This window comes from Coregonus clupeaformis, chromosome 7 (assembly GCF_020615455.1).
Source record: "Coregonus clupeaformis isolate EN_2021a chromosome 7, ASM2061545v1, whole genome shotgun sequence".
In the NCBI taxonomy this organism is placed as follows: Eukaryota; Metazoa; Chordata; class Actinopteri; order Salmoniformes; family Salmonidae; genus Coregonus; species Coregonus clupeaformis.
Genome location: NC_059198.1, coordinates 44,823,526 through 44,895,614, shown reverse-complemented (window position 1 = coordinate 44,895,614; position 72,089 = coordinate 44,823,526). Strand labels below are relative to the sequence as shown.

General features: G+C 43.6%; 3 protein-coding genes across 8 annotated transcripts; all 3 read right to left on the bottom strand.

Moving 5' to 3' along the window:
- Positions 1-19,794: 19,794 nt before the first annotated feature.
- Positions 19,795-30,547, bottom strand: LOC121569788 (dehydrogenase/reductase SDR family member 7B). Of its 5 annotated transcripts, none has more exons than XM_041880972.1 (8): positions 30,370-30,547; positions 29,981-30,119; positions 21,773-21,971; positions 21,481-21,599; positions 21,019-21,232; positions 20,788-20,880; positions 20,382-20,534; positions 19,795-20,261 (listed from the first exon to the last, which is right to left on the bottom strand). In XM_041880972.1, the coding sequence occupies exons 3-8, from the start codon at positions 21,921-21,923 to the stop codon at positions 20,056-20,058; spliced, it is 936 nt and encodes a 311-aa protein (XP_041736906.1). In that variant the 5' UTR covers positions 21,924-21,971; positions 29,981-30,119; positions 30,370-30,547; the 3' UTR covers positions 19,795-20,055. The 5 variants fall into 5 exon arrangements, with proteins under 5 accessions (XP_041736906.1, XP_041736905.1, XP_041736908.1 ...); XM_041880971.1 differs by having other exon boundaries at positions 30,419-30,547; XM_041880974.1 differs by having other exon boundaries at positions 30,019-30,119; positions 30,419-30,547.
- Positions 30,548-32,864: 2,317 nt separating this feature from the next.
- LOC121569789 (transmembrane protein 11, mitochondrial) lies at positions 32,865-35,742 on the bottom strand. Of its 2 annotated transcripts, none has more exons than XM_041880977.2 (2): positions 35,660-35,742; positions 32,865-33,858 (listed from the first exon to the last, which is right to left on the bottom strand). In XM_041880977.2, exon 2 carries the CDS (start codon positions 33,849-33,851, stop codon positions 33,342-33,344), a length of 510 nt encoding a protein of 169 aa, XP_041736911.1. In that variant the 5' UTR covers positions 33,852-33,858; positions 35,660-35,742; the 3' UTR covers positions 32,865-33,341. The 2 variants fall into 2 exon arrangements, with proteins under 2 accessions (XP_041736911.1, XP_041736910.1); XM_041880976.1 differs by lacking the exon at positions 35,660-35,742 and adding an exon at positions 35,119-35,653.
- Positions 35,743-37,275: 1,533 nt separating this feature from the next.
- On the bottom strand, positions 37,276-40,195 carry LOC121569790 (protein NATD1-like). Its single transcript, XM_041880978.2, has 3 exons — positions 39,540-40,195; positions 38,253-38,371; positions 37,276-37,395 (listed from the first exon to the last, which is right to left on the bottom strand). Exons 1-3 carry the CDS (start codon positions 39,634-39,636, stop codon positions 37,276-37,278), a joined length of 336 nt encoding a protein of 111 aa, XP_041736912.1. The 5' UTR covers positions 39,637-40,195.
- Between the last annotated feature and the right edge of the window lie 31,894 nt (positions 40,196-72,089).

The window sequence follows — 72,089 nt, the reverse complement described above, 5'->3', positions numbered from 1 at the left end:
AAAAGACTAAATTCTTGTCTGTTTCTTTTGTTGTTCTGTGATGTGAGAAACGAGAAGGAGGATCCAGTCCAATTAAGGCCAGTACTGTTCTATCCACAAACTTACTTTCCCTTACAGGATATAATAGATACATTGTGTATGCATAGAATATTTCATGTTGTGACCATTTAGCAGGGACTTGGCAACAGACTGATCAATTGATGTAATTGAGAATTGCACATTAGTTTTTTTTTGTGCATGAGTTGTTTTGATTAGAGTTGTGTTGGAAATCCAGCACTGAGATTATTCTGTAAAATTAAGGTGATTGGGTGCTTATTAAGCAATTGGTTTGTGGGTGCTGTAGTGTTGCTGGATTGCAGGTCTTTCTTTTTTGATTGCTCTGAAGTTGACTAGTTTCCTTGACTTTTCCTGATCGGATGTGGTAAGATTGCCACTAATCAATAACTTGGTAGAAAAAAAATAAATAAAAAAAATAATAATAATAATAATTTTTTTTGCATAATGTTACATGGGAAGATCAGGGAGAATATACTTGTACTTATTTAGAGCCAGCGTTCAAATTTGTTCCGGTTAAGAATTACTGGTTAGAAGGCTATGTCACTCGTAAGGTGACGCTTATGATGAAAGATTTAAAGTCTGTTGAAGTTTCTGCTTGCTTAACCCAGAAGCCAGCCGCACCAATGTGTCGGAGGAAACACCGTACAACTGACGACCGTGTCAGCGTGCATGCGCCTGGCCCACCACAGGAGACAAGGACATCCTGACCGGCCAAACCCTCCCTTAACCCGGCCAATTGTGCGCCGCCTCATGGGTCTCCCGGTCGCGGCCGGCTGCGACACAGCCCGGGATCGAAACTGGGTCTGTAGTGACGCCTCTAGCACTGTGATGCAGTGCCTTAGACCGCTGCGCCACTCGGGAGGCCCCACTCTCCCTTTATTTAGCCTCAGTCTTCAGGCAGTATTGGTTTTGTTTACGTTCAGTACGCTACTCCTGTTTGATTATCTTCATGTTTCTTATTATTAAACTCACCTTCTGCACCTGTTTCCTGACTCCCTGCGTATACATTACAAATATCATCTTCGATATCTATTTTGTAGTGGAGCTGAATGACGATGAAAACTTTGATGAACAAGGCCTCTTTCTTGGTGAGAATTTCATTTCTAAACCTTAGAGCAGGGGTTCCCAAATGTTTTCACTCGTGGCCCCCCTTCCAGCATTGGGGAACATCCCGCATAAGTACTGTTCATGACACAAACTGTTAGTAATTTTTTTGTATTTATTACGGATCCCCATTAGCGGCTGCCATGCAGCAGCTACTCTTCCTGGGGTCCAACCACAATTTACATACAATAAAACAATACATAACACAACACCTTATTACACACTACTCTACCATAACATATTTACAATACAAAATCAATAATAGAGCAAAATAACAATATTAAAATGTGTGTGTGTGTACAGTGCACATTTTATTATTTGTTAGCATGTGTTTGCGAATGCTGTGTGTGTGTGTCTCTCTTCACAGTCCGCGCTGTTCCATAAAGTGTAGTTTTATCTGTTTTTTAAAATCTGATTTTACTGCTTGACTGAGTTACATGATGTGTAATAGTGTTCCATGTAGTCATGGCTCTATGTAGTACTGTGCATTTCCCGTAGTCTTTTCTGGACTTGGGGACTGTGAAGAGACCGCTGGTGGCATGTCTCGTGGGGTATGCATGGGTGTCTGAGCTGTGTGCCAGCATTCCAAACAGACAGCTCGGTACATTCAGCTTGTCTACACCTCAGTGATGAAGTCAATCTCTCTTCCACTCTAAGCCAGGAGAGACTAATATGCATGTCATCAATGTTAGCTCTACGTGTACTTTTAAGGGCCAGCCGTGCTGCCCTGTTCTGAGCCAACTGCAATTTTCCCAAGTCCCTCTATGTGGCACCTGACCACACTACTGAACAGTAGTCTAGGTGCGACAAAACTAGGGCCTGTAGGACCTGCCTTGTTGATAGTGTTGTTAAAAAGGCAGAGCAGTGCTTAATTATGGACATACTTCTCCTCATCTTAGCTACTGTTGTATCAATATGCTTTGACCGTGACAGTTTACAATCCAGGGTTACTCCAAGCAGTTTAGTCACCTCAACTTGCTCAATTTGATGTTGTTGAGGTTTAGGGTTTAGTGAATGATTTGACCCAAATACAATGCTTTTAGTTTTGGAAATATTTAGGACTAACTTATTCCTTGCCACCCATTCCGAAACTAATTGCAACTCTTTATTAAGTGTTGCAGTTATTTCAGTTGCTGTAGCAGCTGATGTGTATAGTGTTGAGTCATCCGCATACATAGACACACTGGCTATACTCAAAGCCAGTGGCATATCGTTAGTAAAGATGGAAAAAGGTAAGGGGCCTAAACAGCTGCCCTGGGGAATCTGATTCTACCTGGATTAAGTTTGAGAGGCTTCCATTAAAGAACATCCTCTGTGTTCTGTTAGACAAGTAACTCTTTATCCACATTATAGCAGGGGGTGTAAAGCCATAACACATACGTTTTTCCAGCAGCAGACTATGATCGATGATGTCAAAAGCCGCACTGAAGTCTAACAAAACAGCCCCCACAATCTTTTCACACCCCTCTTGTTGGTGGAGACAATGTTGCAGGTTTGAAGCTTATTTCCTGCAATTCTACACATTTTGTAATGGGGTGCAAAGAAAATGTTGCGGTTTTAAAGCTCATTTTCTTGCATTTCAATACATTTTGCCATGCCTAATGTGAATTAATGTGATATTTCAGTGACAAAATAATTACAACAAAATCTATGAGCTAAAAAAACGAAATAAAAAACGTTGATCTGGATAGGGGTGTTGCGGTCATGAAATTTTGTCAGCCTGTGATTTTTAAGCAAATAACTGCCAGTCTCACGGCAATTGACAGTTAATTAACATAAACACGTTTAGCATCTCCTGGCTTCCACGCATAGCCTACAAGCCACTGATGCAGACCTTTGGAACATCCACATTTTAACAAGGTCTAATAAATCCATTTAACATAGCCTACACCATCACAATAAATCCATTATTTATTTTAGACAGGTCTAAATAAATATGATATGAAGAAAATGTAGTCTATTTCAGAAGAACAGAATAGCATACATACTCTGAATTGTCCTTATGTTAAGCCCTAATCTGGCTATGGCTGTGGGCTACAGTAGTTAATTTAGCAGACAAGATTTGCTTAGAATTCTGTGGCATTATTTTATATTATTTTATAGTATGAAGAATACAATTCATCATAGCTGAATAAAATAGAAAGTATATTTTCTCCAAATGATTTCCAAGGGAGTGCGCACATGTGGCTATTCTGTGTTTAGCGGTTAACAAAGAAACAGGTCCTCCTATATGCTTGGAGTTATTTATGCAACTTCAGTTGTGATACAAACATTGGGCTATATGTTTTGATTTTTAATACATTCTAAGGCTGCATGATGCAACTCTAATGATGATTTGAAAAAAATATGCATGAAAGGCATGAGCTTTGCAGTCTTTCTTGTGCAGGCTACACACACTTCATCAGTCTCTCATTCACAATTTGACAAGCACTTGATAATATTCTCATCAAGCCTCGAATTTCCCGGCGGCATCCCCCTTGTGTGGCCGAAATGCCCCCTAAACATCCCCCTTTTGCAGCCAAAGTGGCCATTGTGCCCATGGGCTGAATATAATAATTATAATTCCCTTCTCCCAGCAGCCTTGCTCCGAAGCAGCTCTCACTCATATGGCTCTCTCAGATATCTAAAATCATATCAGCCAATGCCCTTCATGTGATCGGGTCCTTCTCACAGGCATCTCAGCTCTGAAGTAGGCTACAAGTGAACACAAACACTACCGGTCAAAAGTTTTAGAACACCTTCTCATTCAAGGTTTTTCTTTATTTTGACTATTTTCTACATTGTAGAATAATAGTGAAGACATCAAAACTATGAAATAACACATATGGAATCATGTAGTAACCAAAAAAGTGTTAAACAAATCAAAATATACACTGCTCAAAAAAATAAAGGGAACACTTAAACAACACAATGTAACTCCAAGTCAATCACACTTCTGTGAAATCAAACTGTCCACTTAGGAAGAAACACTGATTGACAATATATTTCACATGCTGTTGTGCAAATGGAATAGACAACAGGTGTAAATTATAGGCAATTAGCAAGACACCCCCAATAAAGGACTGGTTCTGCAGGTGGTGACCACAGACCACTTCTCAGTTCCTATGCTTCCTGGCTGATGTTTTGGTCACTTTTGAATGCTGGCGGTGCTTTCACTCTAGTGGTAGCATGAGACGGAGTCTACAACCCACACAAGTGGCTCAGGTAGTGCAGCTCATCCAGGATGGCACATCAATGCGAGCTGTGGCAAGAAGGTTTGCTGTGTCTGTCAGCGTAGTGTCCAGAGCATGGAGGTGCAACCAGGAGACAGGCCAGTACATCAGGAGACGTGGAGGAGGCCGTAGGAGGGCAACAACCCAGCAGCAGAACCGCTACCTCCGCCTTTGTGCAAGGAGGAGCAGGAGGAGCACTGCCAGAGCCCTGCAAAATGACCTCCAGCAGCCACAAATGTGCATGTGTCTGCTCAAACGGTCAGAAACAGACTCCATGAGGGTGGTATGAGGGCCCGACGTCCACAGGTGGGGGTTGTGCTTACAGCCCAACACCGTGCAGGACGTTTGGCATTTGCCAGAGAACACCAAGATTGGCAAATTCGCCACTGGCGCCCTGTGCTCTTCACAGATGAAAGCAGGTTCACACTGAGCACGTGACAGACGTGACAGTCTGGAGACGCTGTGGAGAACGTTCTGCTGCCTGCAACATCCTCCAGCATGACCGGTTTGGCGGTGGGTCAGTCATGGTGTGGGGTGGCATTTCTTTGGGGGGCCGCACAGCCCTCCATGTGCTCGCCAGAGGTAGCCTAACTGCCATTAGGTACCGAGATGAGATCCTCAGACCCCTTGTGAGACCATATGCTGGTGCGGTTGGCCCTGGGTTCCTCCTAATGCAAGACAATGCTAGACCTCATGTGGCTGGAGTGTGTCAGCAGTTCCTGCAAGAGGAAGGCATTGATGCTATGGACTGGCCCGCCCGTTCCCCAGACCTGAATCCAATTGAGCACATCTGGGACATCATGTCTCGCTCCATCCACCAACGCCACGTTGCACCACAGACTGTCCAGGAGTTGGCGGATGCTTTAGTCCAGGTCTGGGAGGAGATCCCTCAGGAGACCATCCGCCACCTCATCAGGAGCATGCCCAGGCGTTGTAGGGAGGTCATACAGGCACGTGGAGGCCACACACACTACTGAGCCTCATTTTGACTTGTTTTAAGGACATTACATCAAAGTTGGATCAGCCTGTAGTGTGGTTTTCCACTTTAATTTTGACCTCCATGGGTTGAAAAATTAGATTTCCATTGATAATTTCTGTGTGATTTTGTTGTCAGCACATTCAACTATGTAAAGAAAAAAGTATTTAAAATTATTTCATTCATTCAGATATAGGATGTGTTATTTTAGTGTTCCCTTTATTTTTTTGAGCAGTGTATATTATATTTGAGATTCTTCAAATAGCCACCCTTTGCCTTGATGACAGCTTTGCACTCTCTCCACCAGCTTCACCTGGAATGCTTTTCCAACAGTCTTGAAGCAGTTCCCACATATGCTGAGCACTTGTTGGCTGCTTTTCCTTCACTCTGCGGTCCGACTCATCCCAAACCATCTCCATTGGGTTGAGGTCGTGGGATTGTGGAGGCCAGGTCATCTGATGCAGTACTCCACCACTCTCCTTCTTGGTAAAATAGCCCTTACACAGCCTGGAGGTGTGTTGGGTCATTGTCCTGTCAAATCTGGACCCCAGACCAAAGGACAGATTTCCACCGGTCTAATGTCCATTGCTCTTGTTTCTTGGCCCAAGCAAGTCTCTTCTTATTATTGGTGTCCTTTAGTAGTGGTTTCTTTGCAGCAATTTGACCATGAAGGACTGATTAACACAGTCTCCTCTGAACAGTTGATGTTGAGATGTGTCGGTCCTCATGAGAGCCAGTTTCATCACAACGCTTAATGGTTTTTGCGACTGCACTTTCATGGTCACTGTAACAGCCCTAGATCTGAACATTTCCGACAAGTTATAAATAGCTCTCTAAGGTATGAAATTACTAACATGATGCGACTGAAACACGCACAGGCAAAGATTTTCAGCTTGCAGACAGATATAGGAATACGTTTCTTAGTGAAAGAGTGAGGGCTTTGCATATGCACTTTGTTGCGTTTTGTTGTGGGACGAGAAAAAAATGCCTGGAAAGTAAAATAACGTTATTAACTTGTCACGCCCTGGCTCTGGGGACTCTAATATGTTGAGCCAGGGTGTGTAAAGTCTATGTGTTTTGTTCTAGGTTTCACTTTCTAGTATTGTTGTTCTATGTTGGCCAGTGTGGTTCTCAATCAGAGGCAACGTGATTCAGCTGTTGCTTGTTGTCTCTGATTGAGAACCATACTTTAGCAGCCTGTTTCCCCACAGAGTTTGTGGGATCTTGTTTCTAGTCTGTTGTGTTAGACCGTGAACTGTCACGTTTTCGTTTTGTTGGTTTTGATCGTGTCTCTAATAAAGAGTATGTTTGCCTGCAACGCTGCGCCTTGGTCCTCATCTCTGTACGACGATCGTGACATAACTGGTTCCCATGCTTTAAAAATAACGGTTCTGGAACAGTATGAATCACTTTCGTTCCAGGTTCCGTTCCTTGAAAAATGATGTTCTTTTCCGGTTTCCGGTTCTGTTCCCTGAATTGGTTCTAACCCCTGACAAAAACCACTGTGAAATATATTTTCAATAAGAAAAAATACTGTATTTTCAGCTGTTTGAAGCTGTTGTACAAAACCGAAAATAAAAGCAGGAGACATCAGTAAGACCCTAGTGACAAGATGGCGTATTGAACGCACAGTGGTGCGAATCACCTCAAGATAAAAACGTAATATTCAATATCAGTAAGTTAGACTAAATATTAGCACTTCATATACTTGTGAATAATAACATTCAATCTGGATAATAACACAAAACAAATCATGAGGCTAGAAAAATTTATCTACAAATATTACAACAACAAGCAACACTCAAACATGACGGAGGGTAAACGAGGAGAATCAATCTCCAAGAGAAAACGCGACCCCTCGTCGGATACAGATGATTTATACTTTTCATCACGGGGACTGGTAAGTGTGGAATGCGATCTGTTGAAGTCGCTAAATTACAAACTGGGCATACTAGAGTTGGTCAGTAAGGATGTAAAAGAGTTGAAGGCGAGTCTTGAAATGAGTGACGAAAAAGCTGCGATAATGGAGAAAGATACAAAAAAGCTAAAAGGGACAGTCACTAAGATAGAAACGGATGTTAAGGAACTTAAAAGGGAGAACAACTTTCTGAGCGAAGCCTTACTAGACATACAGACTATATCGATGAGAGAAAATCTAGTACTTACGGGTACCCAAGAAAAAGAAGGAGAGGTTACCGAAAAAATGGTGAAAGACTTCTTTCTTACAGCGCTTCAAATCCCACTCGATGCTGTCGATAAAATCCAACTTGAACGTGTACACCGTTTCGGACAAAGAGGACAGAGATATGAGCGTCCAATCGTTGCCAAATTTGCTTTCTTTAAGGATAAAGTAATGGTTAAAATCCTAGGTAAAATACTTGCTGGCACGAAAATAGGCATGAATGATCAGTTCCCGAGGGAAATTGCAGAACGGCGCAAAGTTCTGTACCCAATCTTCAAGGAATATAGATTAAAAGGGAAGCGTGTTGTTCTCGTAGTTGATAAACTGTATATTGACAACCAAATGTTCCGAGACACAAAGACTACTCCATGGCTATTCTGAAAGTTCTAATAGAGGAGTCAAAAAATTGAACACCTAATACTAGCCATGCTACGGATTGTAATAATAAAACATATTTATAGTATTTTATAAAGGGATAAGACGGTATTACAAGAAAGGATAACAAGTGTAATAACGCATCTTCAAATATAACTAATCAGAACACAAGTACTCAATCAACATAGTGGAGATAAAAACATAGCAAACAGAAGACATAGAAGGCACAGTATGTGGGTATGTGTGGATGTATTGTGATGGAAGGTGTGGCAGGTAGCTTAGTGGTTAAGAGCGTTGTGCCAGTATCCGAAAGGTCGCTGGTTCTAATCCCCGAGCCGACTAGGTGAAAAATCTGTCGATGTGCCCTTGAGCAAGGCACTTAGCCCTAATTGCTCCTGTATGTCGCTCTGGATAAGAGCGTCTGCTAAATGACTAATAATAATAATAAAAAAAAAAGGTGTGGTGTGCATTTTTGTGTTTGGAAAAGTGTGGCGTTAAGTTACTGAGAAAGGAAATGGTTGCATATCCCAGAACCAATGTGTCTGTGAGCAGGGGTTGTGAGAGAGTGCTTTCAATTTTGTGCAGATGACGGATATACATTTTTAAATGAAGTATACATCTTATCTATTATTTTATTGTCCTATCATGATGGAACGGTCCCCAACCCTATATCCTAGACATCCACCTGAGCAACCCATACACCAAAGAGAAGTCCCCATCTGTTTTATGGCCCTGCTGTAAATTACCTACAGTGAGGGAAAAAAGTATTTGATCCCCTGCTGATTTTGTACGTTTGCCCACTGACAAAGAAATTATCAGTCTATAATTTTTATGGTAGGTTTATTTGAACAATGAGAGACAGAATAACAACAAAAAAATCCAGAAAAACGCATGTCAAAAATGTTATAAATTGATTTGCATTTTAATGAGGGAAATAAGTATTTGACCCCCTCTCAATCAAAAAGATTTCTGGCTCCCAGGTGCAGGTAATGAGCTGAGATTAGGAGCACATTCTTAAAGGGAGTGCTCCTAATCTCAGTTTGTTACCTGTATAAAAGACACCTGTCCACAGAAGCAATCAATCAATCAATCAATCAGATTCCAAACTCTCCACCATGGCCAAGACCGTAGAGCTCTCCAAGGATGTCAGGGACAAGATTGTAGACCTACACAAGGCTGGAATGGGCTACGGTCTTGGCCATGGTGGAGAGTTTAAAAACAGTTGGTGCGATTATTCGCAAATGGAAGAAACACAAAAGCACTGTCAATCTCCCTCGGCCTCAGGCTCCATGCAAGATCTCACCTCGTGGAGTTGCAATGATCATGAGAACGGTGAGGAATCAGCCCAGAACTACACGGGAGGATCTTGTCAATGATCTCAAGGCAGCTGGGACCATAGTCACCAAGAAAACAATTGGTAACACACTATGCCGTGAAGGACTGAAATCCTGCAGCGCCCGCAAGGTCCCCCTGCTCAAGAAAGCACATATACAGGGCCGTCTGAAGTTTGCCAATGAACATCTGAATGATTCAGAGGAGAACTGGGTGAAAGTGTTGTGGTCAGATGAGACCAAAATCGAGCTCTTTGGCATCAACTCAACTCGCCGTGTTTGGAGGAGGAGGAATGCTGCCTATGACCTCAAGAACACCATCCCCACCGTCAAACATGGAGGTGGAAACATTATGCTTTCGGGGTGTTTTTCTGCTAAGGGGACAGGACAACTTCACTGCATCAAAGGGACGACGGACGGGGCCATGTACCGTCAAATCTTGGCTGAGAACCTCCTTCCCTCAGCCAAGGCATTGAAAATGGGTCGTGGATGGGTATTCCAGCATGACAATGACCCAAAACACACGGCCAAGGCAACAAAGGAGTGGCTCAAGAAGAAGTACATTAAGGTCCTGGAGTGGTCTAGCCAGTCTCCAGACCTTAATCTCATTGAAAATATTTGGAGGGAGCTGAAGGTTCGAGTTGCCAAACGTCAGCCTCGAAACCTTAATGACTTGGAGACGATCTGCAAAGAGGAGTGGAACAAAATCCCTCCTGAGATGTGTGCAAACCTGGTGGCCAACTACAAGAAACGTCTGACCTCTGTGATTGCCAACAAGTGTTTTGCCACCAAGTACTAAGTTGTGTTTTGCAGAGGGGTCAAATACTCATTTCCCTCATTAAAATGCAAATCAATTCATAACATTTTTTACTTGCGTTTTTCTGGATTTTTTTGTTGCTATTCTGTCTCTCACTGTTCAAATAAACCTACCATTAAAATTATAGACTGATCATGTCTTTGTCAGTAGGCAAACTTACAAAATCAGCAGGGGATCAAATATTTTTTCCCTCACTGTATATGCAGCCAAAACAGAAAGATAAATGCGGTCAGATACCTACTAGAGCAGCACCACCCCCTCAAGATTCTGAGCCTGCCTGGCAGGGTTGGTCCAACAAAGCCAGAGCCCCCTGATGGCAGAGCATAATATCCAAGGAAATTCTCAAAGCTGCTAATGAGAACGTTGACAACCTTGTACCTAGCCGGTGGAGATTCCGGTGGGGTACCCCCACCCAGGTAGTGGCAGTGCTGGCAACACTGGCTGCAGTAACCCATGGGGAGGGGGTCACACTCTGACAATCAGAGAGGGGGCATATTATTGTGGCCCTGGTGGCACAAAATAATCAAAGGTCTGACTGCTCGGAGATGCTTGGGAAAAATGGTTACAACGGGGGACCAGAGTGTTTGTGTCTCAGGGGAAGAGGGTGGATCTGATCTCCATCACCTATGACTTGACATAGGTTAATCAAATCTCACATTTTTGTCAATTTTTGCTCAATCTTGCATGCTTTCTCAAACTGCTGTAACTGTATATGCATTCGTAAATCAGGTCCTTTCTTGAGTTGGGCTCTGGGATGTAACAACCGTTGAGCAACTGAGCTTATAGTTGATTGTGGAGGAAAGGGGTTGAGTGTGTTAGAGTATGTGCGTGTGTGTGTGTGTGTGTGTGTATCCCACATCTGTTGCAAGGGGGTAAGGATGTTAGGGAGAATATAGGATGAACCACAATAATTGTTTGCTAAAATAAGAATTGCTTGACAAAAATGTAATGTAATACAATGGCAATCCGGGTTATAGGTAACAATCCTTTGCATGAACTGCCAACATTATTACGCATATTAATTAATAATGATGGAAATTAAGATATGCAAGATATTTGAATAGATATGTATTTTTAATAGCTATATAGCTATATAGCTATATATATATATATATATATATATATATATATATATATATATATATATATTTTTATGTTGAGAGCATTGGCAATGCTTTTGATGGTTGACCGGCTCCTGTTTTGTGGGTGGCACTGTGTGCTGTTTTCGAAGGATGGGTCCTGGCCTCTCGGGGGGCCTAGGGATCCGGGGAGACGGGGGTGGTATGCCGATCACTGGGATGACAACCCAACTTGGGATGGGGAGGGGCTTTCGCGGGGGGGGAATAGTGGAGAACAATTGGAGGGTTACTTAGTAGCAATGCAAATATCATGGTACTAATTTTTTATTGGTAAATTTACAAACATATATTATGATACATAGATTTGAAACCTGTATCTCATTATGGTAAGTGGTGAAATAAGTTTAGCCAGTTATAATTGTAATGGCTTAGCAGATAATAACAAAAGAATAACAATATTTACATGGCTCAAAGAGAAGGAATATAATATATATTGTTTACAGGAAACTCATTCAACAATTCTAGATGAAGTTGTGTGGAAAAAGGACTGGGGGTGGGTGAAATATACTTCTCCAATGGGCAAAGAAACTCAAAAGGGGTGATGATATTAATTAACAGCAATTTCGATCCAAATGTGCAAATTGTCCAAACAGATCCGCAAGGTAGATGGATGATTCTAAATATGTTATTGGACCAGATATGGCTCATTAACCTTTACGGACCAAATAATGATGATCCACACTTCTTTGACAATATACAGGTAAAAGTCAGTAAATTAGAATATTTTGAAAAACTTGATTTATTTCAGTAATTGCATTCAAAAGGTGTAACTTGTACATTATATTTATTCATTGCACACAGACTGATGCATTCAAATGTTTATTTCATTTAATTTTGATGATTTGAAGTGGCAACAAATGAAAATCCAAAATTCCGTGTGTCACAAAATTAGAATATTACTTAAGGCTAATACAAAAAAGGGATTTTTTAGAAATGTTGGCCAACTGAAAAGTATGAAAATGAAAAATATGAGCATGTACAATACTCAATACTTGGTTGGAGCTCCTTTTGCCTCAATTACTGCATTAATGCGGCGTGGCATGGAGTCGATGAGTTTCTGGCACTGCTCAGGTGTTATGAGAGCCCAGGTTGCTCTGATAGTGGCCTTCAACTCTTCTGCGTTGTTGGGTCTGGCATTCTGCATCTTCCTTTTCACAATACCCCACAGATTTTCTATGGGGCTAAGGTCAGGGGAGTTGGCTGGCCAATTTAGAACAGAAATACCATGGTCCGTAAACCAGGCACGGGTAGATTTTGCGCTGTGTGCAGGCGCCAAGTCCTGTTGGAACCTGAAATCTCCATCTCCATAGAGCAGGTCAGCAGCAGGAAGCATGAAGTGCTCTAAAACTTGCTGGTAGACGGCTGCGTTGACCCTGGATCTCAGGAAACAGAGTGGACCGACACCAGCAGATGACATGGCACCCCAAACCATCACTGATGGTGGAAACTTTACACTAGACTTCAGGCAACGTGGATCCTGTGCCTCTCCTGTCTTCCTCCAGACTCTGGGAACTCGATTTCCAAAGGAAATGCAAAATTTGCTTTCGTCAGAAAACATGACTTTAGACCACTCAGCAGCAGTCCAGCTCTTTTTTTCCTTAGCCCAGGTGAGACGCTTCGCGCTGTTTCTTGGTCAACAGTGGCTTGACACGAGGTATGCGGCAGTTGAAACCCATGTCTTTCAAGCGTCTCTTGGTGGTGGATCTTGAAGCCCTGACTCCAGCAGCTGTCCACTCCTTGTGAATCTCCCCCACATTTTTGAATGGGTTTTTTTTCACAATCTTGACTAGGGCGCGGTGATCCCTATCGCTTGTACACTTTTTCTGACCACAGTTTTTCCTTCCCTTTGCCTCTCTATTAATGTGTTTGGACACAGAGCTCTGAGAACAGCCAGCCTCTTCTGCAATAACCTTTTGTGTCTTTCCCTCCTTGTGCAATGTGTCGATGGTCGCCTTTTGGACAGCTGTCAAATCTGAAGTCTTCCCCATGTTTGTGTAGGCTTCAGAACTGGACTGAGAGACCATTTAAAGCCCTTTGCAGGTGTTTTGAGTTAATCAGCTGATTAGTTTGTGGCACCAGGTGTCTTCAAAATGTAACCCTTACACAATATTCTAATTTTGTGACACACGGAATTTTGGATTTTCATTTGTTGCCACTTCAAATCATCAAAATTAAATGAAATAAACATTTGAATGCATCAGTCTGTGTGCAATGAATAAATATAATGTACAAGTTACACCTTTTGAATGCAATTACTGAAATAAATCAAGTTTTTCAAAATATTCTAATTTACTGACTTTTACCTGTATATTATAAATTATCAACCCTGCAAGCAATACAAGACTCTATTATTATGGTGCGAGATTATAATACTGTTTTAAATAGCTCAATGGACCATAAAGGAAATCACACTACAAACTATCACCCTCATACTCTTAAGGAAATCATGAATGTCATGGATACATTAGAATTAGTAGATATATGGAGGCTTAAATATCCTGACCTAGTGAGATATACATGGCGGAGACTCAATCAAGCTAGTCGTCTTGACTTCTTATGTCATTCTCGTTGGCACCAAAAGTTTAAAAAGTGTTGACAGGGGACAGAATGCGGTCGGACCATCATATAATTGCATTATTTACATTTTAGTCATTTAGCAGATGCTCTTATCCAGAGCGATTTACAGTTAGTGAGTGCATACATTTTTCATATACATTACTCTTACTGAATTTCCATGTGGGCAAGGATATTGGAAATTTAATCAAAGCCTATTGGATGATAACTTGTTTTTAACTAGGACAGAGGAATTTATAACATATTTTTTCCGACATAACATAGGTACAGTAAATCCCCTTATTGTATGGGACACTTTTAAAATGTGCCTTTAGAGGCCATGCAATTCAGTACTCATCTCGAAAACAAAAGCAATTTAGGTCAAAAGAGTCCATACTAACAAAGGAAATAGAAGGTTTAACAGAACAGATAGATAGCAATAAAAACTGTAACATAGAGTCTCAGAATAAATTAGAGGAAAAACAAAAAGAAATGGAGAAACTTATTCAAGAAAGATCAAGTGTAATATATTATAAAAATAAAGCAAACTGGATGGAATATGGGGAAAAATGCACCAAATTCTTTTTTATTCTTCAACATAGAAATGAATTGACTGAAACTGGTTACAAATGATGGAGTCACCCAAAATTATATTTTGAAGTATTTTAAGCATATGTTTTCATTTCAGTTGCCTCAATCTCCTCTAACTGAAGTTAATTGTAGGGATTGTTTCTCTATTGATAATGTAAAATTATCAGCCATACAGAAAGACTCATGTGAAGGTGAAATTACAGAAGAGGAACTATGGATGCAATTAAAGACTTTAAGTCCAGGAAAACTCCAGGGTTGGATGGCATACCAGTCGAGGTATACCAAATCTTTTTTGATATACTCAGAGGACCGTTATTAGCATGTTTTAACCACTCCTATGTAAATGGTAGATTATCAGACACTCAAGAAGAAGGTCTGATTTCATTATTACTGAAACAGGATACAAGTGGGAAATATAAAGATCCAGTCCATTAAAAAAATTGGAGGCCCCTTACACTTCAGTGTTGTGATGCAAAAATTCTAGCAAAATGTATAGCGCATAGAATTAAAAAGGTATTGTCAGACATTATTCATTCTAAATCAGACAGGTTTTTTACATGGACGATACATTGGAGATAATATAAGGCAAGTACTGGAAACAATAGAACACTATGAAACATCTGGGAAACCAGGCCTGCTATTCATTGCAGACTTTGAAAAGGCATTTGATAAAGTACAACTGGAGAATTTCAATTTAGGAGAATCTCTTATAAAATGGGTTAAAATCATGTATAGTAACCCTAGGTGTAAAATAGTAAATAATGGCTATTTCTCAGAAAGTTGTAAAAACTGTCAAGGAGTAAAACAAGGTTGTCCACTATCGGCATATCTATTTATTATGGCCATCGAAATGTTAGCTATTAATATCAGATCCAACAATAATATCAAGGGATTAGAAATCCAGGGCTTAAAAACAAAGGTGTCATTGTACGCTGATGATTCATGTTTTCTTTTAAATCCACAACTTGAATCCCTCCACAGCCTCATAGAGGATCTAGATACATTTTCTAACCTCTCTGGATTACAACCAAATTGTCACGGTTTCGGCCGAGGCTGCTCCTCCTCCTTGTTCGGGCAGGCTTCGGCGGTCGTCGTCCCCGGAGTACTAGCTACCACCGTTCGATGTTTCATGTTTGTTTGGTTTTGTCTGTTTGTACACCTGTCCCTTGTTAGTGTTTGATTTGGTTTCCTATTTAGTTATCGTGTGTTGGGCCAGGTGTTATGTGTGATTGGTTTTTGTCTAGCTGTTGCTCTCGTATTGACTCTCGTGTTTTGTTGTTTTCGAGAGTCCGCACTGTGTGCGCTATTGTCCTTTTACGCACGTTGTTGTTTGTGCGTAATTGGTATTTTGCCTCCCGGTTGGGTTGGCTGTTCGCCTGTTTGGTGCTGCCTTTGTTTTACTAAAGTCTGTTCACGAACGCCCGTGTTTCCTGCGCTTGATTTCCACACCGCATCTACACTCAGCTACTGACACAAATTATGATACAGTGGGGAAAAAAAGTATTTAGTCAGCCACCAATTGTGCAAGTTCTCCCACTTAAAAAGATGAGAGAGGCCTGTAATTTTCATCATAGGTACACGTCAACTATGACAGACAAAATGAGAAAAAATAATCCAGAAAATCACATTATAGGATTTTTAATGAATTTATTTGCAAATTATGGTGGAAAATAAGTATTTGGTCAATAACAAAAGTTTCTCAATACTTTGTTATATACCCTTTGTTGGCAATGACACAGGTCAAATGTTTTCTGTAAGTCTTCACAAGGTTTTCACACACTGTTGCTGGTATTTTGGCCCATTCCTCCATGCAGATCTCCTCTAGAGCAGTGATGTTTTGGGGCTGTCGCTGGGCAACACGGACTTTCAACTCCCTCCAAAGATTTTCTATGGGGTTGAGATCTGCCACCAAGTACTAAGTCATGTTTTGCAGAGGGGTCAAATACTTATTTCCCTCATTAAACTGCAAATCAATTCATAACATTTTTGACATGCATTTTTTTCTGGATTTTGTTGTTGTTATTCTGTCTCTCACTGTTCAAAATCAAATCAAATCAAATCAAATTTTATTGGTCACATGCGCCGAATACAACAGGTGCAGACATTGCAGTGAAATGCTTACTTACAGCCCTTAACCAACAGTGCATTTATTTTAAACAAAAAAAGTAAGAATAAAACAACAACAACAAAAAAGTGTTGAGAAAAAAAGAGCAGAAGTAAAATAAAGTGACAGTAGGGAGGCTATATATACAGTAAAATAAAGTGACAGTAGGGAGGCTATATATACAGGGGGGTACCGTTGCAGAGTCAATGTGCGGGGGCACCGGCTAGTTGAGGTAGTTGAGGTAATATGTACATGTGGGTAGAGTTAAAGTGACTATGCATAAATACTTAACAGAGTAGCAGCAGCGTAAAAAGGATGGGGTGGGGGGCAGTGCAAATAGTCCGGGTAGCCATGATTAGCTGTTCAGGAGTCTTATGGCTTGGGGGTAGAAGCTGTTGAGAAGTCTTTTGGACCTAGACTTGGCACTCCGGTACCGCTTGCCGTGCGGTAGCAGAGAGAACAGTCTATGACTAGGGTGGCTGGAGTCTTTGACAATTTTGAGGGCCTTCCTCTGACACCGCCTGGTATAGAGGTCCTGGATGGCAGGGAGCTTTGCCCCAGTGATGTACTGGGCCGTACGCACTACCCTCTGTAGTGCCTTGCGGTCAGAGGCCAAGCAGTTGCCATACCAGGCGGTGATGCAACCAGTCAGGATGCTCTCGATGGTGCAGCTGTAGAATTTTTTTGAGGATCTGAGGACCCATGCCAAATCTTTTTAGTCTCCTGAGGGGGAATAGGCTTTGTCGTGCCCTCTTCACGACTGTCTTGGTGTGTTTGGACCATGATAGTTCGTTGGTGATGTGGACACCAAGGAACTTGAAGCTCTCAACCTGTTCCACTACAGCCCCGTCGATGAGAATGGGGGCGTGCTCAGTCCTCTTTTTTTTCCTGTAGTCCACAATCATCTCCTTTGTCTTGGTCACGTTGAGGGAGAGGTTGTTGTCCTGGCACCACACGGCCAGATCTCTGACCTCCTCCCTATAGGCTGTCTCATCGTTGTCGGTGATCAGGCCTACCACTGTTGTGTCGTCGGCAAACTTAATGATGGTGTTGGAGTCGTGCCTGGCCATGCAGTCATGGGTGAACAGAGAGTACAGGAGGGGGACTGAGCACGCACCCCTGAGGGGCCCCCCGTGTTGAGGATCAGTGTGGCAGATGTGTTGTTACCTACCCTTACCACCTGGGGCGGCCCGTCAGGAAGTCCAGGATCCAGTTGCAGAGGGAGGTGTTTAGTCCCAGGATCCTTAGCTTAGTGATGAGCTTAGAGGGCACTATGGTGTTGAATGCTGAGCTGTAGTCAATGAATAGCATTCTCACGTAGGTGTTCCTCTTGTCCAGGTGGGAAAGGGCAGTGTGGAGTGCGATAGAGATTGCATCATCTGTGGATCTGTTGGGGCGGTATGCAAATTGGAGTGGGTCTAGGGTTTCTGGGATTATGCTGTTGATGTGAGCCATGACCAGTCTTTCAAAGCACTTCATGGCTACAGACGTCAGTGCTACGGGTCGGTAGTCATTTAGGCAGGTTATCTTAGAGTTCTTGGGCACGGGGACTATGGTGGTCTGCTTGAAACATGTTGGTATTACAGACTCAGTCAGGGACATGTTGAAGATGTCAGTGAAGACACTTGCCAGTTGGTCAGCACATGCTCGGAGTACACGTCCTGGTAATCCGTCTGGCCCTGCGGCCTTGTGAATGTTGACCTGCTTAAAAGTCTTACTCACATCGGCTACGGAGAGCGTGATCACATAGTCGTCCGGAACAGCTGGTGCTCTCATGCATGCTTCAGTGTTGCTTGCCTCGAAGCGAGCATAGAAGTGGTTTAGCTCGTCTGGTAGGCTTGTGTCACTGGGCAGCTCGCGGCTGTGCTTCCCTTTGTAGTCTGTAATAGTTTTCAAGCCCTGCCACATCCGACGAGCGTCAGAGCCAGTGTAGTATGATTCAATCTTAGACCTGTATTGACTCTTTGCCTGTTTGATGGTTCGTCGGAGGTCATAGCGGGATTTCTTATAAGCGTCCGGGTTAGAGTCCCGTTCCTTGAAAGCGGCAGCTCTACCCTTTAGCTCAGTGCGGATGTTTCCTGTAATCCATGGCTTCTGGTTGGGGTATGTACGTACGGTCACTGTGGGGACGACATCATCGATGCACTTATTGATGAAGCCAGTGACTGATGTGGTGTACTCCTCAATGCTGTCTGAAGAATCCCGGAACATGTTCCAGTCTGTGCTAGCAAAACAGTCCTGTAGCTTAGCATCTGCGTCATCTGACCACTTTTTTATTAACCGAATCACTGGTGCTTCCTGCTTCAGTTTTTGCTTATAAGCAGGAATCAGGAGGATAGAGTTATGGTCAGATTTGCCAAATGGAGGGCGAGGGAGAGCTTTGTATGCGTCTCTGTGTGTGGAGTAAAGGTGGTCTAGAGTTTTTAAATAAACCTACCATTAAAATTATAGACTGATCATGTCTTTGTCAGTGGGCAAACGTACAAAATCAGCAGGGGATCAAATACTTTTTTCCCTCACTGTAGAACAGATCTACCACTTCCTTGAGACTTGTTTTCAATGAGAATGACAGAGCTATAACTCACATTTATATGTAAATTTGGTCGGGTCACCCAAAAAGTTACATATTTAATGTAAAATAAAACTCATAGAAACGTTTCATGGGAACATTGCAAGAACATTCAGAGAAAACCGCTGGACTGACACTCCATGCTGGTGGGAAAAATCCATCATATGCTCCAGAAAATGTTGACTTTCCTTTTTGGGGAACTTTTTGATCACAACGTTTACTCAAATTGTTCTGTATTCATGTAAATTGTAATTCTTAGTCAGCATGTGTTACCATGTAGTACATTATGGCCTCCTGTAGCTCAGTTGGTAGAGCATGGCGCTTGCAACGCTAGGGTTGTGGGTTCGACTCCCACGGGGGGCCACTAACTGTACGTCGCTCTGGATAAGAGCGTCTGCTAAATGACTAAAATGTAAATTATATTAGACTGCTGTACGCGTTTTCACCCTGTCCTGTTTTTGATTGTAATATCCTTTGAGAAAAATAAGGTTTTTAGAAACAATCCCTGAATGCAATACATTTTTGTTAACCTGAAACTATATCTGCACCATCAACAGATTTGTTCAAAAACAATAATCATCACCTAATATAGTATTCACTAATGAAGAACTCACAGATGACAGAGCAACTGAGTTTTCTAACAGGTCTATTAGCTAAACCAGTAATGGTGGTACAACACAGAGACATCAGAATGATAATCTGTTATTTGTGTGTAATTCACAAATGACCATGAAAACAAACTCCAAAGCTAATCATTACAACAAATGAAATGTACTCAACAATGTTCGGGTTGCTCTGAAATTTTATTACACGTCAATATCATAATTGTAAATGTGATCTACCCTGAACACTTTGCATGATGTTAACCTTGAAGTTGAAACCGCAGTTTGTAAGATTTCCAGTTATTTCAATTAATGAACCACATCTCACATTGTGGCTTTAAAACAAAACAACTTTTCCATTTGCAAGTTATTACAGTGTGCATTAATCAATTGATCCATTCCCATAGTTTTGCCACATCACCTCTCTCTCCCCCTCCAACTTCTCACTCATCTTTGGATTTCTGCTCCTTGCGAGCCCGAGAGGCCATGAGTTTGAAGAAGAGGGCGGGCCACAGGGTGCGAATGTAGACGGCCAGAGTGGGCAGGGGCCCAGCCAATAGGACCTCTTTACTCCTGTGATGGACAGCCTTTAGGACCACTTGGGCCACCTCTTTCGGTTCCCGCCCCAAAGCTGTCGTCTTGTCCAGGACTTCACCAGAGTAGAAAGGAGAGAAATAAATAGACTACTAACGTAATTACAGAGAGAGGGGGAGGGGAAGAGCAGACAGAGAATGAGAGAGAGAGTGGCCAGTTAATTCCTCTCCCTTACCTCCATATTTGGAGCCATCCCCCGTGACAGCGTTAAGAGACAGGTTGGTTCTGATGTAGCCAGGGCTGACCACTGTCACCTGTATACTGTAGCGCTCCATCTCAGCCCTCAGACAGTCGAAGTAGGCCTGGGTGGCGTGTTTGGAGGCCGCATCTGCTCAAAACACACCATGTGTTTATTCCATTTCATTCCCTTACTACTACAGATATCACTGACAGAGCTATTTGCAGGTGGAAATAATACTTGTTTCACTTTCCTTTAGAAATGTGCCGTACTACGGTTTGTAGATTTTTGTATTGTGTTATACATTTTCAAAAATATAAAAAAGTCAAAATTTGTAATGATTTCATGGATAATTATTTAGCTTCAGTTATAGGGTTGGCATCACTATCACTACATTACTCACAAGCTGATCTGTAGGGAATGGCAATCTTCCCCTGGACACTGCTGATGACCACTACGTGTCCACTGCGCCGGCGAACCATGGAGGGCAGGAGGGCTACAGTTGGAGAGAGAGAGAGAGGGATGGAGAGAAAGGGAGAAAACAAACAAAGTTGAGAGAGTGGAGAGAAGAATCAAGAGACTACATGACCACAGAGAGTGTACATTTGGAAATCAAGTGATCATAACCTTCTACCTTGAGTCAGAGCTATGGGCCCAAAGTAGTTGGTATCCATGACGCCCCTCTGTACGGAGATGTGCGTCTCCAGGATGTTGCCGCGATGACTGATGCCGGCGTTGTTGATGAGGACGTCCACGTGGCCATAGCACCTCAGGATCTCCTCCGCGGCCATGGCAACCATTTCCGCTGTGTCGGACAGGTCAAAGATCACCATAATGGGGGTGTACGTCTGCCGGTGATGACATCATAGACATGTCATAAGAATTCAAGGGGTGCATCTCAATAGTCTAATGTTGCTCTCGCCCCTCGTCTCCTTTCCTTCATCTGACATGATGCAAAAAAGCTGAACTGGTGAAGGCAAAAATTCTAGTATCCAACTAATCGCTCTCCCTTATCATGTTTTCAGATCAGCCCAGTGGAGGAAGAGGAGATGAGAAGTGAGTGTGTGTGTGTGTGTGTGTGTGTGTGTCTCTATACCTGCCGCTGGCTTTCTGCTGCGGTGGCTGTGAGCTCCTGAACTACGTCCTGTAGCCTGGCTGCGTCCCGGCCACACAGAACCAGCCTTGCTTTGGCAGCATGGAACACCCGAGCACACTCTGCAACACAACACACACACTATTTTAAAGGTATAGTTCACTTTGAACTAGTACCTAGAACCTTTGAGTATGTTTTTTATTTTAGTGATTCTGTCTATGTAGCCTACATTGTGTATGCTATAAAATTGCCTCATTGAGGACATTTAAGTTTTCTAATCTAAAGTAACACTCACCTCTCCCCAGGCCAGAGCTGGCTCCAGTGATGACCACCACAGCGTCCTGGATGGTAGCCCCCTGTTGGAGCCTCTGGAGCAGCCGGTAGAGCAGCACCAGCCCTAGCCCACCCAGGACCAGCGGCACCACTCCCCCCATTACACGCTCCATGGCTGGGATGATTGGACAGGACCACCCGACCCTATCAGTTTACCCCGCCTGGACAACACACAACCACTTCTCTTCAGGATTTCCAAGCTGCTTCCCAAATGGCACCCTATTTTCTATATAGTGCACTACTTTTGATAGGAATCTGGTCGAAAGTAGTGCACTATGTAGAAAATAGCATAATTTCAGAGGCAAGTTAGAGGCTGTCAACTTGTGAGGAACAGCAGAAATCATTGCCCACCAAATTAAAATACCGTAAAACTTCAATTAATATCCCAGGCGTTTATTTGCTTAATCACTGAACACAACAGGCGCTTATTAGAGAGAGACTTCTATTTGAGCCAGGCGTCTATTTCCTTAATGAACACATCTTTTGCTTATTTGCATTGTTCATTGTTTAATTCCAGCATCCACTTCCAGCATTTTAATCAATTTCTAAATCTCCTGCACTAATGTGTTATCATGTACACACTGTGTCATGTTTCTTTTGTCTTAGCACACTTCTTTAAAGAAAAAAAAGAAACAACTTTTCCTTGACAGAATAATGATTCTCCTCTGAATTTCCGGTAGTTCTTACTTTTGACACTAGAGGGTGATCGGGCGATTTTTAGGGGTCTGTACTCCCGAAGTTGTTGACAGTTTTTGTGCTTGCCAGTTAGCTAGTAGTTCTCAACCTCCGTTCCGCCAGCAAGAATAAGCAAGACCTAGTAAGAATAAGGCCAATAACAGTACAGTATGAAACGCTGTGATAAGGCCGTGACCTCAGATTTCCCTTCAAAATAAAAGTCCCACAATGAAAATGCTAAGAAATAATAAATGGTAGAAATTCGTAACATTTTATTAGGAAATGTAAGCAGACTTCGAATTTTGTTTAACAATATGAAAAAATGAATAACGTTAATCGCATTTACAGCGCAAATAATAATAATAATAATAATGATAATAAAGCATTGACATTGTTAACAGCATTAAAAGTAATGATTACTAGATAGTTATCATGGTAACAGCAGTAATAATTTAAAAAAACTATTTATAATGCTACTTGTCACGCCCTGACGTATTTGTTGAGTCAGGGTGTGTATTTTCTGTGTCGTGTTGTGCTATGTTTATTGTCTATGGTTAGATCTAGTATGTATAGATCTATGTTGGCCAGGGTGGTTCCCAATCAGAGGCAGCTGTAGCTCGTTGTCTCTGATTGGGGACCATACTTAGGTAGCCTGTTGGCACTAGTGGGTGGTGGGATCTTGTTCCGTATAGGTTTGTTGTGTGTACCTTAAGACTTCACGTATCGTTTGTTTGTTGTTTTGTCGTGTTTGCACAGTTATAATAAACATGTACGCTTATCACGCTGCGCCTTGGTTCGACCAATCTTTAAACGATCGTGACACTACTATTAATAATAATAGTAATAACAATATTAATATTATTATAATTATAATAATCAACTTTAGAAAACATGGTCCGATGAAGCGGATGCTAAGCTACAGGAGTGTTTCGCTAGCACAGACTGGAATATGTTCCGGGATTCATCCGATTGCATTGAGGAGTTTACCACATCAATCAATCAATCAATTTTATTTTATATAGCCCTTCTTACATCAGCTAATATCTCGAAGTGCTTTACAGAAACCCAGCCTAAAACCCCAAACAGCTAGTAATGCAGGTGTAGAAGCACGGTGGCTAGGAAAAACTCCCTAGAAAGGCCAAAACCTAGGAAGAAACCTAGAGAGGAACCAGGCTATGAGGGGTGGCCAGTCCTCTTCTGGCTGTGCCGGGTGGAGATTATAACAGAACCATGCCAAGATGTTCAAAAATGTTCATAAGTGACAAGCATGGTCAAATAATAATCAGGAATAAATCTCAGTTGGCTTTTCATAGCCGATCATTAAGAGTTGAAAACAGCAGGTCTGGGACAGGTAGGGGTTCCATAACCGCAGGCAGAACAGTTGAAACTGGAATAGCAGCAAGGCCAGGCGGACTGGGGACAGCAAGGTGTCAGCATGCCCGGTAGTCCTGACGTATGGTCCTAGGGCTCAGGTTCTCAGAGAGAAAGAGAGAACGAGAGAATTAGAGAGAGCATACTTAAATTCACACAGGACACTGGATAAGACAGGAGAAGTACTCCAGGTATAACCAACTAACCCCAGCACCCCGACACATAAACTACTGCAGCATAAATACTGGAGGCTGAGACAGGAGCGGTCCGGAGACACTGTGGCCCCATCCGAAGAAACCCCCGGACAGGGCCAAACAGGAAGGATATAACCCCACCCACTCTGCCAAAGCACAGCCCCCGCACCACCAGAGGGATATCCTCAACCACCAACTTACAATCCTGAGACAAGGCCGAGTATAGCCCACAGAGGTCTCCACCACAGCACAAACCAAGGGGGGCGCCAACCCAGACAGGAAGATCACGTCAGTAACTCAACCCACTCAAGTGACGCACCCCTCCTAGGGACGGCATGAAAGAGCACCAGCAAGCCAGTGACTCAGCCCCTGTAACAGGGTTAGAGGCAGAGAACCCCAGTGGAGAGAGGGGAACCGGCCTGGCAGAGACAGCAAGGGCTGTTCGTTGCTCCAGAGCCTTCCGTTCACCTTCACACTCCTGGGCCAGACTACACTCAATCATATGACCTACTGAAGAGATAAGTCTTCAGTAAAGACTTAAAGGTTGAGACCGAGTCTGCGTCTCTCACATGGGTAGGCAAACTGTTCCATAAAAATGGAGATCTATAGGAGAAAGCCCTGCCTCCCGCTGTTTGCTTAGAAATTCTAGGGACAATTAGGAGGCCTGCGTCTTGTGACCGTAGCGTACGTATTGGTATGTACGGCAGGACCAACTCGGAAAGATAGGTAGGAGCAAGCCCATGTAACGCTTTATAGGTTAACAGTAAAACCTTGAAATCAGCCCTTGCCTTAACAGGAAGCCAGTGTAGGGAAGCTAGCACTGGAGTAATATGATCAAATTTCTTGGTTCTAGTCAGGATTCTAGCAGCCGTATTTAGCACTAACTGAAGTTTATTTAGTGCTTTATCCGGTAGCCGGAAAGTAGAGCATTGCAGTAGTCTAACCTAGAAGTAACAAATGCATGGATTAATTTTTCTGCATCATTTTTGGACAGAAAATTTCTGATTTTTGCAATGTTACGTAGATGGAAAAAAGCTGTCCTTGAAACAGTCTTGATATGTTCGTCAAAAGAGAGATCAGGGTCAAGAGTAACGCCGAGGTCCTTCACAGTTTTATTTGAGACGACTTTACAACCATCAAGATGAATTGTCAGATTTAACAGAAGATCTCTTTGTTTCTTGGGACCTAGAACAAGCATCTCTGTTTTGTCCGAGTTTAAAAGTAGAAAGTTTTCAGCCATCCACTTCCTTATGTCTGAAACACAGGCTTCTAGCGAGGGCACCTGCTTCATTGATAAGTGTATCGACAACGTTGTCCCCACAGTGACCATATGTACATATCCCAACCAGAATCCACGGATTACAGGCAGCATCCGTACTGAGCTAATGGCTAGAACTGCTGCTTTCAAGGAGCAGGACACTAGTCCGGACGCTTATAAGAAATCCCGCTACGCCCTCCGACGAACCATCAAACAGGCAAAGCGTCTGCACAGGACTAAGAACGAATCCTACTACACCGGCTCGACGCTCATCGGATGTGGCAAGGATTGCAAACTATCACAGAATACAAAGGGAAAACCAGCCGAGAGCTGCCCAGTGCCACGAGCCTACCAGAGGAGCTAAATGCCTTTATGTTCGCTTCGAGGCAAGCAACACTGAACCATGCGTGAGGTGGCTACTCTGAAGAATCTCAAATATAAAATAAATGTTGATTTGTTTAACACTTTTTTGGTTACTACATGATTCCATTTGTGTTTTTCATAGTTTATGTCTACACTATTATTCTACAATGTAGAAATAGTAAAAATAAAGCAAAACCATTGAATGAGTAGGTGTGTCTAAACTTTTGACTGGTACTGTACATGTTTCAAGCAAACCACCATAGTCCCTAAGAATGCCAAGGTAACCTGTCAAAAACCCTGGACCCACTCTAATTTGCATACCGCCCCAACAGATCCACAGATTACGCAATCTCCATTGCACTCCACAATGCCCTTTCCCACCTGGATAAAAGGAACACCTACACGAGAATGCTGTTCATTGACTACAGCTCAGCGTTCAACAGCATAGTGCCCTCCAAGCTCATCACTAAGCTAAAGACCCTGGGACTGAACACCTCCCACTGCAACTGGATCCTGGACTTCCTGATGGGGCGCCCCCAGGTGGTGAGCGTAGGCAACAACACAACAACCACGCTGACCCTCAACACGGGGGCCCCTCAGGGGTGCATGCTCAGTCCCCTCCTGCACTCCCTGTTCACCCATGAGTTTGCTGATCACCGATGAAGATGAGACAGCCAATAGGGGGAGGTCAGAGACCTGGCATTGTGGTGCCAGGACAACAACCTCTCTCTCAACGTGAGCAAGACAAAGGAGCTTATCATGAACTACAGGAAACGGAGGGCCGAACACACCCCCATTCACATTGTAGTAGAGCGGATCGAGAGCGTCAAGTTCCTCGGTGTCCACATCACTAACGACCTATCATGGTCCACACACACCAACACAGTCGTGAAGAGGGCACGACCACGCCTCTTCCCCTCAGGAGGCTGAAAAGATTTGGCATTCACCCTCAGATAATCAAAACGTTATACAGCTGCACCATTGAGAGCATCTTGACAGGCTCCATCATCGCTTGGTATGGCAACTGCTCGACATCCGACCGCAAGGCGCTACAGAGGGTAGTGCGTACGGCTCAGTACATCACTGGGGCCGAACTCCCTGCCATCCAAGACCTCTATATCAGGCGGTGTCAGAGGAAGGTCCTAAAAATTCAGACTCCAGCCACCCAAGTTATAGACTTTTCTCTCTGCTACCGCACGGCAAGCAGTACCTGAGCACCAAGTCTGTGACCAAAAGGCACCTGAACAGCTTCTACCACCAAGCCATAAGACTGCTGAAAAGTTAATCAAATGGCTACCAGGACTATTTACACTGACTCCCTTTAATTATTTATTTATCTTAAATTGTTTTGCACTGATTCCCTTGCACTGGCTCTATGCACATTCACTAGACTCTACCCACACACACACTACACTGACACTCCAACACACACACGCATATTGACACCACACACACTCATAGACATATCTTTCATACGCTGCTGCTACTCTGTTTATTGCCTAGTCACTTTTACCCCTACCCACATGTACATACCTCAACTACCTTGTGCCCCTGCACATTGACTTAGTACTGGTACTCCTTCTATATACCCTCGTTATTGTTTTTATTGTGTTACTATTTCCTTTTTTATTTAGCAAATATTTGTCTTACTTTTTAACTCTGCACTGTTGGGAATGAGCTCGTAATTAAGCATTTCACTGTAAAGTCTATACCTGTTGTATTTGGCGCATGTGACCAATACAATTTGATTTTACTCAGAAGCACTTTTACTTTCCAAATTCACAGAGCGTCACTGCTCATTGGACCACCCATACGTAAAAATGTATGCACACATGACTGTAAGTCACTTTGGATAAAAACGTCTGCTAAATGGCATATTATTTATTATTATTATTCTGAAGCCCTTAAAAGCGGGGCCAATCAGCTTAAATCCAATAGTTTTTTCATATTGGACATAAATATTGCAACATACAATTTTCTGTCAATTGTGTCGCAGTAAAAAGGGGGTCCATTCTATTAAGATGGGATAATGGGACAATTTGGAGAAGTGGCGGTCAGTGCCGTTTAAGATGAGGGAGGACTATTTTTATTTTTTATGAGCATGGCCTAATTTCTATTACAGCATATTCCATTCACCCAGTTCAATGTAACATCGATAGGTTTAGGCTACTACATGATACTCAAATTTTCCCTATACCCATCATAAGGTTGCTACAACCTAGCCTATGAATGAAAGTTTACAATGTAGGTGCACAGGTCGAGAGAATTTTGGGTAATCAAGGTGACAGACAGTGACACATTCAATACCGCCTTGCACACTCTTGCCTGCATCTACAGTTGAAGTCAGAAGTTTACATACATTTAGGTTGGTTTTTCAACCACTCCACAAATTTCTTGTTAACAAACTATAGTTTTAGCAAGTCGGTTAAGACATCTACTTTGTGCATGACACAAGTAATTTTTCCAACAATTGTTTACAGACAGATTATTTCCCTTATAATTCACTGTAACACAATTCCAGTGGGTCAGAAGTTTACATACACTAAGTTGAGTGTGCCTTTAAACAGCTTGGAAAATTCCAGAAAATGATGTAATGGCTTTAGAAGCTTCTGATAAATTATGTCAATTAGCCTGAGTCAATTGGAGGTGTACCTGTGGATGTATTTCAAGACCTACCTTCAAACTCAGTGCCTCTTTGCTTGGTCCTCTGTAGCTCAGCTGGTAGAGCACAGCGCTTGTAACGCCAATGTAGTGGGTTCGATCCCCGGGACCATCCATACACAAAAAATGTATGCACGCATGACTGTAAGTCGCTTTGGATAAAAGCGTCTGCTAAATGGCATATTATTATTATTTGCTTGACATCATGGGGAAATCAAATCAGCCAAGACCTCAGAAAAAAATGTGTAGACCTCCACAAGTTTGGTTCATCCTTGGGAGCAATTTCCAAACGCCTGAAGGTACCACGTTCATCTGTACAAACAATAGTACGCAAGTATAAACACCATGGGACTATGCAGCCGTCATACCGCTCAGGAAGGAGACGCGTTCTGTCTCCTAGAGATGAACGTACTTTGGTGCGAAAAGTGCAAATCAATCCCAGAACAAGAGCAAAGGACCTTGTGAAGATGCTGGAGGAAACAGGTAAAAAAGTATCTATATCCACAGTAAAACGAGTCCTATATCGACATAACCTGAAAGGCCGCTCTGCAAGGAAGAAGCAACTGCTCCAAAACCGCCATAAAAAAGCCAGACTACGGTTTGCAACTGCACATGGGGACAAAGATTGTACTTTTTGGAGAAATGTCCTCTGGTCTGATGAAACAAAAATAGAACTGTTTGCCCATAATGACCATCGTTATGTTTGGAGGAAAAAGGGGCAGGCTTGCAAGTCGAAGAACACCATCCCAACCGTGAAGCACGGGGGTGGCAGCATCATGCTGTGGGGGTGCTTTGCTGCAGGAGGGACTGGTGCACTTCACAAAATAGATGGCATCATGAGGAAGGAAAATTATGTGGATATATTGAAGCAACATCTCAAGACATCAGTCAGGATGTTAAAGCTTGGTCGCAAATGGGTCTTCCAAATGGACAATGACCCCAAGCATACTTCTATAGTTGTGGCAAAATGGCTTAAGGACAACAAAGTCAAGGTATTGGAGTGGCCATCACAAAGCCCTGACCTCAATCCTATAGAAAATGTGTGGGCAGAACTGAAAAAGTGTGTGCGAGCAAGGAGGCCTACAAACCGGACTCAGTTACACCTGCTCTGTCAGGTCCTTATTGTGGGAAGCTTGTGGAAGGCTACCCGAAACGTTTGACCCAAGTTAAACAATTTAAAGGCAATGCTACAAAATACTAATTGAGTGTATGTAAACTTCTGACCCACTGGGAATGTGATGAAATAAAAGCTGAAATAAATAATTCTCTCTACTATTATTCTGACATTTCACATTCTTAAAATAAAGTGGTGATCGTAACTGACCTAAGACAGGGAATTTTTACTAGGATTAAATGTCAGGAATTGTGAAAAACTGAGTTTAAATGTATTTGGCTATGGTGTATGTAAACTTCCGACTTCAACTGTAGCTGATCTAGGGTGTAATCATCAGTCCAACAGTTGCAAACGAGTGTCTATTGGACAAATTCAGGTATGTTTATCCCTGTTTCGTTTCGTTTGCTAAACATTTTCCCAACAGAATCGGTGGAATGAATACCCCCTGATCACATGCAAACACAGTTCACTTTCATAGCAGCCACATACAAACAGCAAAAGTTATCCGCGACTCGCGCTGCAGTGTCACAATACCTAATACTCTGGTCCTGAATCTTGCACCCGCTACTCACACTGGTCCAGGATTCGTTTCAGCCTGGGTTCGTTTGCGTTTCACACATGCTTTATAGCGCGGATCGACACTAGTGCAGCTGTAAGCAAGCGGCTCTGCTGGCTAAATAGAAACAAGCACACACCAACAGTGACAGTTATGCTCTGTATACCGAGACACACAGTTTGGTCTTCGAGCTAGTTTACTTTGCTACAAAGCAGAACCCTCACATTAAATACAGAAGAATCAGTCACTAGCTACATCAGTTGCTAAATTATTTTAAATATTCCACAACCAAGCCACCATACTAAAATATGAGCCTAGCTAGTACTGAAGCTAATGACAGATGGCTAATAACCTCAACATGACTAACCAAAGTGCCGCAAATATCTTATGTAGCTATGCCGAGTGACTTGACACACCTGAACTGAAGTCCGTCTGACTCGTCGTCAACATACAAAGGTTTATTATGATAATATTTTATAGTAATTTTTGTTGAGATCCAAAAACCGAATGTAGAAAGTAACCCGGAAGCAGCTAGGAAAGCTTAATTCCAGCCAATCAGTTGTATGTGACGGTAGAAGGGTTTCTGCCAATCACGTGTAGGTTATTAATCAATGTGTGCGCATTATTTCTAACCCGGGGTATCCCGTTTTTTAACCGGTGGAAACAGGTTGTATTCCTCTAGTTTACAATACTTTCAACTCTACACATTATATTTATATCTGCCACACCAAAGATTATGGATATACTGACAAGATACATGTCTCCAAGCCCTAACAATTGTAGTCGTTGTCCACGAAGCGGAACAGCAGGCTGTCTAGCTCCCGTCTATCCTTTCTTTGGATTGGTGGATACATCTCATTATTGTAATCCTGTTTTGAATATTCGATGAGGGTTGACGTCAACTGCCTGTACACTACTAGCCTCATGTCATGAATATGCGTAGCCATCTCGAGACAACTCCGATACAAAGTGTTTTTTTCCCTCAAAGTTGCCGGGAAGTCACGTTTCCTACTTCTATCAGTACAGTCGTAACAACGTAAACATTACGAAATTTATATTTTATCAAATAAACGTCACGTAGCAAATAAGCCATTCATTTTTTTGTTGACCAAATTTGACACTCATTGACCTCCATACAAAAACTCCGTGCTTGGTGTGCGAAACAACGAAAATACGCCACCTGCTGGAGGGAGACAGATTTTCCACTGACTTGGGCCTCTCTTCTCTGGTATCACACGATTCTCAACTGATGTCGACTCTCAAATTCATAACAAGATGATCCAAAAGATAGAGCTGGAGGTAATAAGCTAGCATAATTACTATAAAAAACATTGTACATTTTGTAAGTATTTTAACTGCAGTCCCAACAAAGACTTTCCAGGTTGTTCATGGATGGGCAATGTTTAGTTTGTATAATATTTAGCAAAGAAGCAATGTGAAAGAAAACACAGGTAAAGGGGGTATGTAGCCCCATATTGATGATAGCCAAATACTTGGTTGGCTGGTTACATTTCCAATGCAGTCCTAATTAAAACTTGCAAACCATTTCATGCGTTGCAAAGAATGACAATCAGGTCCCCATCAAGCTGCAAAGCCTGACATATTCAAATAATATTCCAAATTAAACTAAATACAATTGAAAACCATAATGGTTAGAAACAATATCACAAAAAGTAATATTGCTCTCTCCCTGAAATGTCCAAAAACCTACAACAGCTTATTAATTTACTAGTGAGAAATGTCCCCCAAAAATATTTTTATTTTTAACTATGAATGACCATTTTCTTGTAACCAGGCCAAGTCGTGTGTACATGAGGTTGTCATGTTGTATTTTACATAGCAAACAACCTGATTTTAAGAGAAAAAAAAACACCACAAGAAGACTACTGCCACCATTTGGGACTCAGATCCATATACACTGAATATGCCAAACATTAGGAACACCTTCCTAATAGTGAGCTGCCCACCCCCTCTTGCCCTCAGAACAGCCTCAATTAGTCAGGGCATGGACTCTACAAGGCGTCAAGCGTTCCATAAGGATGGTGGCCCATGTTGACCAATGCTTCCCACAGTTGGGTCAAGTTGGCTGGATGTCCTTTAGGTGGTGGACCATTCTTGATACACATGGGAAACCCCAGCAGCGTTGCAGTTCTTGGCACAAACCGGTACGCCAGGATTCTACTACCATACCCAGATCAAAGGCACTTTAATATTTTGTCTTGCCCATTTACCCTCTGAATGGCACACATTCACAATCCATGTCTCAATTGTCACAAGGCTTAAACATTATTCTTTAACCTGTCTCCTCCCCTTCATCTACACTGATTTAAGTGGATTTAACAAGTGACATCAATAAAGGATCATAGCTTTCACCTGGATTCACTTGGTCAGTCTGTCATGGAAAGAAAATTAGTTCTTAATGTTTGGTACACTCAGTGTATATGTCCCTTACATACACAACCCACTCCTACACTCAGCAAGTCCCCATTAAGTGTCTAACAATCCCACAAAGAGCTCCATGTGGACAGGCTTTTTACCCATGACTGCATGTGCGTAAAGGACAAGACAGACCAACACGATGGTGGCGATTCAACATGTAGAATAGTTGGGAAATGAACAGAAAGGCAATAGGACTTGCTACGCATGGCCGACATTTGTGTTGTTCTGTCTTGTCCTTAACAACTTTGACTGGTGAGGGATGACCAAACAAGTATGTTTAAAGGTCTTGACTTTGCCTTTGTTCCAAAGAGTGAATAAACCTAGAAAGACAAAAATCTGAAAACAAAGGTAGTGCTATTGCCTTTGTGATTCAAGACATGGTGTATAATTTGTTTAATGAAAAATAAAATACAGAAAGGAGAGTTTGAAATATCCTAATGTTTAATGAAAGGGTGACGTACTGATCAGCAAGAAAGGGGTACAGTAAAACTACAAGGAATAGACAAAAATGTTGGTAATACTCTGTTTCAACCGCAACACGATTCAGTCTTTATTTACTTTTACTTAGCTACCCTTGTGCACTAACTTAGTGTATTGAGAGGGGGCCAGGGACGGGGGAAGAGGCGCAAGGGTACCATATGGATAAGTGCACTGGTGATGTCACTTACAAGTAAAGAAAATGAGAAGGGAAAAATAATTCCTTCTAGTTTTAACTATATCCCTCTGATCCATCAAACAGCCCAAAAGTAAGCGCCCGCGCAAGTGGGGTGGGGGGGTTAGGGGCAAACCCTCGACTCTGCGCATGGCTTCCACTTGGCTTACTACTGGGTGGATTCTTTCTTTTCCCGGTATATCTTTTATTATTTTTTTGTATTTTTTGTATTTCTCTTCAGAGTGTGCTCATACCGCGTAGAGTTCGTAGATCTTCTTGGCGCAGTAGGCCAGGGCGGCCAGCGCTATCGTGTTGTGGAGTCTCTTTCTGTGGATGTCATCCCTGCGCACCAGCACCACTGGCGTGGAGGAGGTGAGTGTGTGCAGGGGCAGCCGTGAGAGTTTTTGGCTGTCGTACTCCACCTGGTACTTGCAGCAGGGATCGAACTGCCAGGAGATTCCGTAGAGGGCGGAGCAAGCCACGCTGAGGGCGCCAGCGGGCAGTGCCACGTAGCGCGAGTACTCAGGCGGCAGCGAGAGCGGCGTCAGGAGGCAGGCGGTGCCCGACAGCACGGCCGTCTTGTGCAGGCAGTTGCCCACAGCGATCCAGCGGGCCGTCTCGTCGCCAATGCGCGTGGGCTCGATCACAATGTACTTGTACTGGGCCTCCAGCGCCTGCTCCAGCTCGTACTCAAACTGGTCCTGCGCATTCTCCCCGTTGTAGATCTCGTGAACGATGTAGCAGTCCGTTGCCGCCATCACTCCCCTGTGCACAGAGAGTGGAGATAAAGAGGGAGAGAGGGGATTGGGTGGGGATCAGAAATAGTAAGTAGATGGAAAATAAAGAGTATCACAATATTAAAATCCAAATTATTTTCCAAGCTTCATAGCAATTATGCAGCTTTGTGGCCCAAGGCAAGTGGTTGCACTAGTTCTTTGAATGATGATGTACAGATTAATACCACTTGTGAAGAAATAAGGGGAACTACTTAAAACAAAAAAAAATAAGACAGTCCATGTCCTTGATATCAGATTAGTGCACAACACCTGTTTTTTCAGCACACTGTATGGTCAAAACAAGACACTTCTGTGGAACTGTGATGCCTGTGCATGTTTGACATAAGAGCTGTGGAATCAAAGGGAAAGTAGGGTATTTTCTCGCGTTTAGAATTCTCATAGAGTTCACTAACTAGTCGTCAGTCACTGTCAAGTTGCCTGTTAGTAATAAGCTATTGTGATAACGTTAACTTAGCTATGGACAATATAAACAATGTTAAGTGTAAAACTCGAATGGCTCACTTTGCAAACATTATGGCCCGCGCAAGAGTGCTAGCTAGCTCCCTAACAAGGTTAAAACGGCTAGCTAAATAAAACTGCGTAAATTCACCCTGGCTGAGCGCACTCTGAGTCTGACACTCCAGAGCGAATTTACGAACGCGCCCGTCAAGTAGCTAACTACTGTTAGCTAGCTAACGTAAACACAACTCTGGGTTAGCGAGCATGTTGATCATTCACAACTGCTTCAACAATTCCAGTAACATGTATATTAACTACGTATAACATTGGAGCTGCTGCTGTGCTGTATTGGACGCAGCTTTGCATAACGTCAGGTCATACACATTGGTTAGCTCCACCACTGTTTGGAAGCTAGCGGCTCTGAAAACTAGCTAGTACGTAAATTGCAAGCGGCGAGTAAAACATTAGTATTGTGTTATATGACCGATATATTTGATATGTGCTAGTATATCTACTTTTTAACGTTACGGCATGTTTTCACACTATTTTAGTTGGATGGCTAACCTATCCAGAACTTGATTTTGAAGCTTTGATGAACAGGTTAGCGACGCTAGCAAACATGCTAATCAAAACATCACATGAGCAGTTATGGAGGAAGCAATTCGGAAAAGTGACAGCTGCATTAAGCTTTTAAAAGTCATACGTTGGAATTGTGAATGTGTGGCGTACCATAAAATAGACCTTGTACACAAAAAGAGTCGTAATATGACAATGATTGAGTGTAACTGACCTCTCCCTGTTGACTGGGACACCGCGCCTCCTTCCCAACGACGCCATCTTGGAGAACCAACACACGACTGCTGTCGACGCAGTGCAAGCTAGGATGTGTAGTGTGTATGCTATACTTGCAATACACTGCGAGGACAACTTAATGTACTTTGTCGTACTACATTTCCCATAATTAATTTAATGCACGTAGGATGTACCACTCACATTATTTATAGCATGTAAATGTAGAGGTCAGTTTAATTTACCACACTAGTACCTTTTATTGACGTAAACTGTAATCCAAACTGTGCTCAACACAAATGCGGAAAATGCTGCCTACACAAATCATGTTTATGTTTTGTAACAGTTGGGAGATGACCAATCGCAAGCAAGGACAACACAATGGGAATCGAGTAGGCCAAACCATTCTATAGTCAGGTTGCGCAGCAGGTACATTGTTCCACTTACTATTTACACTTATGGGCAACACTCACGGTTCAATGCAACTGACTGTCGCACTAAAGTGGGGGTGATATTTACCTGCCTCAGGTTGCTATACTCACCCATATTGTGTCCGGTCTTATCCAAGCTTCTCTAGTGAGTTGATCCCTGGCTTATCGCACACACGGTGTAGAACTCTATACTGGGAAGTGTGTTGTAACCCTTTAACAAGCCAGTGCCAACCAAGGTAACACGTGCAATCCATTAGCCCGCTCCCTGCCTCCCTCTCCAATAGATTGATTGCATAAAATGCACCTTTAAAATGTTATCACCTTGGTATTCTGCAGCTCAGAGGTGAAGTATACTAGGAAACCTAAACTACTTTAAATGTATAAGGCACTTCTAAATTATTGTAAATCAACGTTTCAATTGTTAGCTAGTCAATTAGTCAAATAAGGTATTATTTCATTTAAAACAGGATAGAGACATGGAAAATAATATCAGACTGTCTGCAGACTTTATACCCATCTCTGTCAGACAGTAGGCCTACAGAGCCATCCCCTGAAGACTCAGTGTCATCAGTTTTACTGCCTACCTGACCAGTATGCATTCAGTCACCTTGCAAAAAGTACATCTCACCTAGGTCAAAGCCAGAGAGAATCTCTACTGCAGTTTAAGATACTCAGCAAATAAAAAATAAAGGGTAAAACCTGTCACTTGATATTTGACTTTTGTTTTCTTAAGCCATGCTTGTAAACTGTATAGAGAAAATGTTGCACAAGATTTGAACTGTAGTAGAACAGCCCTGAATTAGTGCTTTTACAGACAGTAGAAGATCACCCCCACTGTCGATGAAGGTTCTATGGCAATGTCTCATGTCAGATAGCACAGCAGCTTTCTGTACAGTAACATTTAAGGTGAAGGGTAGGCCTACTGAGGAGTGGTTGTCCTGATGAACATGGGGACAGATAGTCTTGGGCAGTAGGAATAGAGGGAAGCGCCTCACTATCCCACGACAGGCTGACTGTATGTATGGGATATAGCCCACAAGTTGATGGTCTAAAGTAAACCAGGTGTGGCCAACCCTCCTCCTAGAGAGCTATTGGATGTGCACACTATTGCGCCAACCCTGCTCTAACACACCTGATTCAGTTAATCAAGGTCGTGATGAACAGCTGGTTTTTGTCTTGCTGGTTTTGACGAGAGAACAAATATAGAAACTAAAGACCTGACCCGAATGATCATGGTTGCATTCCACTCCAGAAAGCTGTTCCCTTCCTCCTGCCCTTGTTCACTCCTCTTCAAGGACCAGCCAAGACAGGATAGGTGAAAACAATACGGCCGAAGCGTGATGGAGACATTGCTTCTTACAGTACAAAAAACAGGAATCCTGTATACAGTCTTGCCACTATATAGATAATAAGACAGCCTTGGGGGCAGCAAGACTCTTCAACATACCTTTGTTTTCACACACACTCAAACACACAGACGTCCATGCCCATGGAGGACAGGCCGCGAGTAATGACAATGGCACTCGGACAGTTCCTCTACCACTGCTCTCCAACAGGGAGTCTTTATGTCCGTAGAGATAGGGAGAGCTCTAGTATGGTTGCCCCCTTCCAGTCTCTCCCTTACCACCCTCCACCCAAAACAGAGCACAAAGTCCTCCAAACCGAAAGAATGAGGCCATGCTTTCAACCTCGGTCTCTCTCCCTCTCCGCTCCTCTCTGTCATGGGGTCACATGGGGTGGATGTGCTCCAGGTATTGAGGTTGGGGATTCTCTTTGACGTATTTCTGGATGTACCAGCAGGTCAGGTGAGCCTTCAGATCCTCTTCCACTACAAAATCCATGGCCGCCTGCAATCAACAGAACATTGCCATTTAATTAAGGTGTTGTTTTGTAGCTTGAGTTCACAAAGTAATTGTCTTTGTCGTTCTGGTTTTATTTTAATACATGCAGTAACCAGGGACTGCAGATGAAAGGTGAGACACTTGCGCTATTATATTTTATTTTATATAAAGATTTTAAAACAGTAACGTTCCGGTCTACACAGATCTTCAAACAAACCATGTTTTCATTTTCTTCTTCCTCTTAGCTCTACCATAACCACTCCCTTGATATTACCCACCAGCGCTCTGAGCTCAGCTCATCTGGCAAAGCTCTGCCTTGACTGAATAAACAGGCCGATGCTTGGATTTCCAGAATTACAAGCAACAATCATATTGCCAGGCAGCTGTTATAAAGAGAACTAGATGGGAAAGAGTCCAAACTGTCCCATGAAAGCAGTTTATCAGCTGCCAGCTTAGGAAACTATTTACTATCTCTTCCTGGTTTAAAGATGTACAAAGACTTTTCTCCCCACACACAGAGTGAGCTGAGCAGCTCCAGATTGCAAGAAGGTCCTCCTGCAGAATTGTTGTGATATTGTAAATGATGGGTAACAGAGGTTGTTTCTGGACAAGGCCATGGGCTCAAATGCCTAACTAATAATACTGAGACCTATGGACTCCCATCATTTATCTAAAAGGCCCAGATAAGTGTAAGCCCTAAGCAACAAGGCCCACAAGTTTCTGTAATATTGCTTACACCTATCCAGGACTTTCAGATCTGGAAGGGGGTGTCAATAAGATCTAGGGATATAATAGGAGTGAGGGTGTAGTGTCTATTTTGGCATTGGGCCATGGTTCCATTCCATATTGTCAGACAGTCGAACCTTGGCCAGGTGCTTGGCAATGCCTCTCCCTCTGTAGGCATCTGGAACCTCCGTATGCTGCAGGTCCACAGTCTTCTTCCCAACATACTCGTACAAGAGGACCGCACGGTCATGAGAGCCTGGGACCAATTTAGAAGGGTGCAATGTTACAGAATAGAAACATTTAAAATATATAATGTAACACACAGATATTATTTGTAGGCTAAATAAGTTGTCATGACTCATGCATAATATGGAGTTGTGTCCGCTATAGGGCTACTCCATGCCTGACTATTAAAGGTCTGTACACATCAGTCTGAGTCTCCATCAGACCTCAATGAAATATCTATCAAAGATAGGGGTGCAGGCAGATAAATGAGGAATTGGGTTTTTAGAGAAAGTGAAGCAGATTCTCTCAAATAATCAGTTTTTTTTTGTTGCAAATGTGCATGCACATAAAATAGCAAACACTAACTGAGATGGAGGACAACATTTTAGATGCGTGACAGCAACAGCATTCAATTCAACCACTCACTGCCAGGAAGCTAACAATTAGCCTCGTTGGCTAACGCAATGCCACATATAGAACAATGAGACAGATATTTCACTTTATAAATGTGAAGAATCGGCTTGGCGTTTCCACTCACTACCAAATATGGTAGTGAGAGGAAGCCAACTGGCGGGAAGTGGGAGAAGATGGAACGAGATTTTGGCCGACATTCTGCACATTTTCTCATCGATGAAACATTTGATCTCAATACAGTTCTGTTCCCAAAACTAGAATCTGTTATGAACAGAGTAGACTAAGGTTTGTAGACATTGCCCTTTGCAAAAGTTTTTTATAATCGCGTTATTTAGGAGTGCAAATGCGAATTGAGTTATTGCACAAGCGCACTTCACAGAGTAGGCGTTACCTAACGGAAATATTCAGATGATGCTAGAACGCACCAATAGGATCTCGCTAGCTCGTGCTTAGCACTGCCCCCCTCCTTGCGTGTTCTGCCCACTATGGCTCATTTGTTCCCATTGGAAACCAAGGGCTGTGGTCGCTTGGTTTAGTTATAAAAAATATTTGGCTATGCCACTTGAGTTCTAGCTAGTAGCTTTTTGTCCGTTTGTTTACTAACAACGACCATTAGGGAAAAGTACGCTCCTTTTCTAGCTAAGTTACAGCTCGACTGCAATGAGGTAAGCTAGCCCAAAATATTATGAAAAAGTTGGTTAGCAAGCTAGCTTAACCACACTCTTTGGTAAACAGTTGTTAAAAGGGAAAACACATACGATTTCGCATAGCTAACGTTACATTACCATTTAGTCGTATGGTAAACTGTCGCTTCTTTTTATCATGTTCTACTGCTATCGGAGTGTTGATTTCGGGGATATTCATCTGCGTAGCCTGGGCCATGGTCTTTCGTCGTCCTTTCGCCAAAACGTATTTAATTGAGGTGAAATGGAACTCAAAGCGATCAAATCATAGCCACCTCAAACTCAGAAGAATCAATATCCAGCAAAAACACTCCATCATCCTCCTAGGACTCGGAGTAGGAAATCAACTGTAGATCACATGGTCTGAGCGGACCAATGATTGCTGCGATTCTTGATTTGAGAATGGCAGAGTTCCAGGCCGCCTACATTGTAGTTGCGTTGCGCGTAATCAGTTTATCTTGTCATAAATTATCAGTTAACGTCTCAAATATTCATGGTTTTCATTCAGTCAAGGTTAAACATCTGCAGAGATCTGACACACACATGAGAAGGGCTTACCAAGAAAAACTTCAGACATTTGCAGATATGAAACAGACAATCATAATATCAGTAAAAAAACATCAAATTCCCAGTTTATGCTTCAAAACCAACTTTATAAGAGTTTTTAAAAATGGGTTATATTTGACTCACAATTCCATGACTAAGACATTGTTGGCAGAATAGATGGATACAGTTCAAATCAAATCAGTTGTTAAAAGGGTAAACACGTACGATTTCGCATAGCTAACGTTACATTACCATTTAGTCGTATGGTAAACTGTCGCTTCTTTTTTATCGTGTTCTACTGCTATCGGAGTGTTGATTTCGGGGACATTCATCTGTGTAGCCTGGGCCATGGTTCAATGCATGATTAATATTATTCACCAATACATTTCTTGCTAGTCCCAAAAACATTGGCATCAGGTTGTAAATCACAGCTGGCCTGGTACATTGTTTGCTGCCGCCACCCATTTGGGATGCACTGTTTCAGTTTCAATGACTCAATAATTTGAACAAAAACGGACGACTGTAGCTAAGGCTGGGAATGTCAAAACAATCAAACTAGCAAGGGCAATCATCACAAGTCAGTCATAACGTGGCTACTAGGCTAGCATACATGTGTCAAACACAAGGCCCGCGGGCCGAATAGGACACATAAGCGAGTATAAATGAGTCAACAGTTGAGTCATCTACTCTATGAAATTACAGCCTGATGCACTTGTATAGTTAATTCAACTTAAACTGCGCTGCTTTCGTGTGTCCTGTTGACAGCGCTGCAGTGGAGGTAAAGTGTACAGACACATGCCACAGTCCTAGCTAGGCTCCTAAAATGTTGCAGCCTGGCTTCGGTTTTTAAAGCTTGACAATGAACAGTGGTGGAAAAAGTACCTAATGGTCATACTTGAGTAAAAGTAAAGATACCTTAATTGAAAATGACTAAAGTAAAAGTGAAATTCACCCAGTAAAATACTACTTGAGTAAAAGGCTACAAGTATTTAGTTTTAAATATACTTAAGTAACAAAAGTAAATGTAATTGCTAAATTATACTTAAGTATCAAAAGTAAAAGTATTAATCACTTCAAATTCCTTATATTAAGCGAACCAGACGGCACCATTTTCATGTTTTTAACATTTACGGATAGCCAGGGGCACATTCCAACACTCAGACATAATTTACAAACGAACCATTTGCGTTTAGTGAGTCCGCCAGATCAGAGTAGGGATGACCAGGGATGTTCTCTTGATAAGTGTGTGAATTTGACCATGTTCCTGTCCTGCTAAAGCATTCAAAATGTAATGAGTATTTTTGGGGGTCATGGAAAATGTATGGAGTAAAAAGTACATTATTTTCTTTAGGAATGTAGTGGAGTAAAAGTAAAAGTTGTCAAATATATGAATAGTAAAGTACAGATACCCACAAAAACTACTTACAGTTTAAGTCGGAAGTTTACATACACTTAGGTTGGAGTCATTAAAACTTGTTTTTCAACCACTTCACAAATTTCTTGTTAACAAACTATAGTTTTGGCAAGTCGGTTAGGACATCTACTTTGTGCATAACACAAGTAATTTTTCCAACAATTGTTTACAGACAGATTATTTCACTTATAATTCACTGTATCACAATTCCAGTGGGTCAGAAGTTTACATACACTAAGTTGACTGTGCCTTTAAACAGCTTGGAAATATCCAGAAAATGATGTCATGGCTTTAGAAGCTTCTGATAGGCTAATTTATATCATTTGAGTCAATTGGAGGTGTACCTGTGGATGTATTTCAAGGCCTACCTTCAAACTCAGTGCCTCTTTGCTTGACATCATGGGAAAATCAAAAGAAATCAGCCAAGACTTCAGAAAAAAAATTGTAGGACTCCACAAGTCTGGTTCATCCTAGGGAGCAATTTCCAAACGCCTGAAGGTACCACGTTCATCTGTACAAACAATAGTAGGCATGTATAAACACAATGGGACCACGCAGCCGTCATACCGCTCAGGAAGGAGACGCGTTCTGTCTCCTGGAGATGAACGTACTTTGGTGCAAAAAGTGCAAATCAATCCCAGAACAACAGCAAAAGACCTTGTGAAGATGCTGGAGGAAACAGGTACAAAAGTATCTATATCCACAGTAAAACGAGTCCTATATCGACATAACCTGAAAGGCCGCTCAGCAAGAAAGAAGCCACTGCTCCAAAACCGCCATAAAAAAGCCAGACTACGGTTTGCAACTGCACATGGGGACAAAGATCGTACTTTTTGGAGAAATGTCCTCTGGTCTGATGAAACAAAAATATAACTGTTTAGCCATAATGACCATCGTTATGTTTGGAGGAAAAAGGGGGTGGCTTGCAAGCCGAAGAACACTATCATAACCGTGAAGCACGGGGGTGGCAGCATCATGCTGTGGGGGTGCTTTGCTGCAGAAGGGACTGGTGCACTTCACAAAATAAATGGCATCATGAGGAAGGAAAATTATGTGGATATATTGAAGCAACATCTCAAGACATCAGTCAGGAAGTTAAAGCTTGGTCGCAAATGGGTCTTCCAAATGGACAATGACCCCAAGCATACTTCCAAAGTTGTGGCCAAATGGCTTAAGGACAACAAAGTCAAGGTATTGGAGTGGCCATCACAAAGCCCTGATCTCAATCCTATAGAAAATGTGTGGGCAGAACTGAAAAAGCGTGTGCGAGCAAGGAGGCCTACAAACCTGACTCAGTTACACTAGCTCTGTCAGGAGGAATGGGTCAAAATTCACCCAACTTATTGTGGGAAGCTTGTGGAAGGCTACCCGAAATGTTTGACCCAAGTTAAACAATTTAAAGGCAATGCTACCAAATACTAATTGAGTGTATGTAAACTTCTGACCCACTGGGAATGTGATGAAATAAATAAAAGCTGAAAGAAATCATTCTCTCTACTATTATTCTGACATTTCACATTCTTAAAATAAAGTGGTGATCCTAACTGACCTAAGACAGGACATTTTTTACTAGGATTAAATGTCAGGAATTGTGAAAAACTGAGTTTCAATGTATTTGGCTAAGGTGTATGTAAACTTCCGACTTCAACTGTAAGTAGTACTTTAAAGTATTTTTACTCAAGTACTTTACAACACTGACAATGAATAACCAAAAAACAAAACCTGCAACAAAACACCATGCAAAAGAGAAACATGTAGGTCTATTTCAGCAATATTTGAGCAGTAGCCAAGGTTGGCAACTCAACTACAATACATTTTGAGTGCACCATACAGAAATGATGCATTCAACCGCACCGGTGATCCATGCAGTGCAAAAAAATTAACACAATGTTTTCAGTTTAAATGTTACAACAACCTATTGCTACTTTTTTGTTATTTGGAGTTATTAAATACTTTTTAATTCGGGTCACAGCATATCATGCACATCTGCAAGCATAGCAGCAAAGGCTGGACAAATATTATTTCTCTATTTTGTTTTAATATGTTAAATTGCTATGTATAGCATCCTATGTATCCAAGATGGCGTAGCAGTGCGGTCGTGTTGTTTGTTGTGTGTCTGTGTAAATAGCCAGTTTTTTTGTATTTTTTGTATTTTTCGTACATATTTCCCTATCACACTTGTCATCCTTCTACAAAATATACTTTCCTGCAACCCGCCTCACTCAATGTGGAACGGATTCTATTATTGACTTACCTTTTATCTAGAATCTCCAGTTGAAACTAGCTAGCCAGCTAACAAGCTACTTGCTATTAGCCACCGTTAGCGATTTTCACCCAGAACATCGGATTTTTCTGCCGGAATAACTGAATCACTGGACATTAACACCGGATCGCAACTAGCTAGCCGCAACCGAATGGATGTTGCTGTTTGGCTGATCACCACTGCCCCCGAAGCAAGCACCAGTTAGCCGTGAGCTAGCCTCGAGCCAGGCCCATATCCCGGCTATCTACCTCTCTGTCTACCGGATCGGAGTAGCCAGGTAACTAGCTACTTGCTATTAGCCACCGTTAGCGGTTTTTCACCATTGTCCATGACCTGCACTACCTACCAGCCAGCTCTAGCCTGGACTATTATCGGCCAGTCTGCACTGTCTGCACAGCGCGATATCGACCCAGAACATATCGTTTTTTCTGCCGGAATCACTGAATCACTGGACCTTTAACACCGGATCATCGCAGCTAGCTAGCTGCAACCAAATGGACGTTTGTTGTGGCTAATCAGCCTTGAGCTAGCCTAAAGCCAGGCCCATCTCCCGGCTATCTACCTCTCTGTCAACCGGACGGGACCTCCTAGTGTTGACACGGAGCCCCGCCGATCCAACACGACTGGTCTGCCGACGAAATCGTCTGATGTGGTTACAACAGGCTTCCCGTTACGACGTCGACCACGAAGATCCATCTGCTAACCCCGGCCCGCTAGCACACGCTAGCCGTGGCCTCTTGCTCGCCAGTGCTATAGCAACCCCCAAACTACCTCCGAACTCTCCTATTGCTGTTTACCGGACCTTATGATAACTCAGCTATACAGCTGATGCCTGCTGGACTGTACCTTTTTACGGTACCGCATCCTGTTTATGTTTAGCCTCAGCCCAAACTTTGTTGCCATTACCAGCTGTTGTCTTAGCTCTCTCGAATAACACCTGTGATTGCTTTATGCCTCTCTCTCATGTCAATATGCCTTGTTTATTGCTGTTTCGGTTATTTGTTATTGTACTATTTCACTGTAAATCCCCCAGCCCAGCTCAACCTGCCTTAGATAGCTCCTTTGTCCCACCCTCCATACACGCGGAGACCGACTCAATCGGTGCCTCCAGTGATGCTATCCCTTTCATCGTTACCCAACGCTTAGGTTTACCTCCACTGTACTCATATCCTTCCATATCCTTGTCTGTACATAATGCCCTGAATCTATTCTACAACGCATGGAAACCTGCCCCTTTCTTTCTCTGTACCCAACGCACTAGAAGACCAGTACTTAAAGCCTTTAGCCGTATCCTTATTCTACTCCTCCTATGTTCCTCTGGTGATGTAGAGGTTAACCCCTGTAGACCCCAGTATCACTCCTACTCCCCAGGCGTTATCATTTGTTGACTTCTGTAACCGTAAAAGCCTTGGCTTCTTGCACGTTAATATCCGAAGCCTCCTCCCTAAGTTTGAGTTATTCACTGCGTTAGCACACTCCGCCAACCCTGATGTTCTAGCAGTGTCTGAATCCTGGCTTAGGAAGGCCACCAAAAATTCAGAAAACATGGGCACCCTCATAGATATCAACCTGACAAATTTACCCTCTAAATACACCTCCGCTGTCTTCAACCAGGATCTCAGCGATCACTGCCTTAATGCCTGTGTCCGTAATGGGTCCGTGGTCAAACGACCACCCCTCATCACTGTCAAACGCTCCCTAAAACACTTTAGTGAGCAGGCCTTTCTAAGTGACCTGGCCCGGGTATCCTGGATGGATATTGACCTCATTCCGTCAGTAGAGGATGCCTGGTTGTTCTTTAAAACTGCTTTCCTCTCAATCTTAAAGTATTTTATCCCCTGCTGATTTTGTACTTTTGCCCACTGACAAAGAAATGATCAGTCTATAATTTTAATGGTAGGTTTATTTGAACAATGAGAGACAGAATAACAACAACAAAATCCAGAAAAACGCATGTGAAAAATGTTAAATTGATTTGCATTGTAATGAGGGAAATAAGTATTTGACCCCCTCTCAATCAGAAAGATTTCTGGCTCCCGGGTGTCTTTTATGAAGGTAACGAGCTGAGATTAGGAGCACACTCTTAAAGGGAGTGCTCCTAATCTCAGCTTGTTACCTGTATAAAAGACACCTGTCCACAGAAGCAATCAATCAATCAGATTCCAAACTCTCCACCATGGCCAAGACCCAAGACCAAAGAGCTCTCCAAGGATGTCAGGGACAAGATTGTAGACCTACACAAGGCTGGAATGGGCTACAAGACCATCGCCAAGCAGCTTGGTGAGAAGGTGACAACAGATGGTGCGATTATTCGCAAATGGAAGAAACACAAAAGAACTGTCAATCTCCCTCTGCCTGGGGCTCCATGCAAGATCTCACCTCGTGGAGTTGCAATGATCACGAGAACGGTGAGGAATCAGCCCAGAACTACACAGGAGGATGTTGTCAATGATCTCAAGGCAGCTGGGACCATAGTCACCAAGAAAACAATTGGTAACACACTACGCCGTGAAGGACTGAAATCCTGCAGCGCCCGCAAGGTCCCCCTGCTCAAGAAAGCACATATACAGGGCCGTCTGAAGTTTGCCAATGAACATCTGAATGATTCAGAGGAGAACTGGGTGAAAGTGTTGTGGTCAGATGAGACCAAAATCAAACTCTTTGGCATCAACTCAACTCGCCGTGTTTGGAAGAGGAGGAATGCTGCCTATGACCCCAAGAACACCATCCCCACCATCAAACATGGAGGTGGAAACATTATGCTTTGGGAGTGTTTTTCTGCTAAGGGGACAGGACAACTTCACCGCATCAAAGGGACGATGGACGGGGCCATGTACCGTTAAATCTTGGGTGAGAACCTCCTTCCCTCAGCCAGGGCATTGAAAATGGGTCGTGGATGGGTATTCCAGCATGACAATAACCCAAAACCCACGGCCAAGGCAACAAATGAGTGTCTCAATAAGAAACACATTAAGGTCATGGAGTGGCCTAGCCAGTCTCCAGACCTTAATCCCATAGAAAATCTGTGGAGGGAGCTGATGGTTCGAGTTGCCAAACGTCAGCCTCAAAACCTTAATGACTTGGAGAAGATCTGCAAAGAGGAATGGGACAAAATCCCTCCTGAGATGTGTACAAACCTGGTGGCCATCTACAAGAAACGTCTGACCTCTGTGATTGCCAACAAGGGTTTTGCCACCAAGTACTAAGTCATGTTTTGCAGAGGGGTCAAATACTTATTTCCCTCATTAAAATGCAAATCAATTTATAACATTTTTGACATGCCTTTTTCTGGATTTTGTTGTTGTTATTCTGTCTCTCACTGTTCAAATAAACCTACCATTAAAATTATAGACTGATCATGTCTTTGTCAGTGGGCAAATGTACATAATCAGCAGGGGATCAAATACTTTTTTCCCTCACTGTAAGCATGCCCCATTCCAAAAATTCAGAACTAAGAACAGATATAGCCCCTTGTTCTCCTCAGACTTGACTGCCCTTGGCCAACACAAAAACATCCTGTGGCGGACTGCATTAGCATCGAACAGCCCCCGCGATATGCAACTTTTTAGGGAAGTCAGGAACCAATATACACAATCAGTTAGGAAAGCAAAAGGCTAGCTTTTTCAAACAGAAATTTGCATCCTGTAGCACTAACTCCAAAAAGTTTTGGGACACTGTAAAGTCCATGGAAAATAAGAGCACCTCCTCCCAACTGCCCACTGCACTGAGGCTAGGAAACACTGTCACCACCGATACATCTACAATAATCGAGAATTTCAACAAGCATTTTGCTACGGCTGGCCATGCTTTCCACCTGGCTTCCACCACCCCGGCCACCAAATCTGCACCCTCTGTTGCAACTTGCCCATGCCCCCCCGCTTCTCCTTCACACAAATTCAGACAGCCGATGTTCTGAAAGAGCTGAAAAATCTGGACCCCTACAAATCAGCTGGGCTAGACAATCTGGATTAGCCGCCGAAATTGTCGCAACCCCTATTACTAGCCTGTTCAACCTCTCTTTCTGAGATCCCCAGAGATTGGAAAGCTGCCGCGGTCATCCCCCTCTTCAAAGGGGGTGACACTCTAGATCCAAACTGTTACAGACCTATATCCATCCTGCCCTGCCTTTCGAAAGTATTTGAAAGCCAAGTTAACAAACAGATCACCGACCATTTCGAATCCCACCGTACCTTCTCCGCTATGCAATCCGGTTTCCGAGCTGTTCATGGGTGCACCTCAGCCACGCTCAAGGTCCTAAACTATATTATAACTGCGATCGATAAAAGACAGTACTGAGCAGCCGTCTTCCTCGACCTGGCCAAGGCTTTCGACTCTGTCAACCACCGCATTCTTATTGGCAGACTAAATAGCCTTGGTTTCTCTAATGACTGCCTCGCCTGGTTCACCAACTACTTCTCAGATAGAGTTCAATGTGTCAAATCGGAGGGCCTGTTGTCTGGACCTCTAGCCGTCTCTATGGGGGTGCCACAGGGTTCAATTCTCAGGCCGACTCTATTCTCTGTGTACATCAATGATGTCGCTCTTGCTGCTGGTGACGCTCGGATCCACCTCTATGCGGACGACACCATTTTGTATACATCTGGCCCTTCATTGGACACTGTGTTAACAAACCTCCAAACGAGCTTCAACACCATACAACACTCCTTCCATAGCCTCCAACTGCTCTTAAACACTAGTAAAACTAAATGCATGCTCTTCAACCGAACGCTGCTTGCACCCGCCCACCCGACTAGAATCACTACTCTCGGCGGGTCTGACCTAGAGTATGTGGACAACTACAAATACCTAGGTGTCTGGTTAGACTGTAAACTCTCCTTCCAGACTCACATTAAGCATCTCCAATCAAAAGTTAGATCTAGAATCGGCTTCCTATTTCGCAACAAAGCCTCCTTCACTCATGCTGCCAAACATGCCCTCGTAAAACTGACTATCCTACCGATCCTTGACTTTGGCGATGTCATTTACAAAATAGCCTCCAACACTCTACTCAGCAAATTGTATGTAGTCTATCACAGTGCCATCCGTTTTGTCACCAAAGCCCCATATACTACCCACCATTGTGACCTGTACGCTCTTGTTGGCTGGCCCTCACTACATATTCGTCGCCAAACCCACTGGCTCCAGGTCATCTATAAATCCCCGTCTTATCTTAGCTCACTGGTCACCATAGCAACACCCACCCGTAGTCTGCGCTCCAGCAGGTATATCTCACTGGTCATCCCCAAAGCCAACACCTCCTTTGGCCGCCATTCCTTCCAGTTCTCTGCTGCCAATGACTGGAACGAACTGCAAAAATCTCTGAAGCTGGAGTCTCTTATCTCCCTCACTAACTTTAAGCGTCAGTTGTCAGAGCAACTTACTGATGACTGCACCTGTACACAGCCATTCTGAAATTAGCCCACCAAACTACCTCATCCCCATATTGTTATTTATCCTCAAAAAAGTATACAGCTGCACCATCGAGAGCATCCTGACTGGTTGCATCACCGCCTGAAATGGCAACTGCTTGGCCTCCGACCGCAAGGCACTATAGAGGGTAGTGCGTACGGCCCAGTACATCACTGGGGCCAAGTTTCCTGCCATCCAGGACCTCTATACCAGGCGGTGTCAGAGGAAGGCCCTCAAAATTGTCAAAGACTCCAGCCACCATAGTCGTAGACTGTTCTCTCTGCTACCGCACGGCAAGCGGTACCGGAGTGCCAAGTCTAGGTCCAAAAGATTCTCAACAGCTTCTACCCCCAAGCCATAAGACTCCTGAACAGCTAATCATGGCTACCCGGACTATTTGCACTGCCCCCCCCCACCCCCACCCCCCATCCCATCTTTTTACGCTGCTGCTACTCTGTTAATTATTTATGCATAGTCACTTTAACTCTACCCACATGTACATACAGTGAGGGAAAAAAGTATTTGATCCCCTGCTGATTTTGTATGTTTGCCCACAGACAAAGACATGATCAGTCTATAATTTGAATGGTAGGTTTATTTGAACAGTGAGAGACAGAATAACAACAACAAAATCCAGAAAAACGCATGTCAAAAATGTTATAAATTGATTTGCATTTTAATGAGGGAAATAAGCATTTGACCCCTCTGCAAAACATGACTTAGTACTTGGTGGCAAAACCCTTGTTGGCAATCACAGAGGTCAGACGTTTCTTGTAGATGGCCACCAGGTTTGCACACATCTTAGGAGGGATTTTGTCCCACTCCTCTTTGCAGATCTTCTCCAAGTCATTAAGGTTTCAAGGCTGATGTTTGGCAACTCGAACCTTCAGCTCCCTCCACAGATTTTCTATGGGATTAAGGTCTGGAGACTGGCTAGGCCACTCCAGGACCTTAATGAGCTTATTCTTGAGCCACTCCTTTGTTGCCTTGGCCGTGTGTTTTGGGTCATTGTCATGCTGGAATACCCATCCACGACCCATTTTCAATGCCCTGGCTGAGGGAAGGAGGTTCTCACCCAAGATTTGACAGTACATGGCCCCGTCCATCGTCCCTTTGATGCGGTGAAGTTGTCCTGTCCCCTTAGCAGAAAAACACCCCCGAAGCATAATGTTTCCACCTCCATGTTTGACGGTGGGGATGGTGATCTTGGGGTCATAGGCAGCATTCCTCCTCCTCCAAACACGGCGAGTTGAGTTGATGCCAAAGAGCTTGATTTTGGTCTCATCTGACCACAACACTTTCACCCAGTTCTCCTCTGAATCATTCAGATGTTCATTGGCAAACTTCAGACGGGCCTGTATATGTGCTTTCTTGAGCAGGGGGACCTTGCGGGTGCTGCAGGATTTCAGTCCTTCACGGCGTAGTGTGTTACCAATTGCTTTCTTGGTGACTATGGTCCCAGCTGCTTTGAGATCATTGACAAGATCCTCCCGTGTAGTTCTGGGCTGATTCCTCACCGTTCTCATGATCATTGCAACTCCACAAGGTGAGATCTTGCATGGAGCCCCAGGCAGAGGGAGATTGACAGTTATTTTGTGTTTCTTCCATTTGCGAATAATTGCACCAACTGTCATCACCTTCTCACCAAGCTGCTTGGCGATGGTCTTGTAGCCCATTCCAGCCTTGTGTAGGTCTACAATCCTGTCCCTGACATCCTTGGAGAGCTCTTTGGTCTTGGCCATGGTGGAGAGTTTGGAATCTGATTGATTGATTGCTTCTGTGGACAGGTGTCTTTTATACCGGTAACAAGCTGAGATTAGGAGCACTCCCTTTAAGAGTGTGCTCCTAATCTCAGCTCGTTACCTGTATAAAAGACACCTGGGAGCCAGAAATCTTTCTGATTGAGAGGGGGTCAAATACTGATTTCCCTCATTAAAATGCAAATCAATTTATAACATTTTTGACATGCGTTTTTCTGGATTTTGTTGTTGTTATTCTGTCTCTCACTGTTCAAATAAACCTACCATTAAAATTATAGACTGATCATGTCTTTGTCAGTGTGCAAATGTACAAAATCAGCAGGGGATCAAATACTTCTTTCCCTCACTGTATTACTTCAACTACCTCAACTAGCCGGTGCCCCCGCACATTGACTCTGCACTGGTACCCCCTGTATATATAGCCTCCCTACTGTTATTTAATTTTACTTCTGCTCTTTTTTTCTCAACACTTTTTTGTTGTTTTATTTAACTTTTTTATTACAAATAAATGCACTGTTGGTTAAGGGCTGTAAGTAAGCATTTCACTGTAATGTCTGCACCTGTTGTATTCGGCGCATGTGGCCAATAACATTTCATTTCATTTCATTATTTATTTTGCTAATTTGCACCCCAGTATCTCTATTTGCACATCATCTTTTGCACATCTATCATTCCAGTGTTAATACGAAATTGTAACTATTTTGCACTATGGCGTATTTATTGCCTTACCTCCATAACTTACTACATTCGCACACACTGTATATATATTTTCTGTTGTATTTTTGACTTTATGTTTTGTTTACCCCATATGTAACTCTGTGTTGTTGTTTTTATTGCACTGCTTTGCTTTATCTTGGCCAGGTCGCAGTTGTAAATGAGAACTTGTTCTCAACTGGCTTACCTGGTTAAATAAAGGTGAAATAAAAAAAATAAAAATAATGTACGTAAGTGGACACTATAAAGGGCCATATTTTTTCACCAAAAAAACAATGGCCAGTTTGCGTTGCAGCCTATTTATTTGTAAAAAAATTTTTGCAACTATCTGGCCCGCAAATTCATTGTGTTGTTTCAATATGGACCGTACGCTGATTGAGTTTGACACCCCTGGGCTAGTGTATCTATTTATGTAGCAAGCTAAAATCACGGCACCTAACGTTAGCTAGCTAGCTGCTGGGAGGATGTAATATCATTGGAGGAATGGGTGAGTGACCGACTTTTCCCCCTCATATCGTTTTTCGTTGGGTAACAACTAGAGATGCTGCAGGTGTCATTTGGTTAGTTTGCAAGACATGTGAATCTCTTTGCTAGCAAGCTAGCTATGCTGAACTTAAATGACCATTATCCACAGTTAACATACAGTACCAGTCAAAAGTTTGGACACACCTACTCATTCAATATTTTTTCTTTAGTTTTACTATTTTCTATAATAGTGAAGACATCGAAACTATGAAATAACACATATGGAATCATGTAGTAACCAAAAAAGTGTTAAACAAATCAAAATATATTTTAGATTCTTCAAAGTAGCCACCCTTTGCCTTGATGACAGCTTTGAACACTCTTGGCATTCTCTCAACCAGCTTAACCTGGAATGCTTTTCCAACAGTCTTGAAGGAGTTCCCACATATGCTGAGCACTTGTTGGCTGCTTTTCCTTCACTCTGCGGTCCAACTCATCCCAAACCATCTCAATTGGGTTGGGGTTGGGTGATTGTGGAGGCCAGGTCATCTGATGCAGCACTCCATCACTCTCCTTCTTGGTCAAATAGCCCTTACACATTCTGGAGGTGTGTTGGGTCATTGTCCTGTCCGTGGCGCTCCCGAGTGGCGCAGTGGTCTAAGGCACTGCATCGCAGTGCTAGCTGTGCCACTAGAGATCCTGGTTTGTATCCAGGCTCTGTCGTAGCCGGCCGCGACCGGGAGACCCATGGGGCGGCGCACAATTGGCCCAGCGTCGTCCAGGGTAGGGGAGGGAATGGCCGGCAGGGATATAGCTCAGTTGGTAGAGCATGGCGTTTGCAACGCCAGGGTTGTGGGTTCGATTCCCACGGGTGGCCAGTATGAAAAAAATAATGTATGCACTCACTAACTGTAAGTCGCTCTGGATAAGAGCGTCTGCTAAATAAAATGACTAAAATGTAAATGTAATGTAAAAATGAAAAACAAATGATAGTCCCACTAAGCGCAAACCAGATGGGATGGCACATCGCTGCAGAATGCTGTGGTAGCCATGCTGGTTAAGTGTGCCTTGAATTCTAAATAGATCACCAACAGTGTCACCAGCAAAGCACCCCCACACCATCGCACCTCCTCCTTCATGTTTCACGGTGGGAACCACACTTGCAGAGATCATCCGTTCACCTACTCTGCGTCTCACAAAGACACGGCGGTTGGAACCAGAAATCTCAAATTTGGACTCATTAGACCAAAGGACAGATTTTCACCAGTCTACTGTCCATTGCTCGTGTTTCTTGGCACAAGCAAGTCTCTTCTTATTGGTGTCCTTTAGTAGTGGTTTCTTTGCAGCAATTTGACCATGAAGGCCTGATTCACACTCCCCTCTGAACAGTGTGAAGCAATTATTTGGGCTGCAATTTCTGAGGCTGGTAACTCTAATTAATGTATCCTCTGCAGCAGAGGTAACTCTGGGTCTTCCTTTCCTGTGGCAGTCCTGATGAGAGCCAGTTTCATCATATTGCTTGATGGTTTTTGTGACTGCACTTGAAGAAACTTTCAAAGTTCTTGAAATTTTCCGGATTGACTGACCTTCAAGTCTTAAAGTAATGATGGACTGTCGTTTCTCTTTGCTTATTTGAGCAGTTTTTGCCATAATATGGACTTGCTCTTTTACCAAATAGGGCTTTATTCTGTATACCACCCCTATCTTGTCACAACATAACTGATTGGCTCAATGCATTAAGAAGGAAAGAAATTCCACAAGTTAACTTTTAACAAGGCACACCTGTTCATTGAAACGCATTCCAGGTGACTACCTCATGAAGCTGGTTGAGAGAATGCCAAGAGTGTGCAAAGCTGTCATCAAGACAAAGGGTGGCAACTTTGAAGAATCTAAAATATAACACTTTTATGGTTACTACATGATTCCATATGTGTTATTTCATCGTTTTGATGTCATCACTATTATTCTACAATGTAGAAAATAGTGAAAATAAAGAAAAACCCTGGAATGAGTGTGTACAAACTTTTGACTGGTACTGTATCTCTTAGTTGTCAATCAAAAGTATTTGACATTGATCAAATGGGCGGGCAGGCAGGCAAGTTCCCATTCAGTTGTCAAAACATGGGTTGGGACAAGCATGCATTGGCAGGCAAGTTGCAGAAGGACGAGAAGGCTACTATTCCCCATCGTTTAAAAGTGCAATTGTATTACATTTTTTTGTGCATTTTTTTGTATTATACCCCCCTTTTTCGCCCCAATTTTGTCATATCCAATTACGATCTTGTGTCATCGCTGCAACTCCCCAACAGGCTCGGGAGAGGCGAAGGTCGATTCATGCGTCCTCCAAAACATGACCCGCCAAACCGTGCTCCTTAACACCCGCCCGCTTAACCCGGAAGCCAGCCGCACCAATGTGTCGGAGGAAACACTGTTCAACTGACGACCGATGTCAGCCTGCAGGCGACCGGCCCAACCATCCCCTAACCCGAATGATGCTGGGCCAATTGTGCACCGCCCTATGGGACTCCCGGTCACGGCCGGTTGTGACACAGCCTGGGATCGAACCCGAGTCTATAGTGACGCCTCAAGCACTGCAATGCAGTGCCTTAGACCATTCAGTGCAATTTTGACAGCCAACTAGCTGAAAAGGTTTGAGAGGGTTTATCTAATGTTCCTTCGTTAGATTTTTAGCTCATCTCGCTCTGGCTAGCATAAGTTGTGTATCTCGCTCTGGCTAGCATTAGTTGTTGATCTTGTTGATATGCATAGGCAACTGAGGGAGAGAGAGCCTACCTTTTCATGGTTGTTTCATCAATCTCATTGTGAAATTCCCAAATGTAAGAGGACTCCCGTGGTATTTACATATTTGCAGAAATCCATTCAGGTGTATTTTGTGACTTTTGGCGAATGTGTTCTAATGAACTAAAGACACACTGTTGCTACTGCCTGTAAACACACAGTCCAGTTCAAAGCTTGAGGCCCTGGGTCTGAACCCCGCCCTGTGCAACTGGGTCCTGGACTTCCTTCACCTCCACAACACTGGGGCCCCACAAGAGTGCGTGCTCAGCCCACTCCTGTACTCCCTGTTCCCTCATGACTGCATGGCCAAGCACGCCTCCAACTCAATCATCAAGTTTGCAGATGACACAACAGTAGTAGGCTTGATTACCAACAATGACGAGACAGCCTACAGGGAGGAGGTGAGGGCTCTGGGAGTGTGGTGCCAGGAAAATAACCTCTCACTCAACGTCAACAAAACAAAGGAGATGATCGTGGACTTCAGGAAACAGCAGAGGGTGCACCCCCCTATCCACATCTACGGGACCGCAGTGGGGAAGGTGGAAAGCTTCAAGTTCCTTGGCCTACACATCACTGACAAACTGAAATTGACCACCCACACAGACAGTGTGGTGAAGAAGGCGCAACAGCGTCTCTTCAACCTCAGGAGGCTAAAGGAATGTGGCTTGGCAACTACAACCCTCACAAACTTTTAGAGATGCACAATTGAAGAGCATCCTGTCGGGTTGTATCACCGCCTGGTACGGCAACTGCACCGCCCGCAACCGCAAGGCTCTCCAGAGGGTGGTGCGGTCTGCCCAACGCATTACCTGGGGAAAACTACCAGCCTCCAGGACACCTACAGCACCCGATGTCACAGGAAGGCCAAAAAGATAATCAAGGACATCAATCACCCAAGCCACTGCCTGTTCACCCCGCTATCATCCAGATGACGAGGTCAGTACAGGTGCATCAAAGCTGGGACCGAGAGACTGAAAAACAGCTTCTATCTCAAGGCCATCAGACTGTTAAACAGCCATCACTAGCACATTAGAGGCTGCCTATTGACATAGACTAGAAATCACTGGCCACTTTAAGAAATGGAACACTAGCCACTTGCATTACTCATCTCATTTGTATATACAGTATTCTATACTATTCTACGGTATCTTAGTCACTTTAATAATGTTTAAATATCTTGCATTACTCATCTCATATGTATATACTGTATTCTATACTATTCTACTGTATCTTAGTCAATGCCGCTCTGACATCGCTCGTCCATATATGTACGCTACCAGTCAAAAGTTTGGACACACCTACTCATTCAAGGGTATTTTTACTATTTTTTACATTGTAGAATAATAGTGAAGACATCAGAACTATGAAATAACACATGGAATCATGTAGAAGCCCAAAAAGTGTTAAACAAATCAAAATATATTTTATATTTGAGATTCTTCAAATAGCCACCCTTTGCCTTGATGACAGCTTTGCACACTCTTGGCATTCTCTCATGCAGAGATCATCCGTTCATAGTAAAAATAAAGAAAAACCCTTGATTGAGTAGGTGTGTCCAAACCTTTGACTGGTACTGTATATATTCTTAATTCATTCCTTACTTAGATTGGGTACAGTGGGGAGAACAAGTATTTGATACACTGCCGATTTTGCAGGTTTTCCTACTTACAAAGCATGTAGAGGTCTGTAATTTTTATCATAGGTACACTTCAACTGTGAGAGACGGAATCTAAAATTGCATTGTATGATTTTTAAGTAATTTAATTTGCATTTTATTGCATGACATAAGTATTTGATACATAAGAAAAGCAGAACTTAATATTTGGTACAGAAACCTTTGTTTGCAATTACAGTGATCATACGTTTCTTGTAGGTCTTGACCAGGTTTGCACACACTGCAGCAGGGATTTTGGCCCATACAGACCTCCAGATCCTTCAGGTTTTGGGGCTGTCGCTGGGCAGTACGGACATTCAGCTCCCTCCAAAGATTTTCTATTGAGTTCAGGTCTGGAGACTGGCTAGGCCACTCCAGGACCTTGAGATGCTTCTTACGGAACCACTCCTTAGTTGCCCTGGCTGTGTGTTTCAGGTCAATGTCATGCTGGAAGACCCAGCCACGACCCATCTTCAATGCTCTTACTGAGGGAAGGAGGTTGTTGGCCAAGATCTCGCAATACATGGCCCCATCCATCCTCCCCTCAATACGGTGCAGTCGTCCTGTCCCCTTTGCAGAAAAGCATCCCCAAAGAATGATGTTTCCACCTCCATGCTTCACGGTTGGGATGGTGTTCTTGGGGTTGAACTCATCCTTCTTCTTCCTCCAAACACGGCGAGTGGAGTTTAGACCAAAAAGCTCTATTTTTGTCTCATCAGACCACATGACCTTCTCTCATTCCTCCTCTGGATCATCCAGATGGTCATTGGCAAACTTCAGACGGGCCTGGACATGCGCTGGCTTGAGCAGGGGGAACTTGCGTGCGCTGCAGGATTTTAATCCATGACGACGTAGTGTGTTACTAATGGTTTTCTTTGAGACTGTGGTCCCAGCTCTCTTCAGGTCATTGACCAGGTCCTGCCGTGTAGTTCTGGGCTGATCCCTCACCTTCCTCATGATCATTGATGCCCCACGAGGTGAGATCTTGCATGGAGCCCCAGACCGAGGGTGATTGACCGTCATCTTGAACTTCTTCCATTTTCTAATAATTGCGCCAACAGTTGTTGCCTTCTCACCAAGCTGCTTGCCTATTGTCCTGTAGCCCATCCCAGCCTTGTGCAGGTCTACAATTTTATCCCTGATGTCCAATTTGTAAGTCGCTCTGGATAAGAGCGTCTGCTAAATGACGTAAATGTAAATGTAAATGTCCTTACACAGCTCCCTGGTCTTGGCCATTGTGGAGAGGTTGGAGTCTGTTTGATTGAGTGTGTGGACAGGTGTCTTTTATACAGGTAACGAGTTCAAACAGGTGCAGTTAATACAGGTAATGAGTGGAGAACAGGAGGGCTTCTTAAAGAAAAACGAACAGGTCTGTATGAGCCGGAATTCTTACTGGTTGGTAGGTGATCAAATACTTATGTCATGCAATAAAATGCAAATTAATTACTTAAAAATCATACAATGTGATTTTCTGGATTTTCTGAATCCCTGCTGCAGTGTGTGCAAACCTGGTCAAGACCTACAAGAAACGTACGATCACTGTAATTGCAAACAAAGGTTTCTGTACCAAATATTAAGTTCTGCTTTTCTTATGTATCAAATACTTATGTCATGCAATAAAATGCAAATTAAATTACTTAAAAATCATACAATGCAATTTTAGATTCCGTCTCTCACAGTTGAAGTGTACCTATGATAAAAATTACAGACCTCTACATGCTTTGTAAGTAGGAAAACCTGCAAAATCGGCAGTGTATCAAATACTTGTTCTCCCCACTGTATATACATATTTGCATGTGTAATACATAATTTGTGTCATATTCTTTCTGTATTAATTTTTGAAGAATGATGTTTTCTGTTGTTGGGTACATGTGGGGACCTCAGATGTTTTTATTTTTTCTTTAACGCTTAGGGATATTGCGTCTAGGCAGGGACAGAGAGAATCCACAGGAGGGTCCGATGGGTCGACCAGCCTGAATGTGGATGGGTTTTTGATGGTATTTTGTTTTCTGAGGCTTTTATGTGTATTCGATTGCATCATAGCTTAAAATGCATTGATAAAGATTTATAAATTGATCTGGAGTACTTAGGTGGTCGCCTGGGGCAGAGGGGCCGTGAGAGAATTTTACTGTCTTGATTGATTGATGGATATTTGGAAAGAAAGCTGCCAGACAGGTTTTTCGCTCTTACACTCCATAACAATTTGTTTACACTTCATAAACATTTGTTCACACTCCATAAACTTGGTTTTATTGCTAAAGTTACACAAGATTTGTCTTTTTGTTTTCGAGACTTAATTAGTCTCGAGGGGGGAAATATGTAGTATCTGAACATTTATAGCTTTGGCTGAGGTTTTCATATTGTTGGTTAAATGAACTTTGCTCTGCTTTGCTGAAACATCTGGAAAGTGTTACTATAGGGGCCCCCTAAGATAGTGGACATTGGGATATGTGGAGGCCAGGGATTGGTCTATTCAAGACACGCCATCATTTGTTACATAGGATATAATACCATGTTTGAACAAAGGGACGAGGAGAGTGATCATATTTGAGATTGGGTTTGTTGCTCTCCAGACTCTGCAGAAGTCTGTAAATTGACGCTGTAATATTTGATATAATAAAAGTTATAATCAAATCAAGTGTCAGCGGAGTCCTTGTCAACACAGCATCTCAGCATCGTTGTTCGGCCACCACAATAACTTCCAATTGAATTAACTAAACACAGCCATTATTAATTGCATAATAACATTACAACAATAAACTGTTAAAGGCTATTTATTAAATATGTTTGCCAGCTCCAGGTAGGCTACACAAGTGGCACAAAATGATTTGCAATGACTCCAGTCATTTCAACATATTTATAGTATAAAATGGCAGGCTACAGTAGCCTAGACAGGTATAACAATTAATAGGCTACTTGATGGTAAACAGATCTATCATTCTCCACATTTAATGTCTGTTTCATTGTGGAGTTTTTCTCATAACAGAAGCACATGATGGAGTTCCATAACTTCCATTTAAAATTTCCAGTCGAGAGACCCAAGAACTGAGCATGTGTAAAAACCTTCGCATGATATGGTTTTCCATAAGCAAAGTGAGATTAGAATGCAGTTTAAACCACCTCCGAGCCAATCTATCTAACGCGCTCTAGAGCACCTAAAGTAGTTTTCCTGTGCTTTGTCACCTTATTTCTTGATGCGCATCAGTTCTACAGCGTTAATATGTTTATTGGAATAAGGGTTGTAAAATAGGTGTCTCCATAATGACAATACTGAAAGAGAGATACTGAAATGAATAACATTTATCCACCCCTGTTCCCCAGACAAAATTAACATTTGTTGTATCATTTAAATGCAAGAAATGCATAATTCTGCAGGAGTTCATATTATATTAGGTTACAGGCCTACAGTCAGTGTCCAGATTTCAGTTACTATTCCATTTAACCCATATGAAAATGCATAAAATTCCCTTTCAGGATCCATATTTTGGTACTTTTAAGGTATATAATGAAGACTGCTGTCTATTGAAACGTTGGTTATCAGGTTATTACATTATTTCATCTGAGCTCATAGAGTGTGAGGATCTCCTTTTCTTTTACAAGTGTTCTCCTCTGTTACCCAGCACCTCTCCTAAACATGTGTTCTCCTCTGCTAGCCAGCACCTCTCCTAAACAGGTGTTCTACTCTGCTAGCCAGCACCTCTCCTAAACAGGTGTTCTACTCTGTTACCCAGCACCTCTCCTAAACAGGTGTGCGATTCTTTCGCCTCCAGTTTAAGGTAAACGACACCTGACCTTATATTTAAAGCCTTTTGAAATCCACATTTTACACTAAAGAAGAACTGATATTTCCTGGGGACAGAAAAGGCACCGCATGGTAGGAATGACCCAGCAGCACTCCGACACTAGTTTGGTGTGTTCCAAATGTTCCCTTTATTCTAGATTATTAACCTGAAATACTTACTTTACTTTGAAACTGCGTTGCAGTTTAGAGATGAAACTATGAGCTGCTCTGTCATCTCAAAATGGCCCCTGTACAGATGCTTTCTATTTTCAGATTCAACTGCAGTCATGGCCTCACCCCTCTATATACCAATAGTAACCAGAGGGTGGCGCTAACAGTCAGTTGCATGTGATAGCAGTAACTCCTGACATTGTGCCAAATCTTGCTTCAATTTTTTTTATAGTCCTTCTTCAAGACATCTCTTACATTATTTTAGCTAAACTTATAATTTACTCGAAACCAGGTTTAGTTGTGTTTTTTTCTCTCCGAAAAATGATTTACTGTAGGCCTATAATAATTGTTAACAGTCCTCAAATAAACTGTCTTAAAATATTTGATGATTAGTGTCAGAAGCTGATGTGGATGCGGTGTTGGAGTCAGGCGCAGGACACAGAAGCTTAGTCAAACCGACTTTAATTGTCACAAATACAAAATAACGGGCCTCAAAACACAGGAGGCGAGCGATTACGCAAACAGTGCGTAAAACACTAACAACTAGAAAACAATAAACATACACCAACGGACAGGCGGACAACAACACACAACTGCAAACAAAACCAAAGGAAACGTATAGGTGACACAATCAATACATGATACGAAACCGGTGCACCAACCAGACAAAACCAAACAAACATAGAGAACATCAAGCGGTAGCAGCTAGTACTCCGGGGAAGACGAACGCCGAAGCCTGCCCGAACAAGGAGGAGGAGCAGTCTCGGCGGAATTCGTTGACAGTACCCCCCCCTTGACGCGCGGCTCCAGCCGTGCGCCGACCCTGGCCTCGGGGACGGCCAGGAGGACGTGGAGCAGGGCGCGTAGGATGACAACGGTGGAACTCAGTCAGGAGGGATGGATCTAAAATGTCCCTCCTAGGCACCCAGCACCGTTCCTCCGGACCGTACCCCTCCCACTCCACGAGATATTGTAGACCTCCCATCCGACGTCTCGAATCCACGATGGACCGGACTGAGTATGCCGGAGCCCCCTCGATGCCCAGTGGGGGCGGAGGGGTCTCTCTTATCTCACTCTCCTGGAGTGGACCAGCTACCACCGGCCTGAGGAGAGACACATGGAACGAGGGGTTAATGTGATAGTCATTAGGCAGTTGCAACTTGTAACACACCTCGTTCAATCTCCTCAGGACTTTAAATGGCCCCACAAACCGCCGGCCAAGCTTCCGGCAGGGCAGGCGAAGGGGCAGGTTTCGAGTCGAGAGCCAGACTCGATCTCCAGGGGCGTAGACTGGACCCTCACTGCGGTGGAGATCGGCGCTCGCCTTCTGCTGCGGATGGCCCGCTGCAGATGTACGTGTGCAGCGTTCCACGTCTCCTCCGAGCACCACTCATCCACCGCAGGAGCCTCGATCTGGCTCTGATGCCATGGTGCCAGAACCGGCTGATAACCTAACACGCACTGAAAAGGGGTCAGGTTAGTAGAGGAGTGGCGAAGAGAGTTCTGAGCCATCTCTGCCCAGGGGATATACCCCGACCACTCCTCCTGCCGGCCCTGGCAATAGGATCTCAGAAACCTACCCACATCCTGGTTCACTCTCTCCACCTGCCCATTACTCTCAGGGTGGTAACCCGAGGTAAGGCTAACCGAGACCCCCAAGCGTTCCATGAACGCCCTCCAGACTCTAGAGGTGAATTGGGGACCCCGATCAGACACTATATCCTCGGGAACCCCGTAGTGCCTGAAGACGTGGGTGAACAAAGCCTCAGCGGTCTGTAGGGCAGTAGGGAGACCCGGCATTGGAATGAGATGACAGGCCTTAGAGAACCGATCCACAACAACCAGAATAGTGGTATTCCCCTGAGAGGGGGGAAGGTCCGTGACAAAGTCCACCGAGAGGTGAGACCACGGCCGTTGTGGAACGGGCAGGGGTTGTAACTTCCCCCTGGGCAGGTGTCTAGGCGCCTTACACTGAGCGCACACCGAGCAGGAGGAGACATAAACCCTCACATCCCTAGCCAATGTTGGCCACCAGTACTTAACACTAAGGCAGTGCACTGTCCGGCCAATACCTGGATGTCCAGAGGAGGGTGACGTATGAGCCCAATAAATGAGACGATCACGGACCTCGAGCGGCACGTACGTCCGACCCACTGGACACTCTGGGGGAGTAGGGTCGGTGCGTAACGCCCGCTCAATTTCCACATCGACCTCCCTTACCACCGGTGCCAGCAGACAAGACTCCGGCAGTATGGGAGTGGGCTCAATGGACCTCTCCTCTGTGTCATACCGCCGGGACAGGGCGTCTGCCTTACCGTTCTGGGACCCTGGGATGTAAGTGATCTTAAAAACGAACCGGGTCAGAAACATGTTCCACCTAGCCTGACGAGGGTTCAATCTCCTAGCTGCCCGGATGTACTCCAGGTTACGATGGTCAGTCAGAATGAGAAAAGGGTGTTGAGCCCCCTCAAGCCAATGCCTCCACACCTTTAGGGCTTGAACCACGGCTAACAGCTCCCTGTCCCCTACGTCATAATTCCGTTCCGCCGGGCTGAGCTTTTTAGAATAAAAAGCGCAGGGACGGAGCTTAGGAGGCGTGCCGGAGCGTTACGACAGTACTGCCCCAATACCGGCCTCTGACGCGTCTACCTCTACCTGGAACGCTAAAGCGGGGTCCGGGTGCGCCAGCACCGGAGCCGAAGTGAACAGGTCCTTCAGTTTACAAAACGCCCTGTCCGCTTCAGCCGACCACTGCAAACGCACCGGGCCCCCCTTCAGCAGGGAAGTAATGGGAGCTGCTACCTGTCCAAAACCCCGGATAAACCTCCGGTAGTAATTGGCAAAACCCAAAAACTGCTGCACCTCTTTAACAGTGGTTGGGGTTTGCCAGTTACGCACGGCTGACATACGGTCAATCTCCATCTTCACCCCTGACGCGGACAACCGATGACCCAAGAAGGAGATGGACTCCTGGAAAAACAGACATTTCTCTGCCTTGACATACAAGTCATGCTCCAACAGCCTACCCAACACTCGGCGCACCAGGGCTACATGCTCGGCTCGTGTAGCAGAGTACACTAGGATGTCGTCAATGTACACTACCACTCCCTGCCCATGCAGGTCCCGGAAGATCTCGTCCACAAATGATTGGAAGACTGAAGGAGCATTCATTAACCCGTATGGCATGACAAGATACTCATAATGACCTGAGGTGGTACTAAATGCCGTCTTCCATTCATCTCCCTCCCTAATGCGCACCAAGTTATAAGCACTCCTGAGATCCAGTTTTGTGAAGAAACGCGCTCCGCGTAATGATTCAGTCATACTCGCAATCAGAGGAAGAGGGTAACTGTATTTCACAGTGATCTGATTGAGACTACGATAATCAATACACGGGCGCAAACCTCCATCCTTCTTCTTCACAAAAAATAAACTCGAGGACGCAGGGGAAGTGGAGGGCCGTATGTATCCTTGTCTCAGGGACTCAGCTATGTATGTCACCATAGCCGCGGTCTCCTCTTGAGACAGAGGATACACATGGCTCCGCGGGAGTGCCGCACCTGTCTGGAGGTTTATCGCACAATCTCCCTGTCTATGAGGTGGCAATCGCGTCGCCCTCGTCTTGCTGAACACGAATGCCAAATCCTCATACTCAGGGGGAATGTGCATTGCGGGCACTTGGTTCGGACTCTCCACCGTGGTCGCCCCAACGGGAAACACCTAAACATCGCCCAACACACTGGCCAGACCATTCCTTGAGAGCCCTCTGTTGCCACGAAATGGTGGGGTCATGGGTGATTAACCAAGGAAGCCCCAGCACCACGGGATACGCAGGAGAGTCAATTAGGTACAACTGAATAATCTCCTCATGACCCCCCTGCGTCTTCATCTTTAGTGGCGCTGTGACCTCCCTAATCAACCCAGATCCCAACGGGCGGCTATCTAGGGCATGGACAGGAAAGGGTGCATGAACGGGCAGGAGGGGAATCCCTAACTTAGAACAACATTTCTGATCAATAAAATTCCCAGCTGCGCCTGAATCGACTAGCGCCTTATGCTGGGAATGAGATGCAACCTGAGGAAATACCACAGGTATACACAAGTGAACAACGGAGAGCTCTGGGTGAGTGGGGCGCCTACTCACCTGAAATGATTCCCCAGTGCGCGACCTGTTGCCCCGATTCCCTGGAGACCCTCCCCAGCACCTAGCCGCAGTGTATCCTCCACGGCCACAGCTGGTGCAGGGAACGGCCCCCCTCGGGTTCTCTCTCCTTCTCTCTCTAGCGCCAGCACCCCTGAGCTCCATAGGGCTCGGCTCGGAGGTGCTGGGGGATGGAATGGACGGCCCCAACTCGGGACGTCCGCGGGTGGCCAGCAGGGTATCCGCGGATGGACATGTCCACTAGCTGGTCGAAGGACAGATTGGTGTCCCTGCAGGCCAGCTCTCGACGAACGTCCTCACGCAGGCTACACCGATAGTGGTCGATGACGGCCCTCTCATTCCACCCCGCATCCGCCGCTAGAGTCCGGAAATCCAGGGCGAACTCCTGTGCGCTCCTCTTCCCCTGTCGGAGGTGGAACAGACGCTCCCCCGCCGCTTTACCCTCAGGAGGGTGATCGAAAACAGCCCTGGAAGCGGCGGGAGAACTCCGCGTAGCTGATGGTGGCGGCGTCTATTCCCCTCCATTCGGCGTTGGCCCACTCCAACGCCTTGCCGGAGAGACAGGAGATGAGGGCGGAAACGCTCTCGTATCCCGAGGGCGCCGGGTGTATGGTGGCCAGGTAGAGTTCCACCTGAAGGAGGAACCCCTGACACCCGGCTGCGGTGCCATCATACGCCCTCTGGAGCGAGAGCCGAATCCCACTGGATTCCGGAGCTGGTCTGGTGGGGCTGGCCGATGGTGGTGGTAATGTAGGAGGAGGTGTGGGCACGCCTCCCCTTTTCCATCGGCGCAGGGTGTTCATCACCTCCTGCATGGCGGAGCCGAGTTGCTGGATCCTGGCGTCCTGGCAGCTGACCCGATCCTCCAGCGACTCGGTCGCCGCCGCTGCTCCTGCTGACTCCATAGTAAGGTGTGTTGTTCTGTCAGAAGCTGATGTGGATGCGGTGTTGGAGTCAGGCGCAGGACACAGAAGCTTAGTCGAACCGACTTTAATTGTCACAAAGACAAATACAAAATAACGGGCCTCAAAACACAGGAGGCGAGCGATTACGCAAACAGTGCGTAAAACACTAACAACTAGAAAACAATAAACATACACCAACGGACAGGCGGACAACAACACACAACTGCAAACAAAACCAAAGGAAACGTATAGGTGACATAATCAATACATGATACGAAACAGGTGCACCAACCAGACAAAACCATACAAACATAGAGAACATCAAGCGGTAGCAGCTAGTACTCCGGGGACGACGAACGCCGAAGCCTGCCCGAACAAGGAGGAGGAGCAGTCTCGGCGGAATTCGTGACAATTAGTTGAATCAGGTGTGTAAGTCCTGGACAAGAACAAAAGGATGGAGAAACCCTGAGATAAACATCAAACCATATCATTGAAAAGCTCCTACACCATCTTTACCAGACGTTTTGCTGATAACAAAACCAAAGAACAAATCCCAAGAACTGAGCATGTGTAAAAACCTTCGCATGATATGATTTTCCATAAGCAAAGTGACATTAGAATGCAGTTTAAACCACCTCCGAGCCAATCTATCTGACGCGTTCTAGAGCGCCTAAAGTAGTTTTCCTGTGCTTTGTCACCTTATTTCTTGATGCGCATCAGTTCTACAGCATTAATATGTTTCATGAAATAAGGGTTGTAAAATAGGTGTCTCCATAATGACAATGATAATAGCCTACCTTATAACACTAAGGCCTATTGATTATAATGATATAATAAAATGCAATTTAGCAGACGTTTTTATCCAAAGCGACTTACAGTCATGCGTGCATACATTTATTTACGTATGGGTGGTCCTGGGGATCGAACCCACTACCCTGGCATTATAAGCGCCATGCACTACCAATTGAGCTACAGAGGACCACGATTACTTTCCACTTTGAAAACTGCTGTCTGTCATCAACTAAGCTCAAGTAGCAGTTCTACTAACTAGTAATATCTCATTCCAGGTATTCATTCTCTTACTCTGTCCATTAGAATAGACTATTGTTCAGATTATTGTTCAGAAATACTTACTTTATTTTTTAGTTCTCTCCATATAGTGTTTTCTGCTCTATCATCTCCAAATGGATCCTGTACAAAAGAACACATTTGCTTTCAGTTCCAGCTCAGCCATCTCCCCACCCTGATAATAAAGTGTTTTATTGGTATCTTCCACTAGATGGCAGTAAACACCTGCTGTAACTAGACTATGACTATGTGTTCGGTTTCATACATGCAGTTTCCCAGAGGAGGAGTGCTGATCTAGGATCAGGTCCCCCCTGTCCATGTAATCTGATTCATTATGATCTAAAAGTCAAAACTGATCCCAGATCAGTACTCCTACTCTTTATGAATACTGTCACAGGTGACTCCTCAAGATGAGGCTCATGACTTATAAGTTATATTCTTTAAGAATCAATTAATATCATTAATTGAACTGCTTTGCCATGAACAGATCGGTGAGGTCTTAACTTAAAGGTACTATATAGACTTTATGATCATTTTAATGGGGTTGAACATCCATCTCATCAGATTGTGTATATGATTTTATGAATTCAGAAAAATACTGACTTGGACGCATCTCTCTTACCTCACCTTGCTGAAACACACTCAAGTAAAGACCACATAGCTACAGTTATATGCTTGTCTGGTTTTACCCACTTTTACAGCCAATGTATGGACTGGCATCCATATGAATCAGTGGAATATACAGACTAGTTAGCCACCTCCCAATAGATGGACCCCAAGCAGAACCTTCGGCAATGCAGCATCTTCAGTAAGCGAGTATTCCAGACAAATACACTATTTTTTTTTGTATTTTTGGTACCAAATAAATGTATACCAACAGTGGACAATTCCCAGAAAAAGCATGAAGCTACAACTCTCTAGTGGAGAATAGAGGGAGTATTCCCCTTGGAGAATCCAGAGTGGCTCACTGAAGAAAAACATATAGTAGAATAACAACAATCTCAATCTGAAGCTTTAAAAAAATAAGGGGAATTCCTCTGAAAATCAGGAACACCATTCTTCCTCCTGCCCCACCTATTGTCCCTGTATGAATATTAGTTGGCAACTAATTGAAGAACATACTGCTTTATAGATCCCAGCCTGATAAACAATTGTTTGGGCCTTACTTTGAGCACTTGCACTGTGCCTCCATTGAGTCTCCATGTGTCAAGCAGTACAGAGAAACGCCCTCTAGATGACAGCAGAGGCCTGCTCTTGGATCTACCCTGTCTATCCACCAGTTTAGTGACCTTGTTCCATCAATATGTCCATACTACTTCACAACCGATTTGAGGTCTTGACCAGCAATGTCCCATTGGACTCAACCAAGCCGAGTGTGAGGTTCTAGAAAGAGGACTGACTTTCATACCAACTCCTAAACAGGTGGACTGCGGGGAGCTCCGGAGGGATCTACACTTCTATCATAGAAGATTTAAGTTATTAGATCATTTTGATTATGAAACAGATTTTCCTCATATACTATTTCCAAACCCCTCACATTGGGAACCTCAGTTGGAGTCAGTGTCAGAAACTATACAGACTGTAATACGTAGGGATGTGGCTTCCTTTTCACAATTCAGAACCCGACCTGTATATCAGCTTAACCTTACACATTTTTCAAAAATCAAGCTCTAGAAACATTGAATAGCAATCAGAATATAGTGATTAAACCAGCAGATAAGGGGGCTCAGATTGTTGTAATGGATAAAGTGAATATCTTCTTGAAGCCAACAGACAATAGGATAATGGAAAACACTATGTTCCATTGTCCCACTCAACACAACCGGAAAACACAAAGATGAATCCAGGAGATAGTGAGTAAACTATATGATGATAAGTACATTACAGATAGACAATCTGTTTATCTTTTTAGGACAGATGCTCCAAGGCCTAGGCAGTTTTACTTACTGCCTAAAATACATATCTCCTGAGACGTTGGCGATTCCCTACGGCTGACCAATAGTAAGTGATTGTGTCTCAGAATCTTACTGTATTGCTGATTATATTGACTTTTATATCAACCCTCTATCCCAGAAACACCCCAGGTATGTTAAGGATAGTTATGAATGCAGGGTTTATTACTATTGTATTACTCTTTATATTAACTTAGCTACTGACTTGTTCTATTGTTGTTGTCAAGAGGTTAACCTGCAAGTAAGCATTTCATTGCACTGTTAACTCCATGTATATGACAAATAAACCAACTTGAACTTAGAAGGGAAGGGGGAGGACAGCCAGAAAGGGAGGGGTAAAGATGGCCAGCTAAATTACAGTATGTGTCCTCAAATGTTATGTCATATAAACATCTCACATTAGCTGGAAGAACTGACAAATGAAATGAATCATAGAGGTCTTACAACTTATTCCATTCTACAGGTCCATTGTTTTGTCTCATGTCTCTTTATATTCATATACCCTGGGGACCATGTAGCTGTATTGAAATCACCTTGTTTTATAACCTTCTTTGTTGCTCAGTGGTACTTCAATTGGCCGGACCATGCCCAATTCTTTCACACAATAATGCTCCAGCATCCACTCAGAGCTTATGCATCTAATGCATTCCTCAAATACTGCAGAGTTGTTAAGCAAGTCCCATCTTCATCCACATTTATTTGCTTATTTGTAAGATGAAACCTGAGGGGATCACTGTACTGTGTCATAAATGCATCAAAAATGGTTCAGAGGTCCTCAACAATGCTATTCTGTACCGTAGCTGGGATGCAGTGTTCTTTGCTGATGTTCTAAATAAAAATAAAAAATATTATTTTTGAGACCTTCAATTCTCTCTAACTGGCTCTAACCAGAATAGAAAGAGGAGTGGGAGGCCCCGGTGCACAACTGAGCAAGAGGACAAAATACATTAGAGTGTCTAGTTTGAGAAACGGACGCCTCACAGGTCCTCAACTGGCAGCTTCATTAAATAGTACCCGCAAAACACCAGTCTCAACGTCAACAGTGAAGAGGCGACTCCGGGATGCTGACCTTCTACGCAGAGTTGCAAAGAAAAAGCCATATCTCAGACTGGCCAATAAAAAGAAAAGATTAAGATGGGCAAAAAGAACACAGACACTGGACTTTTCTTTGTAACTCTGCCTAGGTCAGCATCCCGGAGTCGCCTCTTCACTGTTGACGTTGAGACTGGTGCTTTGCGGGTATTAGGGGTTTTATTTACTCCACCCAACACAAACACATTTATATATATACAAAAGGGATGTAACCCAAACAAAGAGCGAGGTGTAACCTCTACACGGGATGAGAATGCACAATACTCGGTATGTAAACTGTAATACAATGTACTTACCAGACCAACGGACATGGGACAATAATGAACAAGGACAATGGGGAACAGAGGGCACATATATAGGGCACATATATACACATACTAATTAGGGGGAATGGGAACCAGGTGTGCGTAATGAGACAAGACAGTCCGGGGTTGGTGGTAATGATCCATGTCAGTGGCGCCTAGAAAGCCGGTGATGTAGACGTAACATTCTATTTATGATTGGGATAGTTCAGTAAAAACAACAATATATCTTCGAAATGGTATTTCCCATATACAGTGCAGTCGGAAAGTATTCAGACCCCTTTTTCCACATAGTTAAGTTACAGCCTTATTCTAAAATGAATTAAATAAAAAAAACTAAATATACACACACAATACCCCATAATGATGAAGCAAAAACAGGTTTAGAAATGTTTGCAAATGTATTAAAAAATAAACTGAAATGCCTTATTTACATAAGTATTCAGACCCTTTGCTATGAGACTCGGAATTGAGCTCAGGTGCATCCTGTTTCCATTGATCATCCTTGATATGTCTTTACAACTTGATTGGAGTCCACCTGTGGTAAATTCAATTGATTGGACATGATTTGGAAAGGCACACACACACCTGTCTATATAAGGTGCCACAGTTGACAGTGCATGTCAGAGCAAAAACCAAGCCATGAGGTCGAAGGAATTGTCTGTTGAGCTCCGAGACAGGATTGTGTCGAGGCACAGATGTGGGGAAGGGTACCAAAACATTTCTGCAGCACTGAAGGTCCCCAAGAACACAGTGGCCTTCATCATTCTCAAATGGAAGAAGTTTGGAACCACCAAGACTCTTCCTAGAGCTGGCCACCCAGCCAAACTGAGCAATCGGGTGAGAAGGGCCTTGGTCAGGGAGTTGACCAAGAACCCGATTGTCACTCTGATAGAGCTCCAGAGTTCCTCTGTGGAGATGGAAGAACCTTCCAGAAGGACAACCATCTCTGCAGCACTCCACCAATCAGGCCTTTATGGTAGAGTGGCCAGACGGAAGCCACTCCTCAGTAAAAGGCACATGACACCCGCTTGGAGTTTGCCAAAAGGCACCTAAATGACTCTCAGACCATGAGAAACAAGATTCTCTGCTCTGATGAAACCAAGATTGAACTCTTTGGCCTGAAAGCGAAGTGTCAGGTCTGGAGGAAACCTGGCACCATCCCTACGGTGAAGCATGGTGGTGGCAGCATCATGCTGTGGGGATGTTTTTCAGCGTCAGGGACTGGGAGTCTAGTCAGGATCAAGGGAACGATGAACGGAGCAAAGTACAGAGAGATCCATGATGAAAACCTGCTCCAGAGCGCTCAGGACCTCAGACTGGGGTGAAGGTTCACCTTCAAACAGGACAACGACCCTAAGCACACAGCCAAGACAACACAGGAGTGTCTTCAGGACAAGTCTCTGAATGTCCTTGAGTGGCCCAGCCAGAGACCGGACTTGAACCCGATGGAACATCTCTGGAGAGACCTGAAAATAGCTGTGCAGCGACGCTCCCCATCCAACCTGACAGAGCTTGAGAGGATCTGCAGAGAAGATAATGGAGCCTCTCCACCAGTATGTTCTGGTTGTGGATGGGGCCTTGGTACCTGTCCTGTGGAGATGGCCTCAGTGTTGAGCGGATGATCCACTGTAAAAGATCACGCAACACTGGAGCAACAGCCGCTGCAAGACTGGAAGGTCTTATTGAGGCACCACAGGAATTCCACAAAGACATTCTACTCCTTTTACATAGAAATCCAACAATGTACATTTGTTAATAACCAAAGGTATTGAAACAAGTATTCACACCCACTCATACGTTATGACGTAGGAAACTATGAATATAAGGAAATTATATTGACTCTGCCAATCTGTGCAGAATAAACGACAGTTGGAGCCTTGTATCTAAATAATCCATCCAAATTGACATTGTTCTGTGTGAAACCTCAAATGTATTATTAACAGACATCCTTAGGACATAATGGATTGTCTCTTTTCGGGCCACAGTGAGGCCTCAAGAAGGACACTGACTCAGCTGAAGGCAGCCTTCTCCCACAAATCAGTGAAAAAATGAGTCCAGGACAATGTCCAGCATGTGTGAGACATGGTGCAGGTGTGTAGATTCATCCATTTGACACATTACTCAATTTTAAATACTGGATTTACACATCCTGTAGTTACACATCCTGTAGTTACACATCCTGTAGTTACACA

Excerpts from the sequence above, each read along its gene's own strand:
- LOC121569790 (XM_041880978.2), bottom strand. The coding sequence starts at position 39,636 with ATGGCCCAGGCTACGCAGATGAATATCCCCGAAATCAACACTCCGATA. Across the intron at positions 38,372-39,539 it reads GTTTACCATACGACTAAATG|GCTCTCATGACCGTGCGGTC; the intron begins GTAATGTAACGT and ends AATTGGTCCCAG. Across the intron at positions 37,396-38,252 it reads TTGCCAAGCACCTGGCCAAG|GCGGCCATGGATTTTGTAGT; the intron begins GTTCGACTGTCT and ends TGTTGATTGCAG.
- LOC121569789 (XM_041880976.1), bottom strand. The coding sequence starts at position 35,165 with ATGGCGTCGTTGGGAAGGAGGCGCGGTGTCCCAGTCAACAGGGAGAG. Across the intron at positions 33,859-35,118 it reads GTCCCAGTCAACAGGGAGAG|GGGAGTGATGGCGGCAACGG; the intron begins GTCAGTTACACT and ends CTCTGTGCACAG.
- LOC121569788 (XM_041880972.1), bottom strand. The coding sequence starts at position 21,923 with ATGGAGCGTGTAATGGGGGGAGTGGTGCCGCTGGTCCTGGGTGGGCTA. Across the intron at positions 21,600-21,772 it reads CAGCTCTGGCCTGGGGAGAG|AGTGTGCTCGGGTGTTCCAT; the intron begins GTGAGTGTTACT and ends GTTGTGTTGCAG. Across the intron at positions 20,535-20,787 it reads CATTCCCTACAGATCAGCTT|ATGCGGCCTCCAAACACGCC; the intron begins GTGAGTAATGTA and ends TGTTTTGAGCAG.